General features: G+C 37.8%; 1 protein-coding gene across 1 annotated transcript; it reads right to left on the bottom strand.

The window, feature by feature from the left end:
* Positions 1–7,785: 7,785 nt before the first annotated feature.
* On the bottom strand, positions 7,786–41,192 carry SLC9A3 (solute carrier family 9, subfamily A (NHE3, cation proton antiporter 3), member 3). The gene is made up of 17 exons (XM_010294390.1): positions 41,105–41,192; positions 38,444–38,746; positions 33,192–33,352; positions 31,032–31,110; positions 30,029–30,206; positions 28,922–29,142; positions 26,748–26,950; positions 25,831–25,920; positions 23,866–23,936; positions 21,510–21,639; positions 16,032–16,147; positions 15,297–15,426; positions 14,619–14,795; positions 13,992–14,067; positions 12,573–12,686; positions 11,025–11,222; positions 7,786–8,339 (listed from the first exon to the last, which is right to left on the bottom strand). Exons 1-17 carry the CDS (start codon positions 41,190–41,192, stop codon positions 7,786–7,788), a joined length of 2,889 nt encoding a protein of 962 aa, XP_010292692.1.
* Positions 41,193–60,291: the final 19,099 nt, after the last annotated feature.

Here is a 60,291-nt window from a genome sequence, read left to right on the forward strand (position 1 = left end):
CCAAACTTGCATTTTATATAGAAAAAAAAAATTTTCAGTCTTTCAGGAGGAATGAGTACATTTCACAAATGAAGACGTGAATGGACTATACACTTTTGGCAGTGTGTAGAAAACAGACATTCACTCTGTACGCACTGTTAGTTTGGGTGGCTTCCCTGGCTGTTCACACTTCCTGCTTGTTAAGTGCATCCTAAGATGCCTTCTGCTCCTAAGATGCCTTCTGCAACGTGAACAACCAAGTCCTGCATCCAGCTCTCAGGAGAGATTCAGTGGTTACATGCTCCACGGAATACTCCAACAGGCAATATGGCTGAGACAACTTCAGGCTCTATTCCCCATCTTGTGATCCAGTTTTCTAGCCTTTTCGCTTCACACACACCCATTCCCATGCTTCTCTGCACGCAGCACACAGACAGTGCATCAAGTGAGTACCCTCCGAAGGCAGGCTTTAGCGCAGCTGCCTCTCAAAGCAAGATCACTAGAGAAAAATGGATACATATACAGTTGGGGCCTTTTTATGTTTCAAGAATGAAGAAAGCTCCAGAAGAAGTGCAAAGTTTAAATAATAGATATTTTTATGTGGTAGAGCCTACTGGAAAGCAGAATTCTCTACTGCCTGGACAGTCTTGGCCACAGACAAGACGGTTGCAGAGCAGTTACATGATCAGCACTACCAGCACAGCTTCCTTCAGTGCTTAAAGCTAAAGAAAACAAAGACTACCTATCTTTAATCCTATTATTGGGATCATACTTGCAACTAGCTCCTCTGGGGAATAGAGGAGCGGTGTCTTTCATACAGCGACATAAGTCAGTGCTTATAGGGAAAAGGGCATATGTTCAAAATTAGTGCCACACACATCAGCATAATAACCCCCCCCATCACACATTCTGAGGATTAGTATATGCAGAAGGCTTTATTTGGCTGGTGAAGTGATCCTAGCCCACCCTTTCCTGAGCATACCATACCATCCCCCTCTGCAATCTGGATTCTTGGCTCCCGATTAAGCCTCTAGACACCAGGGATGACAGTTGCTTGGAATGTATTCTTGGGGATACCCTGCTGGCCTTCTGCCAGGAAGGCAGGTTTTCTTTTGGTGAGCTGAGAAAGTAGCCTTGAGAGCTGAAAGTGTGTGTATGAAAAGAGGTGAATCCTCCCATTCACCTACCATTCCAGGTTCTAACTTGATTTGACTTTGGTTGGTTAGCTCTAAGTTAGTTAGCCCTCAGCTAGCTCCTCAGAGACTGGATTAGACTGGATGACCTCCAGACGTCTCTTCCAACTTAACTTCTTTGATTCTCTGGTTCTCTGTCATGCAATATCAGCCAGATGTTCAGTCATCCACAGGCCCACAGTTCACAGCCCAATTACACTGATAGAGTGAAATTTGATTTCTTTGAATTACACATTGGGTGCAATACTGACACTTTCAGGATTCAAGATGAATGCGTTAATATTTAAGAACAGCAAGTAATTAAATGATAAATGCACACAAATGAGAAGGATCAGGTTTTGCAAATAACAGAATGCAGTAGCTCTAACAAGAGCAATGTTGGATAGTGATGTGTTCCAGACTGTTCTTGACAGAGGCATTGCAGGCCAACCAACTCAGCTGTAGTGGATGGAAACACAGGTCCTGTGTGGCACATCACCTGGCCAACCAATCAGAAGGGCCCGTTTTGTGAGACAGAAGTGATCCCACTCAGATCCATAACAGTATCAAATGAAATTGACTGAAAGCCTGTTCTCTTCCAGTCTTCCCTTTCCATAACTGTTGAGCATAGTGGGGTGTAATATCAGTAAGGAAACTTGAACCTTAGGTGTGGTTAGGATTTCAGAGTGGGTTAGAATATTGAAAACTCCCTAGGCATACATGGTTTTGACTCTAAATAGGCAAAAGGCCGTTGTTGACTGAGCTTCACTTTTTGTCTTGGTTTGAACATAAAACCCAACCTGTAGAAGCTCTGAAACAAAAACTTCTCCACCTTCCTGTAAAGCACAATGTCTGGGGTGAAGGTGGGGTTTCCAGTCTTACCTGCTAAAACTATGACACACACAAATACTGGTAGAAGACTATCTTCTGACATTGGCTATGATCGGTATGATGACATATGATGACTGCAACAGCCATTATCTTGTGTCATAGCAGGAGCTGATATGAACTGATACCAGTGGACAAAGATACACCTTTTAAATATAGAGCTCCAATGCTCCAAAAATGTAAGTCGAAACAAATGTAATTACCATGAAAAAATACATTCCAATCTATAAATCAGCCAAAATGGCAAACAAACCAAAATGACAATCAAATAAAATGATGCAAAGCAGCAACTTTGCAATAGATCCTGTGTGCCCCAACACCAAGCTTTTTTGACTTTCTTGTAGTGTGAACGTTGTACCTTCCAAAAGCCACTCTCTTCTGTTCAAGTTGAGAAGTGAGTCAGATCCAATGCCAAAAGCCAGTGTTTATATGTCACTCCATATTACTTATTGTTTTTGCTGAAATTGCTAATAACTAGCATTGAGCCTTTCTCTGCCTCCAGATCCATGAGGTACAAAGCTCAGAGGTACAAAGCTTTGGGATGCCTCTCAGAATGTGAGGAGAGCCTGAAGCAAATCCAAAGGGGAAAGAATATAAAAGCTTTTTGTGGTGTGTTCAGTCCACAAACACTGTTTTAAAAAATTAAAACGTAACTGGGATTTGAAATTTGGTTATAATCTCACTGTTTTTATCAGGGATTAGAGCTCATGTGGAATATTATCTAAAACCTCTTGGACTGTTCACTTTTTACCTTGATTGGGTCTACTGTGCTGACCACAACTTTGTATTTGTTTGTGTTTCTAAGCAATGGACAGCACTGAATTCTCTCATCTTCTGTGTGCCAGCTGTGTTGTGCACATCATTTTGCAAAAGCCTGTGACCTGTTAATGGCTAAGAAACCATTAAATCTGACCTATCAGAATCCTTATGAGCTGATTTACGAGTTTATTTTTTCCAACAGAAGTGTCTGTTCATGGCTTCTGTATGCTTTGCGTATCAACGAAGGTGACAAGAGATGACACTCCTCCCACAATTGATTTAATGAACTATTAGCTAATTAGCTATTGCAAAACAGTTATATCTAACTTTGCCATTGCAGCATCTTATTTGCTAGCATATCATTTGGTCATCTGTGCTATCTTTTTCAATCTCTTCAAACCCATGCTTAGAAAATAATGTTTATTTAACTCCATTACATATTTAATTCCATTACACAATAAATAAATTCAGAAGAAGTTATTTTTTCACCCCATGCCTCCTATCTATTGTAGAAAGCAATGATGTGAGGTATGGAAACATCGTAACAGCAGGATGACAGTAGAAATGGTAATTTTCACTGGGACCACAGAGCTTTCAGGGAAAATTGATTCATCCGATATAAGAAAGTTTAGATTAAGTTTCCTTGGTTTCTCTGTAGGAAACCAAGCTGGCTGGCATTAGTGACTACCAAATCTTTAAGAAGCATTGCACAATAAAACAAAATCCCAAAAGATTGCTTGAATCTTTGCATCAAAAGAATATTATAATGAAATGCTATATATCATAATATCTGTGAAGTTTAAACTATTGTGTTGTTATAATGACATCTCTACATATACCTTGACAAAATATGGTCCCTTCTGTTGTAAGGATAGAAATATTTTCTTATAAAGCCAATGAGAATTCTGTCATTGACTGCAGTGGGAGTGGAACTATACAAAAAGTGTTCTGGTTTTCAGAGAGAGACTCAGAAGTTCTGCTACAACTTCTGTTGCTGCTTTTAATGATTTGCATTTTATAAAGGACATGAATTATCATCAGCCTGCTACTGGTTTTTTTCATTTTGGTTTGGGAACAGAAATACAAACTTCTCAGAAGTTTTGTATGGAAAGTCTTCTCTAAATGTACTAAATAAATGATTCTCTAAATCACTTGCCAAAGCAGTGTGATTCCACCAAAGTGATACAATTTATTGCCAAACTTTTCATTATGATACGCTATTAAAACATTTCTATAAAGACATATTAGCAGAACAACTTGACTTTTTAAAAAATATATGCAGTAAGTTGACACCTTTTGGAAAGTACACACAAAAATCTCCAAAGAACAACGCTCCAAAGAATTATAATTTAAGGCACGTGATTATTTTGCAACCTTTGTTACATAAATCTCCATCTAGACCACATATTTGTAAAACATAATTTCATATATATCAATAACTAGCTTCACAGCTCAGAGAGACAGAATTCATCTGAATGCAGGCAACACTTCATTTTTTTTACATTGTTAGGTCATAGTGCAGCATAACAAACATTGTTAAAAAGAACCGTATACATGGAGCAAAATGTGTAGACGAGACTTCAAATATTCCTGCATTTCATTTTTTTACAACAAGTTAGGCCATAGTTACTTGTTCAATAAATAGTGACTGTGGAATTCTGAGCTTGCCTTTCTTTGACATCGCATATTACAAAAAAAGGGGACAGAGTTTTCAGCCAGGGAAGCAAGACCTGAACTGGCCTCACCAGAGATGAACTGATTACAAAATGATCATTCCAATCTAGTTCACATGGTAAAAAAGAAGCTGACACATACAGCCAGATCCTCAGCAGCTCTAAATCTATGTCGCTGTGATAGAAAGTAGTGGTGCTTGACTGATTACAGTGTGCTGAAGAAGAAACCGAACACTTGCACCCACAGGACATGTACTGAAATGTGAAAGTACATTGAAAAATTATGGAAACAAACAAAAAAAGAGAGACAGATGATGACCTCTTATAACCTACTTTTTGTATATACCCTGGTAGACACCAGCAGTAATTGCCTCAGAAAAAAAAAAGGAATTATAATCCACTATATTCTAGTTTAGAGTATGTTCTCAATATAGAAATTTGGGACATGAAAAATTTTTTAAATCACATTTCAAATTGAGAAACTATGCTAAACAAAACCCTGCTGCAGAGGCAATTATACTAGAAAACATCTCTGAGAGGCATAATACTTCAGAAATTATGCAAGCTATTCCAGGGAAAGGTCTTTTTGCTATCAGAATTGTCCATTTTATCCTTCATCTGTTCAACTATGGTGACACAACATACAGAAAATGCCTAAAGCCTTTGAAAGTAAATGGAGAGTGAAGCCCTTTGTATATAGTGACTTTCCATTTCTTCTGTTGTTAAAAATGGCATAACGCTCGTCTCCATTTTGCAAAAACTCCTACAGTCCGCAGTCCTCTCAGAAACATACAGGATCCTGCTGACTTTTCACAGGGACTGCTGTATTTGTAAACACTGTGGTGTCTATTGATCCTCCCTCGTTTAGCATAAAAGCATACAAGAACATTAAAATCTTCTATCCTATGATTTTCAAATTGCACACTCTTTTGTGTGCAACACTTACCTAGTGAAAACTTCCATCTGCTGATGACGATTTACAAATGTTTTCTTGAGGTAGCCTGTACACAAATAGCTTAGGAAAGCTCTAACAAGCGTGCAGAAAACACAACCTACAGTGTGGTTCTTCTGACTGCAATACAGCAATGACCTTCTGTACAACAGCAATAAGAAATGAAAGTTTTATTTCAAAGCCAACACCTGATGAGCATCTCGCCAACTTTGGTGTTGGTACTTCAGCATTGTGCTATGAGACTCGAGGTTAGATTTTGGCACATTGCACTTTACCTGTGCTAATATTTGGGATCACTCGTGGTTCTATTATATATCTATGCCAATGACTAAAATACTTGTTCCATTTATAATATTTGGAACAGCATTAATACGCTCTACTTCACCAAAATAGTATGTTCATATGTACTCAGTTCACAAAAAATTGTATTTACACTACTGAATTATAAAATTAGCATCACTACTGGTGACAGCCTTATGTCTCATGACCCTCATTAAAAAGACTAGCTCTGGGTGATGAATCTTTCCAGTTAGAGACACTGATTTGAATCAGTGCTCAAGATGACTGCAAACAGGCACCTGCTTGCGGGTTGGTATCAACAGAACCAGTACTCTGAATCTATGTTATGTAGCTATCTAGGGTTGTGTATGACATTTGCCATCACGTCTCTGCAATTTGCAGTAGCCTAACAGGCGGTTTCAGCAAAGAAGACATAGATAGCAAAAAGATGTGGGCACCAATTTTCACACAGTGCTCCAATCTTTTTGGGTGTCTGGGTAAATTGGAAATTAGACATCTGACACAGAATCACCTAGAACCTGTTCAAAATCTGTGTGGGTATAGTGAAACAACCACTAATTCCTATAGATAAAATAAAATTTACCAAATAAAGCCACTGTTGGATCCAGTCTTAAGCAATTCAGATACCTCCCTGAAGGTGACTTAGATCATTTACAAATAGTTTACGCTGATATCAAATAGAAATAAGGTACACATTAGGATCACAGAAGCAGCTAAGGACTTATCTTCTATTGATGTCACAGAACCTTTGCAACTTATACCACTGAAGATTTCAGGCCAGAATTTCAGGACTGGAATCATCCAAGGCAAAATACAGATAGGCCAGAGGACTATGTGGTGGCATGTAGCATTATACATACATGAGATGTCTCAGAGCTTTCACTTTTATTTAGTCTTCATCTGAATTGGCTTTCACTGATGTGTCCAGCTGTCTTCAGGATGATGTAGATCAAATTCATACGCAATATGCATCTAGTGCAATCTTAACTACTATCATTTAACAGAAAACTGGGGACAAAAAATAAAGGAAGTTCCTAACACAAACAGGTATATACATACACAGTAGCCAAACTACCTCTGTACAATACTTTGAACCACCAACATCCTGAGTCATTGTGGCACTTAAACCATGTGGAGAAACACAGGATAGCATCTGAGATACCATTATCCTGATCAGCTATTGAAAGTGATACATAAATTAACAAGATAATCTGACAGAGTATTTGGAAGGTGTCTTCCAAAGCAGCAGTAAAAATGACAAATATTTACACTTCTGTCTGAGTGAGGCTATTTAAATTAGAACAGCTTAGTGAAGAATATGAAATGGGTTGCTTGCGACCACACAAACTAAAACTCTGAGCTAATTCTGGATGTTCTTTCATTCCAGCACTACTAAGTAGAGGAAATGAAGGTGAAGGAAGGAAATGGCCTTCCTGGAGTCCTTGATTAAATTTCAAGATGCCAGGACTTTCTCCAAGGAAAGTTTTCCACCACAGTCAATGTCCCACAATTACTTAGTGACAGAAATATTCAAGAGCAGGAAAACATTTTTCTTTAGCTTGCACTTATAAAAGGCACTGATCCATTTCAATCAGAGTAGACTTAGCAGGCAAAAGGCTAACCATTGGCTTCTCCTATATTAATTTCATACATCATAAATGTTTAATTTCATTACTGAAGCCGCAAATGCAGCCTATTTCTTTAAATGTATTTATGGCATAATGGCATAATAAACCATTTCCATGTAAAAAGCAAGGATTTACCATTTGAAAAGATTCTTGGTTTAGCCCTCCAAAAATAATATTGATTTTTTGTAACAGTCTACATGAAAAAATAACAAGAAGGCATATTTCCCCTTCACTATGCACCTTTTCACTATGAATGAGAACTTAAAAATATAAGTGCAGCAGAAAAGCTCCAGTGTTTCTGACATCATGGGACCCCACGCTCTTTTTATCTGAAACCATTCTAGAGTAGATCCAATGAGGTTGCTCTATACTTTTACAGAAGCCCTTTGTTCAAGTTATTCTCTCTCATCTTCCCCTTTCAAGTAAGTCCTGGCTCACAGCTGTGTTTCCTCTTGTTCCAAAGAATGTGGAGGGATATGGCAAGATGCTGGAAGAGACGCTAGCTTCTGAAGCTTAGGGTGTTGCGGAGGTTTTGGCCTGTGAAAAGAACGTCGGCTTTGTACACGTCTGGCTGCAGCAGATCTGTAATTTTCTTGGACATCAAGCAACAGTTCCTTCTCTTGGGGCTCCTTCATATAAGAGTCTTCCAGCCCTTCAAATATAAGTAGAGAATTCTCTTCTTGTGAATTCTCTGACTTGTAGCTAACTTCAGAACAATAACCTGAGTTTACTGTCTCTTTGTTATTCATATCTGTACCTGCTTCCCAGAAGAGATCAGGTACATTTGGGTCACAAGAAGCTATATACTCAGAGACAGTAGAAAGAGATATATTCCCTCTGTTTTCCAATGAAGAATAGTTTTGTGTCCAAGGCATTTGAAGACAAGATGGGAAGAAGTGGAGAGGAGTCACTGAAATATTTTGGTTTTGGTTTAATTGGTCATCTGAAGAGGAGTATTCTGTCATTTCAACATCATGGTCCACATCACCTAGAGAGCACAATTAAATAGAAACATTTGTAATACACACTTCTGTACTAGTATGCTGGCTATTGGGCTTTGCTTTTGGCTATTTTTATGAAAGTCTTATGAAAGTGAGTGGTTTAAGATGGCTTTTTTTTTTTTTGCTGGGGAACTGTACCCTGTCCCAATTTCTGTCTTGGACAACCTAAAGTGAGTTTATTAAAATTCTTATCCTCACTGAGTATCAGGCAAAACTTAGTTCAGTGTTTCTGGTGAACAACTACCTGTTTCAGATATTTAGGAGATGGAGCCACCATCTGGTCATTAAGGTGTATCTTTTATCTTGAAATATTTAGTCCTGATACTCAGCAAGGAAATCCTTCAGAAACTTTGAAAGAAATTATGCTTTTTCAATCTAGTAGCAGCGGGTATCACCAGGGAGTCAATTTCTTATTGACTGGAGACTATGATCAGTTTTCTGTATACTTTAGACTATGTAGAGAAACTTCACATTTCCACCCTTGGCTTCCAGTTTACATTGTTTTTTAAAACCTTTTAATTGAAGTTTCAATTCTCATTGAATTCTCCTATTAGAAGAATTCTGTTAAGAAGATAATTGAGGACTGTTTCAGAGAGTACTAAAGTTGAAGCTTGGGAAATCTAACTTCCCAAAACAATTCTTAACAAACTAAACAGTTAAAACACAATGATTTTGATTTATCAAATATACCTGCACAAGAATTTATACATACCAGTTCCAAATAATAAAGTCAATTATAAAAAGGCAATAGAATAGAGGAAAAGAACAAAGGTTAGCAAGAAAATGTTCAGTAGGTCGTATGCCAATATTTTATGACAATGTTCTCAGTGGGAAAAAAAGTGAAGATAATTTCAAGGTGGATAAGTGTCAAGGAGAAGTTTTCCTTTTGGAATGCTGCTCATTGTTCAAATTTTTAATCAGGATATTGGAATTTAATTTGCAGTCCCTTAATTAATCCAGTGTTCATTTTAAAACATTATTTAAAAAATAAAGATGCGTTAATAAGGAATTAAGCACTAGAACCAAGCACAGACCTACAGGCCACTCCAGTAAACAAAATGATGTGCTTCCTGTAATTACTTTTGAACTAGCACATCTTCTGCAGGGACAGAAGCCAGAACAGATGAAAAATGGAACTTCCTTTTCTATTTCTTTTCAAAAGGTTATGAAGTTCTCAAATCAAAATTACTGTCATTTACTCTTATCTTGAGGTCTTTATCTGAACAAAGTTTCATCAACCTACTACAAAAGTACTATGAACTTATCACATTCCTTTATTTGTTGATGCACAGAGAACACTAGGTCATACATTTGTGATCATGGATTCCAAAAAAGCAAATTCATGATGAAACTGACTATTGTGTTTCATTGCATAATCCCCACAGTGCCTTGTGTTCTATTCAATTATGATATCTGAACTGTGACCTGACCCACCTCATTTACAGCACTGACTCTGTTGATTATAAAAGTGAAGGTTGCTTTTTATGGTGTGGAAAATTTCCACAAAGCGAAAATTAAAGGGCAACTAGGATATTCTTTTAAACACAGAGTCAGTTTCATTTTAAGCCTCTTGTTGTTTACTCTTGCAGTCTTTTACTGTTTTACTCTTGTTAAGCCTAAGTTGTTCATTGCATCAGAAAATTAGGCATTTTTCTGATCTCAGAATAAGGTATGGATTAAGACAAACTCACAGCTTAAGGATAGAGCTCTAACCAAAACTGGAACTCTGCTTCCCCACAGTCTGGCTGTTGTGTTATTATCTCTACCTGTGCAAAGGAACTCTGATGCGTTCTAGTAAACATGCTTCGTTTTTAAGCCCCTTTTAATGTAACTTAATGATGACATCAGCAGTGTCATTGAGTACTTGTATTGTAACAGTGGGACCATTTTCCCTTCCTGGGCACTGGATAAATAAATATCTGGACAAATGTTCAGAACTGACTCAAGACTTCTTAGCAACAGAGTCAAAAGTCATGTTCTAATTGTTCTAAGAATAAGAGACAGTCCAGTTGGTCTAGCCCTGCTACTCTTATTGTTCATCTGAATGCAATGGGTGAAATGGCTCATCTGACCTCATATGGGCAACCATATCCTTTGGCATCAGTAACTGGATTGTCTTTCTGGGGCTTCAGACTGCTTTGCTTACATCTTCAGACAGTAGTGACAATGTTACTCGAAAAGACCAATCACTGTTTAAGGGGGTTGAATCAGAATTACCTGATTCCTGTTAGGGAATTCAGGTACAAATTTCATCATCTCAAACTGCCTAACCAAGAAACCTGGAGCCTTTTGAAAATGCGTGCACAATATTCTGGTATTTGGAATACTATTTTCTTGGCATTTAAAGTATTCAACCCAAAAAAAAGAGCAGGACCCTTATCTGCTGTAAAAACAGCAAGGCATTGGACCCCACATAGTTGGACAGCTCTTCTGCAGAAGGAAAAGAGAAAGATGTTTTGTTATTCAAGCTGGAGGGAAAAAGGTGTTTAATTGTGCAAAGAAATCAGTAAGGAAAGAGATGCTCTGGGAGAAGAAAAATCAGAAGAGTAAGTTTACATGTCAGTAGTCAGGGTTGATAGGAAGGCTGATTAAAAATGAAGGTGATAATATCTTTTTAAAATATTACATATGTGTTGATTCTGGGAGAAAAGATCTGGGTCGGTCCTCTGGGCCATCTGCTAGCAGGAAGGAATCTATTGATTTATTGCTGAGCCGGAATGGAGTGAGTCGTCTGAAGTTATTTGGAGAATATGGGATTTGCACTCGGGCCCTTTGTGATGGTACCACAGTATCTTCACTAGATAACCATGGCGAGAACTTCATGTAGATGCTTTGATCATCATCAACTGAAAATACTGGGTTATCAATTCCTGAAAAAAGATCATGCGTGACAAATACAATTAATCGAAGTAATTTCTTGGTAGTACAGCAGATGCTTTGTAAAAGGAGAATGGCTATAGTGGGGGAAAAAATAGGCCAATATGCGCCACTGTAGGAGTGACTAGGCCAATACACAGACATGTTATACAAATGTAGATTGCTCTTTCTACCTTGGTTATTGCTAGTCATTTTGGATATCTATTAAAGAGAAAAACGGGATATTATAACCAATATGCAGTTATGTTTGGGATATCTAGAGACAAAAAATAAAATTAGTAAAAGAAGAAAACAGTCAGCAAATTTTAAGAAAAAAACCCCACAATATAAAATAACTGCAGAAAATTCAAATTAAACCCATAAAAAATAAACAAAAGATGGAGAAAATACAAAAGCATAAACTGCACGACTCTATAGAGGAATAAGATGTGTATGAGGGAGCTAAAGCAGGCCACAGAACAGTGAAAAGTAAGTTACAGAAGCCTTTTAATATAGAGATTAAGTTCATAGCATTTGAACAGAAAAAGAAATTTTAAAAATGAGTCTAGGTCTGCATCTTGCCCCCTACTTATTTCTGGATCAATTCTGGATGTCTTTATACATTCCTGAACATAGAATTTGTCATGGAACAGTCAAAAGGCTGTATTAGCATGTCTACCAAAGGAGTACAGACAAGTATTTTTCTTCATCGTATCCATCATATTACATATGAATCATACAGTGGCATGCTGAAAATTCAAACACAAACGTGCTAAAGAGAAATACTAGATTTTAAAACTTTATAAATCATATCATATAATCTCTGTTCTATATAGTGATACACTTTCAATACGGTATTTTGGAGCCTTTCAGGACTGGAAATCAAGTCCAATGAATGCTCCAGGTATGCTACAAATCTAACATTTTTAGTGACTTCTAAGAGCCTGTAAAGATCTGAGGGAGTTGTGAATTTAAGAGGAGAAATCCTGCCTGAAAAAAGAAGCATGAACTTTATCACAACAAAGTGTTTCAAATGCAAGTAGAAAACAGTTCCAAAGGACTAGTATTGACTGGTCTTGTGAGGTAGGACAACTCTAAAATAACATTTTCTGTTGCTAGAAAGAATTAGTGGTTTAGGCAGTCATGCTCACAACTTCTATCAGTACCAATTTGATGCTCTCCGTACCTCTGAATATCCACAACTTGTTGTCTGTTAATATTGATATTAAGCAAATATATTTTATAATAGAATATATCAAATCAAAACAAAACAAATAATACAGGCTACATCAGCAGCATTTCTAAGGTTTTTTTTAACATTTGGAAAAAAAAAAAAAAACTCTGTAGGTAATTAATATTTTTACCAGTAGGAGTATCTGTGAAATTTTGCTTCGTCACATTAGCCAGAAAATCAACTCCTTTGCCTAGATGCAAAGTTTCATAATCATTATTTTCTTCTGATTCAGAAAACTCCATATCTGGAAAAAAAAGGAAAGTCCAATTTGATTAGAGAATTGTATCAGTTCTGATTGAAAATGTTATTTCTATGCTGGCTTGATGATGACATAGTTATCAAAGATACATCTTTAACAAAGTTAAATAAGGGAAAAAGTTAATCAACCGTTCTAGCACTGAAAGGCAAATGTGAATGTATATAGAGTTTGCAGCTCAGCTACCAATTACATCAAGAAACTCAGCCCAGGTTTCCAGCTTGCGTTATCTGGTGCTATGGTAGAGAGAGGTTTCACACTCTGACTAAAGCTTTTGGCTAACAGAATTGTCTGCTTTCCTTGGACAGAAATAAATCAACCTATGACCATTGCTGCTGCTGTGTTTTGTGTCTTAAATGCTCATGTGTTGACAAACGTTGTCCCGTGACAATGACCAGTCACTGTATTTTCATCATTTGACAGAGGTCAGCATTAGTAGCCTGACTGATTTCAAAGCTGGTGAGGTCATTGCTACTTCTACTGCAGTAGAATCAGTTTTAACTGTCTTCTGAAACAACATTTCAGTTTTTAAGAGACACATATTATTTTATAATTACATAGCAAACATATTAACATCCATGACATCTTGCTATCACTGACATCAATGCCAAAAGATGGCTAAAAAGAATTTGGGGCTTTATATGCAAAACCAAATTTTGCTAGGGATGCTACCTAGGCCAGTCAGCTTCAGATTACTCTTTTAAGGCTGACCTGTGTGTTCGATTTGTACATGAAGGGTGAATCAGTGCTGAAACTGGTCTCTGATTATCTGTTCCTTTCAAAGCTACACTTCCCTTGAGTTCTAAACATGCTTGCTTAGCATCAACTCTGATCCAGACCCTTCTGGACATTAACTCAGATCAAAATGTCATCTTAATTACTGATTTTTATATGGCATGGTGTCCTGGGCAGACATATCCTGCTGTGATGAAAAAGAAAAATGTTAGCAAAAGTTGCTCTGTGCAGTTTATTCAAAGGGAAGCTGAAAGTTCTTCTAACGTTGTAGCCACTACATTGTTTTGTTTTCAAAATTTAAATGTGATATTTCAAAAACATGAATAAAAAGGCCAATTAAAATTTGGTTCATCATCCAGCTGCCTAGAAAAAACAACTTCTAAACCATGGAGACACTGCATTTAAGAATGGGGCAGATCCCCACTGCTGAATTATGACTAGAAGTTCCTTTTTAATACCAGTTTCACTGCTGCATGCAACATAATTTTTCAGTGATGCTTTACTGATGATGTAGCTGGTAAAATGCGGTTAATGAAACTGGTCTAGGAGTCTTTTTACCTTTTTCCTTCAAAGTAAAATCTTGTACTGGATTTTCTGAAGGTATTTTTCCATTTGCTATGACACTGCTATTTCGCTGAAAGAAAAAAATAAAGTTACCAAACCGTTACCATCATCAGATAACAATGGCAGTGACATCCTTTGAAATCATGACTTCAGCAATATAACCCTGAAATCTGTTTTAATCTTTGCTTGAGACTCAATATGGATGTCATTAGTTTCCCCCTACACTCATACTCACTGTAGGAACTTTGGCTCTGTATGCTGTACACTCCCTCTTAGTTTCATGCGAATTTTGTGGAATACTCTATGCTATAGTGCTACCCTGCTATATCTACTCTGCAACATCTCCCCACAGTGTTGTAGCATGGCTCAAGGTTTGCTCTTTTTCAAGTGATCAAAAATGTCTCACCCAGAAGAAGGGTCCCAAAGCATAGACAAAAGCAGCATGTGAGATGTCCCTTGAGTTATCTCATAGTTTAATCTGTTCTTGCTTAGACCCTTTAAGTTCATGAAGTTCTATAACAGATAATTGCAGCACATAGGACCCTTCAGAGTCCTCCCTGCCCTCCCCACCCCTTAGGTTGTACAATAGGTGGCTACTGGGTCCTTGTGAAAGTATTTTACCCTTTTTTGGCCGCGGTCTCGCTTGTGGATTTTATTCAGCTTCTTGGAATGGTTTATTCCTAGTTTGGTACTCTTGAAAGATTCTAAGCGTTTCCTCATTGTCCTATGGAAAATCTCCTTGTCTTGTTTCTCATCTTCACTGTGCATGATCTCGTGTCGACTGTACAGGTGTTTGTGCTGTGGCCGGAAAGGGAAGACAATATTAATTTATTTAGAAATACAGTTGGAAGCCCTGAATCAATGCATTAAATCAGTGTCATCCAAATGGAAACAACTCCATAAAAAAGAATGAATCAAAGACTAGTCTGAAGGCATTAATGAAACTCCTATTTTTCTTTCTCTTTCTTCACCAGGTATAAGTCCAGGAACTTTAAGTGCGTAAGAGTGACTGTCATTCAAAGTAAGCCTCTCCCTATAAGTGTCTGAATCACTTCTGTTGATACACTCCATTTAATCCTGCTTCAGAACTTATATTGGACCCAGTTCTGCATTCCACTAGCCCCAGTGAAATGAAAGGCACTCAGAAAGAGCATAGACAAAGAGCTTGTCTTCCTCTGTGCAGGTGCAGATTTTGCAGATGGGTTCTTTCCTTTTCAGTTTCGCTCCCAAGTTTTGGTTCCTATAATGTCTCCTAGTTTAAGCTTGGAAAAGTGTCCAATGCCTGCCTTCTGCTCTCACCTCCTGCCTGGGTTTATACAGGTACTGTTGTAAGGTGTGATGAGCGACTGTGTCTTCTGTGTCCCGGATGCTTTTCCTCCTCTGCTCTAAAGCTTGCATGTCAAGGCAAACTGGTCCAGCTTTTTCTCTCCTGAAGATGAATACAATATACAAACAGCAGTTTTAAAAATCAGTAATTGCTGAAGAGGAAGAAAAAACCTTCAGAGGAAGGAAAATGGGGAACTAGAGGGAGAAATGAAGTTTAAAAAAAAAAAAAAGGTCAAAATTGACTAAATGAAAATAAGTGAGCAAACACCTAATGGGAAATGTGAAAATGCTATTGGTTTTTTTTATCTTTCAGGTGGGTGTAGCATTAATTTGTCAGTTCACAAGAATCATGAAAGAGTAAAGGAAGGAACAATTTTTTTTCTTGCCATTCTCTGGCCTTTTCTGGAGCAGACACAGAAATGACATCTAGCCTTGTCTATAGCAGTTGGTGAACAAAATGCACATGAAACAACTCTAATGTGGATGTCTGCTTCATCTTACCAGCCTTTACTGCAAGAAAATTGTTTGTGTATAAAATGCAACAATATAACTGTATGCATACCCATTTTATATGGGAGTTCAAAAAGCTAGTGAATGAAGCCCCTGTAATTTGCATTTTTCAAAATGTAGAATACTGGTTCCATTTCCTCACATGTGACATAAAAAAACCCACAAAAAAGCACCCCCACATCAGTCCATATTACTTACAGTAAATAAGAGACAGAGCCTTCCACAGTACTTGGGCGTGGGGTGCTGAAATCCACATTTACCATGTTGTCTGTACTTGGAGAACGTATAAATGCCAAGGATCCTCTACGTTCTCCCTGGCCACAGAAAGAAAAAAGACATATTACAGCTGTAAACACCTAGGGCATAATCTAGAGGTTATGGCATGAGGAGATGAGATACCGAAAAAATGAGATTTGCTTTCAGTTCTAAAACTGGTGTCACAGAAGTGAATTTCTGGAAAAACTCAGATTTATAAAGTTATAAACTGTAAGTATTTTAAGTCATTTCTATTCACTTGCTCTGGATTATTTTCATTTTGCCTGGCTTAGGCTCTCCCCTCTCAACTGTAAGGAATTTATTTAGGTTCAGACTGAACTTTCTTATGCTCTTGTTTATTGTACAGATGTAGCACAACAGCAGAACTGAAAAGAGAAAAATTTATAAAAGTTTATAAACTCTTCAGTTTCTTGCAAGTGAGAAGAGAGTGAGTAGCTGGGGGAGGCAGATCTTTACTCCTTCTGGAAGTAATTACTTAAATTTCAACGTCAGCTTGTAACTCACAGATATTTAGCTCAAAGATATATTTCAGAAGTCAAGGAAAATTTGTTAAAGCAGTGTATCACTGAAGAATATATTAATGTGAGAAAGGTAGAATAACTTTAGGATTCACAACTCATGACTAATCAGGCATATTAACATAACTGATTTCCACTGGAAGAAACCATGGTGCAAAACTTTTGTAGAACTCTGAGAACTTTTAATTTCTTTGTCTCTTATTATCACATCAGTAGACATTTGCCAATAGAATTTGCCTGCAAGACACAAATAGTATTTGGACAAGGGTAGCAAAAGTCAGTTTTCTTGTGTTATGAACTGTACTAAGGTATAACGAAAAAGGTAACCCTCCTAAAAAATCAATAATCTAACTTAATCTGACATTATTATATGGGATTCAGGATGTTATTGGGTAAAGATTCTGTGGTTAAATCTGCATGGCTTAGAGATCTATAGAGCCCTTTGTATCTGTTAATGAGAAAAAATACTGCAATGAATCTATTGAACAGATTCAGCAGTGAATCTGAACATGAGTCTCATGAACGTCAAAGTCATTATCTAACTTTCTTCCTCTGAGGTGTGACCCAGAAAGCACCATGGAAATAAAATTAGTCCTTGGGCTCAAATGGTCTGAAAACTGAATGGGTAATGTATAAAATCTCAAAAGTGAACCACTCCCCATTTTTCAAACTAATGTAATTTCTGAATTTCATCTTATTTTCTGAATTCAGTCTTCGAAATTCCATGTTTCACTGGAGGAAGTCTGAAATCTGTCTGGCTGTAGCTCATTTCCAAAAAAAGAAGAAAGTAGTAGTAGTAGTAGTAGTAGTAGTAGTAGCAGTAGTAGTAGTAGTAGTAGTAGTAGTAGTAATATTGGCTATTTTAATTAAAGACATTAACTGGTGTATCACCTAGCTGTGAAAATGAGTTCACTTGGAGATTAAGGGCATAGATAGATTATCACTTCAAAGATCACTGTTTAAAATATTCCATTTAAACCTATCCTCTACACCACATGAATACTGCACATTTGTGGTGAATTGAACTAACATGACCAGTTTCATATGGAAGAATATTAGTAATTCTTACACAATCTGTGAACATTGCTCCAGTCTGGGAACGGTAGTCCTGCAGAAGGCTGGTAACTTTCTTCCATTCTGTAACTTCAAAAATTTATCCTATTGCAAGTTTTAAGTTTCTCTAACTTCACAATTCTGTGATTGCGTTTGATATCTGTAGTATATCACTGTCTTGGTTTCAGCTGGGATAGAGTTAATTTTCATCCTGGTAGCTGTTATAGCGCTTATACTAAATCAAGGACTTTTCAGCTTCCCATGCTCTGCCAGCGGGGAGCTGCACAAGAAGCTGGGAGGGGGCACAGCAAGGACAGCTGACCCAGACTGGCCAAAAGGATATTCCCTGCCATATAGCATCATGCTCAGTAGATAAAACTGGAGTTGGTCGGGGGGCAGGAATCACTGCTCGGGGACAGGCTATCGATCACCAGGTGGTGAGCAATTGTTGCATTGTGCATCAGTTGTTTTTGTATATTCCTTTATCATTATTAATTTTTCCCCCTCTTCCTTTGCTGTCCTATTAAACCATTTTTATCTCAACCCATGAAGTTTTATTCTAGTTCTCTCCCTCATCCCGCATGTGGGGTGGGAGGTGAGCAAGTGGTTGCGTGGTGCTTAGTTGCCAGCTGGGACTACACCATGGCAATTACTTTAACCCTAATTTTTGAAGTGTGGATGTTATGATTCCATTGAATTAAAGTTACGCTTCACAATTTTTTTATATTACTGTGATCTGGCAGAATGAGAATATAGCATTTCACTATTTTGGTCATATATTCACAACATTTGGAAGTGAGCTTCTTCAGATCAGGTTTGTCATCATATAGAATCACTGTTCTGCAGGAGCCAGACTCTGTTGACACATTTAGAAAGACAGTAGTTTGCCTGATCCCTTTGGAATTACAGTATTTCAGGACAACCAGGTGATCAGGCCCAGACAGCATGAGTTCATGAAAGGCAGGTCCTGCTTGACTAACCTGATCTCCTTCTACGACAAGGTGACCTGCTTAGTGGATGAGGGAAAGGCTGTGGATGTCATCTACCTAGACTTTAGTAAAGCCTTTCACATGGTTGCCCACAGCATTCTCCTGGAGAAAGTGGCTGCCCATGGCTTGGGCAGGTGTACTCCTTGCTGGGTAAAAAACTGGCTGGATGGCCAGGCCCAAAGAGGTGTGGTGAATGGAGTTAAACCCAGTTGGTGGTCACTCACAAGTGGTGTTTCCCTGGGCTCAGTATTGGGGGCAGTTCTGTTTAACATCTTTATCAACGATTTGGACAAGGGGATTGGGTGCACCCTCAGTAAGTTTGCAGATGACACCAGGTTGGGTGGGATTGTTCATAGAATCAGAACAGTTTGGGTTGGAAAGGACCTTTAAAGGTCATCTAGTCCAACCTCCCTGCAATGAGCAGGGACATTTTTAACTACATCAGCTTACTCAGAGCCCTGTCCAACCTAACCTGGAATGTTTCCAGGGATGAGGCATCTACCACCTTTCTGGGCAACCTGTGCCAGTCTCTCAGCACACTCATCACAGAAAATCTCTTCCTGATATCTAGTCTAAATCTACCCTCTTTTAGTTTAAAACTATTACTTCTTCTCCTATCGCTACAGGCCCTACTAAGAAGTCTGTCCCCATCTTTCCTTTAAGTACCAGAAGGCTGCAATGAGGTCTCCCCTGGAGCCTTCTCATCTCCAAGTTGAACAACTCCAACTCTCTCAGCCTGTCCTCATAGGAGAGGTGTTCCATCCCTCTGATTGTTTTTGTGGCCTTCCTCTGGACCTGCTACAACAGGTCCATGGCTTTCCAGTGCTGAGGGCTCCAGAGCTGGACACAGGACTCCAGGTGGGTTCTCACCAGAGCAGAGTAGAGGGGCAGAATCAATCACCTCCCTCTCCCTGCTGGCCATGCTTCTTTTGATGTGCTCCAGGATATGGTTGGCCTTTCTGGACTGTAAGTTCACATTGCCGGCCCATGTCCAGCTTTTCATCCACCAGTATCCCCAAGACCTTCTCAGCAGGGCTGCTCTCAATCCCTTCATATGGGATTGGTCTCCATGGAATCAAATAGTTCACCCATCAAATCCATACATCTCCAATTTAGAGGGAAGGATATTGTGGGAGACTGTGTCAAAGGCCTTACAGAAGTCCAGATAGATGACGTTGGTAGCTCTTCCCTTGTCCACTGATATAGTCATTCCATCACAGAAGGCCACTATGTAGGTCACGCCACTATCTTGGTCGGTTCACCAAGACTTGCCCTTGGTGAAGCCATATCGGCTGTCTTGAATCACCTCCCTGCCCTCCATGTGCCTTAGCATAGCTTCTAGGAGGATCTGTTCCATGATCTTCCCAGGCACAGAGGTGAGGCTGACATGTCAGTAGTTCCCAGGGTCCTCCTGCTACCCTTTCTAAAAATGGTGCAATATTTCCCTTTTTAAGTCCCTTTCCCAGGGACTTGACCTGACTGCCATGACTTTTCCAATATCATGGAGTATGGCTTGGTCATTTCAGGACTCTCGGATGCATCTCATCAGGTTCCATAGACTTATGTATGTTCAGGTTCCTCAGGTGGCCTTGAACGTGCTCTTCTCTTACAATGGGAGGACCTTTGCTCCTCCAGTCCCCATCTTGCAGTCCATCCACTTGAGAGGACGGGGAAGAGAGAAAAGGAAGGTGTTGATCTGGTTGAGGGTAGGAAGAGTCTACAGAGGGATCTGGACAGGCTGGATCGATGGGCCAAAGCCAACAGTATGAGGTTCAACAAAGCTAAGAAGTGCCACGTCCTGCAGATGGGTCACAACAACCTTGTGCAATGCCGCAGGCTTGGGGAAGAGTGGCTGCCCGGTGGAAATGGACCTGGGGTGTTGGTCGACAGCTGGCTGAAGATGAGCCAGCAGTGTGCCCAGGTGGCCACAAAGACCAATAGCATCCTGGCCTGTATCAGAAATAGTGTGGCCAGCAGGAGTAGGATCATCCCCCTATACTTGCACTGATGAGGCCGCACCTCGAATCCTGTGTTCAGTTTTGGGCCCCTCACTACAAGAAGGATGCTGAAGTGCTTAGCGTGTCCAAAGAAGAGCAACGAAGCTAGTGAAGGGTTTAGAGCACAAGTCTTATGTTATGAGGAGTGGCTGAGGGAACTGGGGCTGTTTAGCCTGGAGAAAAGGAGGCTGAATGAGACCGTATCGCTCTCTACAACTACCTGGAGGTAGTAGCGAGGTGGATGTTGGTCTCTTTTCACAACTAACAAGCAATAGGAGAAGAGGAAATGGCCTCAAGTTGCGACAGGGGAGGTTTAGACTGGACATTAGGAAAAAATTCTCTACTGAAAGAGTTGTCAAGCATTAGAACAGGCTGCCCAGGGAGGTGGTGGAGTCACCATCCCTGTAGGTATTTAAAAGACGTGTAGATGTGGTGCTTAGGGACATGGTTTAGTGGTGGACTCGTCAGTATTAGGTTAATGGTTGGACTTGATGATCTTAAAGGTCTTTTCCAACCTAAACGATTCTATGATTCTATGATTTTTTCATGCAATGAATATAGAAATGAAGTTATTCAGTAAAATCCAACAGAAGAGTTCACTGGCATAAGTACAATATACTCATACTTGAGGATCAGGCATAATACTGAGAGCTACAGCCGTTCAAACAGGTGATATTGAGACACAAAACACATTTAGAAAAAAAAGCAGTGGAGAAATGAAAATAGTTTTCTTTTAGACATCTCCTGCAATATATCAACTTTAGGTTATATGATAAATTAAAAACAAAAAACAAAAAACACAAAAAACAATGCTATAATATGTCAGCAAGTGTTTATAAGTACCTCAGCCACATAGCTAATTGCATCCTTCAAGTTGAGTTCATGGAAAACATTAAGGATCTGGTCTCTTGATTTTTGAGCAGACCTTCTCATCAGTACTTTACTGAGGAATTTCCTATCAAAATTGGACCACCTGATAATTTAAACAAACTGTGTTAATGGCAACAAGCAATTTTAGTTTCACAGCATTTTTAGTTTAGCATAAATGATATTCTTGTGAGCTAAGCACTTTTTAAAAAATGCTGAACATAAGAATATGAGGGATTTGTGTTTTGAAGGTTTTCAGTTAGCATTTAAAGAAAGTTAAGGAAAAACCTGCTACAGAGTTATGCAGCTGTCACAAAGCATTTAAAAGGTTAACTTACCAAACAGTACTACAATAGGAAGAGTGCTATGATTACAGTATCCCATTTCGGAGTCACTAGGACATTTTACATTCTGGGAGATCATGCTACATTATTTTTCCACTTCTGATTATGCATTGTTATTTTTAATAACTTCATTCAAAAAGTTTAATTTTCTTTCTTCCTTTGGAAGGGAATCTGCTTTGCCCCAGCTGTGTTGTAGGACAGTCAGCCTAGAAAATCCTTTCACAACAATAGTGCCCTTCCAAAAGCACTTACAGAGGGCCTTATTCATGCCACTGATGTACTCTGGGGGATAGAAGTGATGTGTATTTTCTGTGATTTACACTTCCAAGCTTGTCTGATAGTGGGATATCTGCCATATTTAGGCTCCAGAAGATAAAGGCTGATTTACCTTCATCTACCTTCCTCAAGATTTTGTCTAAAGGACATGAAGCAACTTTGGACACTACTATTCAAAGTGATTCTATCCATCTTGATCAATGGCTATTCTGAGTTTAGGACTTTTTATTCAGATTGCCGAGACCTTTTTGTTGTTAAACATTATTGACAGAATTAATAACTATTCCTTTTCTCAAGCCAGAACATCTGACAAGCAGTCTCTAATTCAGGCTGCCACACCTGAGCACATCAGTGAGGATGCTAGGGGCTGCCATTTCTTTGAGGAAGCACCACTTTCATGTACATATAGTCCAAAAGAAGCAGACTTAAGGTGGTCTCATTCAAAATACATCAGTCATCAAACTACACATTCCACCATGAATCTACATTAAGCTACTCCTTCTCTTGTTACTCAGGGAGATTACTTTCTGACATCTAAGAAGTCAAACTCTAATCTGCTACTTGAAATCTGCTCCATCTTCAAGACAGTATTTTAAAACTGGGGATGTATTCCCCTGTATCATAGCCTGCTGAAATTCATTCTCCCAAAATAAACTAAAAATTTAGACCAAAAGAAAGATGATGTTCTATGTGGGATGCCTCGTAAAAATTCTTCACTGCATAATGAAGTGGAAATGAAGGAGACTGTCCCTATAACCGGGGACAAACAGGTAAGCAATTCTGCTTGAGCTCAGATACGATCTAGCTCTAGCCTAGGAGCTATATAGTTATATGAGCATGATGCTAAACCTAAGCTAATATACTCAGCTCCTTAGCAAGGGTTAGGGGAGTGCTCTGCAGAAAGCTCACACAACCACATGGCTTTTGGATTGGAATTGACATGTTGAGTCAGCAGGACATTAGCAGGTCAGAATTGTAACTGTCTGCACCTATGAAATGACATAACTCCAGGAGACTCTTAAAAATTTCCAGATTTAATGTCCTTTTTTCACATTTATTAATCTAGATTATCGAAGTCTGCCCGTCACAATGGTAACTCTTCACGTGTACTTTAAAGATAATGATGTCTGTATCTTTCACGTAATTTTGCTTCTCTCAAGATGAATCAACTATAAACAGAGGGGGATGGAAATGATCCATAATTTTCATTTTTGGTTTTAAACTAATAGGCTTAAACTATCCGAGTCATTTCAAAGCACCCTCTGCCATCACTTTCAGAGGTGCTGAACACATCCTTTGTAGAAATAGGATAAAGAACTAGCACTGTCGTACTTGAGGTTTTTTAGTGTCTCCCCACACAAAAAATATTCATGAAATGGAGTATTACAGAGAAGGACCAACATTAATATTTTAGGTTAAATCTTATGCAAATGGCCAGTTCTCAAATCTTGAGAGAAACTCATCCCTGGATGTGAACAGAGGCATTTGCAAAGGCCTAACCTGAACTGCGGAACAAAAAGAAAACATTCCGGTTGTAGGGGACAAAAATAAACTATTTTCATATTCGATATATTTTCAGTATTTTCAGTCTATAACCTTTTAAACTATATTTGACATCCTTGCTGTCCCTAAACTCACAGGCTTGAGAAGTCATAATTTACAGATAAGATTTCCTAGCAGTATTTCAACATTTCAAGTTAGTTACTACTTACTTGTCTCTCAGATAATTATGTCCTATTTGTCCAGAAATATCTTCTATAGCAGAAAGAATGTGATCAAAGGCCTAGGAAAGTGAAAGAAGAATTAACATCTTTACAGAAATAAAAGACATAATTAGAAAATAGCTTAATTTATGTCAGGTTAGACCAGGTGACTATGCAGAATAATTTTATTGCTGCTAAGCAGATTTTTTTTCCATTTACAGAACTACTAACTACTGTATGCTTTTCTACAAATATCCTGAGCTTTCTAACCAGTTCTTTACAAATTCACTAACTATTCTTGAACTGCAAAGGTCTCAGCAAGAAAGTACTTAAGCCCCCATTTTAATATTCAATTTTAAGACTCTTTTTACCGACTCGTTTTACCACCTCCATTTCTGCCCTGTGAAGTACATCAGCCACTCCTACTGTCAGTGATTAAACCAGTTGAAAGATTTCCTTAGTGTTTCTTTTTAGACATTTCAGGAACCCATACTTCCCTCAGAGTAGAAGTAGACACAATTCTTTTGATATCTAGGGCAAAACCCCATTACTGGGTGTATTAGATGGCTGATGGAAATCCTGAGGTTTATTACTCTTGATTTAAACCAAGACAGCGGCAGGTAGAATCTGGTCTTTTTCTGTATATGGTTAAAATTTCACTCTGAACAGTGGAGTGACTACTGCAGAATATACAGCATGCTAGGTTTAGAACAACATGGGTGATATGGATTATCCTGAATATAAGATTAATTACTGCCTCAGGAGATATCTGACATGGAAGTGGAGAAAATTATATTATAAGTAAGTTATCTTCCTCCCACTCCCTGAGAACAGACAGTGCTCCCTCTCTCTGAAGGCTGCAATTTATACAGTTCTAGGAGCACTGTGCCTCCTGAGACAGTATCTGCTAGAGTATTCTAGGAAGAGGTGAATCAGTACGTGCAGATTTACAAAGTGTTAGGATTAACATTACTGCTCGGCCTGCACCACTAACTGACATGTAATGCTATATCCCACAAATGTAGACAGACCGTATTTCTTCACTCGGGGTAAGAATCCTGATTTTCATGTAGTAAAATATTTGAACGGAAATGGAAATTTGAATTGCTGGATAACAAAATCATAACGTATTTATTCAGTAGTCTGTAAAAGAATTCCTCAGAAACAAACCCTGTCCATCATTAAGTTGTTAATTCACTTCCGGTAACCTCCAGTGTGAAGAGAGAGAAGATTAGAAGTTCATACAAGAATGTGTTAAAATACTTAGTGCAGGATAGCTGTGTAAATCTGAAAAATTTATGAATTAAAGGCGGCCATGAAAGATGTCATATAGTCTTCCGTCCTTTAACATATATTTGTATTTAAAATGTACATTTTCTTTTGCTGAATAAAAGCTTTATAATGTTGTGTGACCGTGAATTGGAAGAGATCATGTTTCAAAGTCTTTTAAAAGGTTAAAGAAATGCAGGCACACACAACATTCACACTGAACTAAAACTATTACCATTAATCTGGAATTTAAGTATATAATTAACACCTGCACTGGGCAGCAGACTACCTTTTTATGTAATATGCAATCCACAAAGCCTGTTTTCACATCTTTTCTATAGATAAACAATATTTAAGAAGGAAAAATAAACTTACTTCCACATGCTTTGCCCTAGCAGTCTTCAATCAAACGTCCTCCTCTTTTAGGTAAAGCAGCACATTCCAGCCATGCTGTTTCCCCAGCACTGTCAGCCCCATTGAACTCTCAAGTAAAAGACCAGACCCTTCAGCTGAGTATCCCCTCACAAGACTCAACCCAAAGACAAATTACAGCCTACAGATAACTTTTGAAATGTTTGAAGATTTTGCACTTGAGATTTGACTCTCGCCTCCCTTCCAAAAATAAACTTTCTCTAATTTTTTTTTCTCTTAAGCCATTCTGTAAAAATAAAAAATATACCACAGTTTTGTTTAAAAATATCTTACCCTGCCATGAAGTTTCTCATTCAGTTTTGGCTCTCTGTGTTCAGTTTTCTTCACTTTCAGCCACTGTACCAAAGGCTTGATAGTCAGTCCCTAAAGATTGAAACAATATAAATGTAAATAAATACTTAGGAATTATCTTAAACTCTCCTCCAGTTGGTCATTGTTAAAGGGAAATAGAGCGTTTTTGTATGTTATATGGTGGTTCTCATACTTCCTCAGTTGATCTTTGTCCCCTTTAGAAGAGAAAATAATGCAGTACCCTCATCTCCTGTTACAAAGGTTTGAAAAGACACCAACCAGTGGAAAAATATGTCTTCTATAAGAAAAATATGGTAGTGGAAGTGTTAACGTGTTTCCTATGCCATTGAATGCAGTATTTTCTGCACATATCAGGAGTTTGTGACCACAATTAAATTTTCTATAATAAATTTGAGAAAAAATTCCAAGCTGGTTTATACTGGCATATCTCCATTTTAAGTGGGGTTTTTTAAAACCAGAAAGTACTATTTTGTTTGGATGCTAATTACTTTCTTGTCCCACTGCTTACTGTTATATTTTAAAACAAGGATTTGGGCTCAGGTAGATCAGCTTAATGACTGTCTTTGCCCATGCAAAGGACTGTTCCCTATTGTTATTCACATGAGGTGAAGGATGTTTAATCAGATATTAACTTGAGCACTATTAATACCAAGCAGCCAAGACTGAACATTTTTTAGCACAGAGGAAATTGTGTTTTGTCCCTTGTGGTGCCATATGAAAACATAAAATAGGATCTTTGTTACTAAAATTACAAATTCAATTATGCTTTCAGTTCAGTGAAACAATACGCAACCTTCAGCTGAGAACTGCTTTAAGCGTTCAGTACTTTTGGGGGACTCCTTCTCCTTGCTGTAAGTGTGCTTAAGAAGTTGAATTACCTGGAAAATAACAGTAAAAAACACAACAATGATAGTTGTGCTGACAAACAGGTTTTTCTCTTTCACTTTGTCCGTGTCCAGAAGTACAACCAGAGCAAAAGCAACCGCTCCACGTAGTCCACCATATGACATCACCACTTGGTCTATTATCTCCAACTGGACCATTCTATAGTGGTTAAGGATCCATGTCTGTAAAACTACACCTATAAAAAAAGAAATGCCAGCATGTCCAGAAATACCCTTATGGAATCTCAGTACCCCAACCACGTGTAACAGAAATGGTACCACCACTCTGCTTTCGTAACAAATTCTCTACACCACCTACTTCTCCCCCTGCATTACCCCCGTGGTACCTTCCCCTTTATGTTTAGCCAAAGGACTTAGGTGAGGCCAAAGAACTTCGGTGAGGCTTCTTCTGTGAGCCAGGAGCTCTTCTGAGAGTGCTGCCCTCTGGCATAGGCACTACAGATGAAATTCTGCGATGTGCTGCCCTTTGAAATTCACAATCGAGAAAGGATGGAAGTTCTAGCACCACAGTCAGTGATATGCACAGGGTCGTTTAACAGAAAGAGAAACGGGTTGAAACAGCGTTGATTTAGGGAGCAAGTGTGGTACTCTTTACAAATTACTAGAAATTACATTTATGCCATTTTCTTATGGAGGGTTGTGTAGTTATGCTAACACTGTCTTCAGGCCTACGGGTGAGATGCTGCCTGCTATAGAAGACCTAAAGCTCTAGAAATCACAATGTCTCCCGGAGCTCCCGCCACAGAGAAGGCAAACAAGCTTCACCACTCCTGAGCGGCACAGCATGTGTGTCCCACTGCAGCAGGCCAAGACTGTTAAGCAGTGCAAAAGAGATATTTCTCATTTTAGGGAACTTTGAACTTATGCTAAGGGAAATGTGTCTTGTGTTTATCACTGTAAGCAAGGCCTCTGGTGGAGGGGACCTTGAAAATTAATTCATGCTGCCAATCTGATTCCTCCAAGGGTACAAGAGCTGCAACTATGTAAGGCCCAATATTGTCAGTAATTTATCAATGTCTAAGCTCAGTTACTTTAATGGATGCATATTGTCATTGCTGAATATTTGCTATTTAATTATTGATCACACTTATTACAGGATTGTTAACCACTCATTCCAGGAATACAAGAAGTGACAAAGTCAAGATACTGAAAACTTGTTTAAACACCTCATGCACACAGCGGTTACTGAGGTTACTGTTAAACGAACAACGATTGCAGACTATTTAGAAAGGAGGACATGGGGCCCCTCATTCAGCCCAGGAACCTCTAGACAGAATAAGAATACAGAGTCTAGGAAAACTGCCAGCTAGATAGATGTGTTACCTTTTATTTGAATTTAATTCAAGACAAACAGGCAAATAAACTAATTTAATTTATTCCCAGATGTAAGTACACTTACACTAAGTGTGTTACTCTCTAGAAGTACTTCATTCTATGCCTTTTTTGTGATTTTCCCCCTTTGCTATTTCACAAAACAGTGATTAAATAACAGAACTACATAGTTGGGCAAATTGTCACTGGTATTTTGAAATGTTTGCAAACTTGTATAAGCCCAAGTAGGTAATCCCTATTTACCACAGTCTTATTTGCTCAGTTTTTCACCAGTGCCTGAGAATTATTTCTTAAGCCAGAGAACCTGCAGTGTAATTATGTATCGTCTTACATCACTGTGTATCTCAAATCTGAAGTCAACCATAAAATTAGCTTAAGACAATGTCTTTATTACCAAATAGAAAGAGCTGAAGGAAGGAGATGGATGACAGGACTCCCATCTTTTGTTAGGCTGCAAGTTAAAGAACAAAATCCATTCCACTGGGAGATTTTGCCAATACCATGTGCTGGGTCAACAAAGGTTAGCCACTGGGTGATTCATGTTAACCGCTGGGCTACTCATATCCTCACACATCATAAAAAGTGAAATCCTACTATATTTTCAGCATATGATGAAGCTTACTGTAGAGATCTACCCTCCTAACCCAAAACCAACCATGAATTCAAGTAAAATAAATGGAACATTTTAACAGGAAGAACTCTGAAACTCCAAATTCTTTTTTTTTGTTTTTCTTTTTTTTTTTGGGGGGCGGGCAAAGAATATGTGATTGCATCAACAATACAATACAAGGACAGGAAGAAGATCATCTCCTTACCAATAACTCTATATACTGAGATGAAAACCAGAGTCAACAGAATAAAAGCTGTATTCCAAGTCCAGATTTCTGGGTTTACAGCTGAAATTCCCAGGAACATGAAGATAATAGTTTCTGCTCCACTGGCCATCATTTTCATGGTATATCTTACAGTTGTAGAAGACTGTTCAGATATGTTAGCCTTGACATATTTCTGACAGCAGATGCCGCAGAAAGTTATCCTAGGAAAAAATAAAAAGAAGCAATTGTTCAGAAAATATCTGTTGTAACATTTAATAGTATTTCCATCTGTCACATAGTGATAAAAACCCACCATTACGTCCTCAGAAAAAATACCCTCACGAGCCATTGTGAAGTCTAACCTAGGTAAAAAGCATATCTTAAACATTCATCCTGAGGTGGCCCCAAGAGGTCTGAAGACAGTATTTTGTTAGATGGTAACAGACCTTAATTCTCTTCAGATTACTATACTGCTTTACAGGCAAAATTTTAAATCTTGTTTACATTAGACATAATCTTAAACTAATGATCTGTTTGCAGTAAGATTTTCAGATCTTGAATATACTCACTGTAAATTCTACAGACATCACAAGCAAAACTGAGAAGGGATGCCACGAACCAATGGGTACTAAAAGAAGAAGGACCACAGAGGTACTCAAGCCAAAACAGGTAAGGTTTAGGCAAACCTTAACAGGCCAGGCAAGACAGTGAAAGCAGCAAATAATGGACATTCAGATAATGCCTTAGAAAAATATTGTTTTAATTACAAATTCTAGGGAAAGGTGTCAATGCAAATGGACGACTGTTAGTTATTGAAGAATATTAATCACAAAGAGGAAAGGGTCAAGTCTGTATTTTGTAAAGCAGGTTCTTCTGTTGCACAGCAGATAGTGGAAAACTTGCATTCCTTTTCAAGGCTGAATGACAGTATTTGCAAACTATAATGTACTGCAGTGTGAAGATGGTAATATTCAACATCAGCTTAATGAGTGTCATATTCTATAGCTTTCCTATATAATTTAGGTCTTTCTTTTCACTGTTTTAATGTTTTTAAAAACCATATTCCCTTCTCAGCCCTTTCACAAGCAGTAATAAAAAGATACTTACGCAAGGATAGCGGAAAGAGAAAGCATCTCCGCTGTGAGGTAGGACAGGTAAGAAATTATAAACACAAATCCAGGTTCAATGATTCTCACGTGCTTGGTGAAACGACTGACCAATGAGAGCAGGAACGCAAAGAAAATGCCAACTAGTGTCCCACCTAGGCTCACCACAAAGAATGACACTGAAAAACAAAACCAAACATATCTTAAACAGTAGAAATATAATGGTTTCAGCTAGTTCTTTTCTATTGTATGGCCAGCAAATCAGAGAAAATTTTGGAGGACATGTCAAAAATTATTTCTAAAATGCATACTTTTAGACATGAAATTGCTAAAACATGCTAGAAAAACATGAATTGCTTTTGAGCACTTGGTATGTGAATGCAGCATTCTGTAGAAAAACAAGGTTATTTTCTGTTAGGCCTCACCATTTTAGGCTTATTCAAAACCCACTACATTTCTTTGAACAATTTTGTCCCACACTCTGTGAACAAATTCTTTTCCAAAAGCATATTATAGAATAGGCCCAAGTCACTGTTAAAACATCGATTCATAAGATAATGTAGTGACTGAATTTTAGTTATATAACATTTTTTGATAGTCACTGGCAAATGTTACTTGATGGCAATCAGTGATAAGCAGTGAGAATGCCGATATGCAATCTCAACTTTTCTTGGAATGCATGGAGGGCATAGGCTGAAATTAAGGGCATGTTATGAAATACAAAGAAATTATGCATAACTGTCAAGTTCGGTGGTCTTAACAACTGAACTCCACATCTGTTGAGTCTCCTCAGAATAAAACAAATCTGATTAAGTTTCCCAAATATTCAGGAAGATTCACTTTTTTAGTTTCTTAAGACATTAGTCTATGCCACAGGACTGTGGGAATATAAGTGACAAGGGAAAGGTCTGAAAAATCAGTTACTGGTAGCATAATAACAATATTTTGTTTAAAATTGTGTATATGTACATCAATGATGTGATACAGAATTCAATTCTACGCACCTATGCCTTTGACACATTCAATCCCAGTCACATTCTCTGGACCTATTGCAACAAAACTTTCGAACACGTTGTATAGCACCTGAAAAGAAAAGTAAGCAAACTTAATATTTGCTCCTGAATTAAGCCTATTAAAATATTCTCATGTATGGGCCCCAATATTATGAAATCTGAAATTACGTATGACTGAAGTAAATTCTGTGTGGAGGGAGATTTTGCAGATTTCTGAATTTTTCAAAATGAAAAAAATGCTTTTTTTTTGGAGAAAGAAGAAACACAAATTAAAAAAGAAAAAAACAACTTTCCATTTCTTACTTCAATATGATTTCTATCTATAAGAATAATTGTTAAATCTAGATGTGTTTTCTAAAGCACTCTTCACTCTAAGATCCAGGTAGTTGGCAGATTTATTGAATTGCCTATATAAGATAAATAAGACACTTAATACGATAATAATAAGATGTTAATAATAAGGTATTGGATTGAAATAGGTTGAATGTGTGTAAAATAAGATAAACAAGAAAGAGAATAAACTATAATAATTCTACTAAAGCTTTTAAAATAATTGACTAACAGTGATAGTGCTGAAAGCAAAGAATTCATGTTATCCATACCCCTGCCGAAAGAGGTTTGTATGAGCACAATTCTTGACACATGCCTGTCTAATCCATTTTTAATTCCTCCAGTGATGGAGGAGAACTTTACTATGGCTTTCTCAGCTTTCCCTGTTGTAGCTAAGCTTGTTAATTCTTATAATATTTATCCCAGTAATGGCATACAAGTTACTTTGTCCAGTAACAGTAGTCTTTTATATATTTACATTTAATGAATGCTACATCATCCAGTTTCTTCTGTCCTCCTGTCTTTTCTTTTTCAACGTAAGAACTGCAGTTGTTTCAAACTTTCTCATGGGCTGTGGTATTTGACTCTTGATCATGCTTACTCTTCTCTTCTGGATTTTCTTCAACAATCAAACTTTCTTTTATTTGTAGAGTGTTTGTATTCATTTCACAGTAAGAAAGTCTTCCTTCCTTCTGAAAGCCAGTGATGTTGATACTTGAGTTCATCAAGTATTTATTTTAATATTTGTTTCTGGTAATATCCCAAAAATACTAATGAGAGTGATATCTAAAGGCAACGAGGTTTCTCTAGAGGCCTTAATTGGCATTTTCAAGCTCATGTGAACAGTTAGGCTGCTGCCAGTGACTTTGCAGTGCCTTACTGCCTTGGATGCAAAAAATTACTGTCACTAAGCCTGGTGGACATGTCTTACTTTACTTTGGAGATATACAGGAGCAGGAATAGTTGATGATCCAAGAAGTAAATTGAAGCTCTATAGCAACTCCTTTCTGCCATAGCAGAAACCTTCCTGCCATAGGACTTCCTGGTCCCTGCCCACTAGCACTATACTACAAAACTATTGACTATTGTATTCTGAGAATACTTTTGTGTGAAAAGGAGTTTCAATAAAAATAAAAACATCAGTAGAAATTCAGGATTGTTGTAAATTTATTAAAGTATATTAAGGTTTTATTTTCTTTCTAAATAAGAAAAACCAGAAATTAACATGTTGACAAAAAAACCCAACCCAGATCAGAAACTTTCAAAAATGTCCCACAATTTTTCCCAAATTGGTTTTTCGTTATATATCTCTTTGATAAACATCTGACTGAAGTAAAAGAGAGGGAACAGGCATAAGCACTTTTGGCGAGTATTCTCTCTCTCACTATCTAGGTATGAGGTATTCATATAAATTATAGACATAACAGAAATATGCAGAATAGAGTATGTGCATTAAAAAACAACAGCAAAGAAAAGCTTTAAATCCCTGGAACTAATCTCAGTAAGTCATGAAAGAGCTACTTGAACAGCAAAGGTAAATAAAACATACACACCTGAAACTTCATTTTAAATGTTCTTATGCTCATCCAACCCAGGACTGCATATTTTTATGTGACTTATGGGCTCAAAATAGCTTTCATGCTCAAACATTTAATCTTTGCAACACATGGTTTTAAGCAAGACTGAGAACACTATGAGCTATGCTACACCAGCCCATGAGTAGATACACACAGATGATACAGTATTTCATTTAAGGGGAAAATACACTTCAGAAGAAATCCTCTAGAGTTTGGGTGACTTTGGGATATATAATTCACTTACCACAGTTACAGCATCATTCAGAAGCGATTCTCCAAAAACAATGATGAATAGAACTTCATTGACATGGACTTCTTCAAACACTGCCAGAACAGCTACAGGATCCACAGCGGCAATTAAGCTGCCAAACAAGAGGAAGTCCAGCAGTCCAGTATTCAGGTGGCCTTCAAAAATAAAGCAAACAAAGTATAAGCAGAATCAGCTCTGTATTATCTATAGTCATGACAGATTATGATATTACAGGTAATGTAAAATCCTTGAAAATAAGGGTCCTAAGGCATCGACTGGAAAGCATGGCACAGAAACTACTTCACAAGTTCTGCATTGTGTCACCTTGTATCCTACAAGGTTTGTTGGCTCCAGCATTGGCCCACGTGGATGAAAGTTGATTCTGGGAGCAGTACAGTCCTGTTCTTATGGCAAGGCACTTGAGAGAAGTATTTCCAGATCTAAACTGTCTTTCTACTTATGTGTGGTATAGTTTATCTAACTTGAATAAATTATCGCTTGGTAATAGAGAACTGACAAGATCGTGAGAGGAATATACCAGTAGTCCTGAAGTAAATGTTCCAAAATGCTTCATGCCACAGGTCAACTTTTACCACTAATAAGAACCACTACAGAGGGGCTTAACTGCACTCAGTGCAGTTAAACACCAATTGTGGCCTCCTTATTCAAGTAGACATTCATTGATAGGTGTAGTTAAGCCACTTGTTCCCAAATTATAATTCATGAAGCCACTGTTCAATTGTCCACAAGTGGACCATAAAAACAGATGAAAGACTAAAACATACCTCTACCCTTAGGAAACTTGGCAATTATTTCAAAAATTTTGGAACTATAAAACCCTGGTGACAAAGTAACCCAGTATTTATAGTACTTATTTAATTTTTTTAAATTTTCTTTTAATTATTAAGGTTATTTTGTTCATTTATGCAAACAGACTGAGACAAGCATCACTATCATTTTAAAAGTAAGAGAAAAGGGAGAGCCACAAAGATTGCTTTGCCCAGCTTCCTAAATATCTTGCAAAATTTACCCTCTTCATGCAACCAAGAGTGGTATCCCAGTCATTTTTTCTGGGGAACACATTTTTGAAAGGGTCGAGAACAGTAAAATTCGCTTTGTGTTCATTAATGGATGAAGGAGGAAGCAAGGTTCATTAAGACGTGATGAAGCCCAAAATTATATGAGGAAGAGCAAAGAAGGAATATGTTGAGAGTTCATTCATTAGAACACAGTGCAGAGGCCCATGCCCAAATTTAATGGACAGTTTTATCAGGCATTATTTCTATAGGCAAAGGAGTAATCCATCTGATTAACTGATTTGGAAGCATGAGTCAGACAATGGCAGTCAATAGCTGTAGCCGAAGGATCAACATTGCCTGTAAGGTACTTCCAGAACAACATGGCCACTCCTCTGACAAGAACTCTTATGAGATAATTTTTCAAACCCAGAATGTTTAGTGTTTGGAAGGTAATTGAAACAGTAACTAGATTCCAAGTGTTTTTGATACAAAATGGCATGGGCATATTTACTCAAGACAAGGACATTTACATGGGCAGCCAGAGACAGGAGTAGACACCACCCTGTTGTAGGCAGCAATGGCCAATAATCTGAGGGAGCTGCAGAAGTACATATTCTCTTAGCCACTGTCTGCTAATCAGAGCACCTACAATGTTTTCCATAAAGTGTATAGGGACCTTGGTAAGGCCCTGAAAACAGAAATTCATAGTTTGCACAGACATAAAACTGTATTTTCCAAAAAAGAAATAGTCTTGTTCACTTTTGGATGTATTGGGCTGTGAATGAGGACTGAATTCATCCATTTTAGTGTGAGAGAGGGGTTGAAGCAGTGAGCTGAAGTCTGTGCCAAAAATTCTGAGAACAGCCTTGAACCTGAATCTAAGTAATGGTTCCACCAAATGTTGTCCTTCTCTGCCATGCTTAAGGAAGGAACAAACCCAATGACAATAACTGTCAGATATCAGGGTACAATAGAACGTAAGCTTTTAAAATAAATTGGCTCACTGAGATTGCTTATCTTTTTTTATATGTTACCAATTATAATCATTGGTACATTCTTTGAAGACTTGCAATGCTAGCGAGCAAATATTTATGGAACAGTTAGGACACATCTATAATTCCTACAATGCAGTGTCAAGAGGCATAGGATGTCTAAATCAGACTTTTATTTAGACTAATTCCAAGTGATACATGACCATTGCTTCCTCCAGCCCTCCAGAGTCTGGAGTGACTAGCTGCCAGCAGTGACATCTGAGCAAGGTAAATTTACTGGGTGCAGTTTAAGACTCCTATACGTACTTGGAATGTTAGCACTATGACCTAGATTGTACAGGAATAAAACTTTTCTAAGCATTAGTCACAACCACAGTTATTCCACAGAGAGGTGCTGCATGTCTCAGTTCTCCAGCATATGGTGAAGAGTTAGGTGCAATCAACCAGAAAGGTTTAGGATTAGATACTTCTTCCCATTCTGTGAAAGAAGACTGGTATGGCTGTTACTTAATAGTTAAGGTGTTGATCTTTAAATTTCACTTCTAATGAAGGATTTATTTGTTATTATCACCATCTCTATGTTTCTTCTGCAATTTATAATATTTATAAGGATATTGAATGCAAAAAAAGAGCTGCTTTTGTGTTTATTTATATAGGAAATTATGTAATCCAGTTAGGATTATGGACTCTCATATTGATGGACAGTACTACAGGCCCATTCAGTGTTAAAGTTGGAAGTCATTTGGTTTTAGTTCATCTTAGTCTGTAGTGGATATACATTCCTACATATTACTTTTAGCATTATTCACTCCAATTTTACAAAAAGTGGAGTAGAAACAAAATATGCCATAGAACTTCAACCAGAGGTTGCTATGAACTCTTCCAGAAATTGAGTAACTCAGCATTCTCCTATCTTCAGCAAGTAAGTGACAACAGCAAAGCTTTTCACAAAGTGTGGCACTCGGATCTTGCTGACATCTTGGAGGTCACCACAATGTATTTAGTGGATTAGTAAGTACGTGTCATGTAGATATTTTAAAGAAGTCCTACTTAGCTTTGCTGGAGAATGACATAGTTTGAATCAGGGACAAGCTTCTCTAGCCTTTTCCATAGCTGAAATTAGAACTCTAGTAGGTTATAGTATGTCTTGGTGGTAAAGAAAGGTCCCCACAGTATGCCAATTAACACTCATTCTAAATATTTACATTTGCCAGGCATTTCAGTTTATTGTTTGTCTTTGTTAACATCCCTACTTTTAGCTTGTAGATATTGAACTGTGACCTGTGGTAAAGTTCTAGAACACACTGTCACTGAAAGATTTGCATAATGATAAAGCAGAACATGTACCTATCAAATCCAGCTTTTACAGTTAGTCGAGAATTTTTTATGGATTGGGAGGATAGAAAGAGATAAATGGATTTCTCATTTAAAATAAATTTTTTGGGAGTGTATTTGACTTTTCCATTTCACATGTCATAAAGAGGTCAATTTTTAAAAAGGCTTTTCTTTTAATGATTATCAACATTTTTTAAAAAGTAATTATTATTAATTTTATTTCCCAAGACAGGATGTTAATAAAACATTTTTGGTCATATTTTTTAAATTGTTCCAAGCAGCTTGGATAGTTAAAGAAAGAAATCTTTGTCCAATCTTTAATAATAGCAACATACCTTTGTCATCTTTTTTGTTCCTGAAAACCTATTTTTAACTATAAATGTGAAATTGTGCATGCAATATATTGTGCCTACAGGCTGAAATCACAGGAAAGATCTCACCTACCTATAAAAGTCAATAGTGTCTGCATCTGAGCTGTTACCTTTGTGTCTTCTAAAGAAAAATTGTTACTTATGAAATGTGAGTTATAGTAAGGTAAATACCTAAAACGTAAGCTAAATCTATCATAGATCTCTGTACTACAAACATCTACAGCTATATAAGATGAGTCTCATATGAATGAGTCTGTGGTCAAGTTCTTACAGACTGGGATTTTCAAACAAGGACAACGCATGTTTCCCTTAAAATGGGTAGAACAGATATCCCAATCTCATGCTCAGTGTCAAAGAATCCAGCCCCAAATTCTGCTGCTTCCCTGTGCTGGACAATGGGAGCAGTTTTTGAGGCTGGAAAAACTCTCCTATATTATCTTCCATAATAATCAGCTAATAATTTAGTCCTTCATCACAAAAATGTTCTCTGCAACATCTGCAACTTCTGACATTTGAGGCATTCTTTTTATCTGGACTGAAAAGGAAGTCTGTGGTAAATTGCTCTGAGCCAATTTTGCACCAGTGTGGTTAGAGAACAGCCCCATGACTAGCTCTTGAGCCTTTCGTACAACACAACATACCCCTTGTGGTCTTGGAGCCAGTCACTCGGTCCAGGATCTCAGCACTGGCTGCAAAGAACAGAGGAGCAGAGTGCCCAGGCACAGCAGCACACAACCTCTGTGCTCCTCTCAGCAGCGCTCAGATGTGCCCTGTACGTACTTCCTAGAACTCACTAACCTAAGAGAATTTTGTCCTGGAAGGACTCTTGAGCTTCTTCAGTACAGACACTAAAAAAGCGTAGATAGGATGCCTGTTTGAGAACACACACTATCCATGTACAATGTGAATTATTGTTCTTCAGGTGGCACTGCATAGCTTATGTGCATGCCACACCTGCTGAGGAGGTTAAGAATTGCTGTTCTGTGCCTCTTCTAGCAGCCCCATGCCCTTATATTATAGTGCAATTAAGACAGAGTGCATCTTACATGTGCTACTTGGCTCTGTAAGTCTTCAGTTACAATTTGCAGCCGCAGAAGACAAAATAGAGATGTGCCATGCATACATACCCACTCAGTAACCATTGCTTACTTAATATTAAAGCTGCCTGAAAGAAGACAGTTCCATTTCACAGTAACTTTGAAGGTTTCTATCACAGCAGAAAGAAACAAGCCCTTCAGAGTGTATTTTTGTTCAGATGTCCCTTAGAAGGATGAATCCTGAGTTTATCCTGAGAGTGTATGTGCACATTTAGAGCAGAGAAATATGAGAGACGCAGGCTCAAGTCCCTTTTGTCCTTGCTTCAGAGAAGATTTCTCAGATCATTCTTCAATTTGGTAAAACTACTACAAATTGCTCCCGTTAAAATGAGTTTTTTCTGCTGAAAAGAGTTGTTAAGTTGTAACGTATCACCCATCTAACAGCTGGCATACAGTAGCGTTCACAATTGTGTCTTCACAGATCAAACTTACCCATTATTCCTGTGCGATATACACCGTAGAGAGATAATCCAGTTGTGGCAGCATTCCAGACTGTCCCAATGACAGCGTACAAAAGGATGGAACCGAGATTTCCAAAGAACAATCTATTTGGCATAAAGTATCCAGCATCCAAAACAATGGGGGGCAGCAGGTAGAAGAAAAACACAGTTGGTGTAAGGGCGAAGGAGGCAATGTGATCTGCTGCCCACACAATGCCACCAAGGAAGAGACCAAGAACAATCAGCAGGGCGCTCTCCGGAACCACCCGAGTGACTTTGTGGGACAAGTGGAAAACTGCAAAGAAAGAGGAGAACAGTTTGTCAGAATTGGAATGGAGAAACAATTTAGCAACAACTGTTGTTATCTGGCAATGTTGACTTCACACAAACTTCCTCCTTTCATTGTTATTAGACCCAAAATCATGCATGGAATACATGGGATACAGACAGTGTCAGAACCCAGCCACTTATAAAATAAAATACTATTTTCAGATTTTATCCAGCATATTTCAACTTATATGAAACCAATATTCCATGACATTTATTTCCTTTCTGGGATTATCTTCTCCATACAAGATCTATTTAGGGGAAGATGGTGTTCTGTGCAAAGCAGTAAAAGAAACGCTAGAAGTGCTGAAAATGTATGACTTTATGTATCTAAAAAATACACATCTGACCTCCCAACATTTGTCTTTAAAAATGATCAGCATACTAGCAGGTTTATTGGAGGATGGGAGAAAAATGCTGAAATAAGAATGAGTTTCAATTTTTTAATTTATGAAAAATGTTCTATGTCAATGTAGCCTGCAACAGGAGCAGAATGGAGCTGATATCATGGGAGATCCCTTTTGGGCCTTGTCTTCAAAATCTCCCTAGATAAGGATTTCAGTTAATTCAGAGGCTTTCTGCAGGAACAAGGGTTTTCGTAGTGTGTTCTTCATATATAGATGTATTTGTGGGAAATGGTTCTGCAACAGGCTACTTTCTTTTGTATAAACAGTGTCATAAGATCTGTATCTTAGAGTAGCATGTCAAATCTATTAATAAAGATGAACAGTATATGGTATCTATTATAGAAAAACATATAATGGTATGGTGTGGTAAGACTATTAAACTAGCCAATAATTAGAGGGAGAGAAAATTAGAGAGCGCCACGAGTGCTAAAGAGACAGAAAGATGGCAAGGCCAAGACAGGAAAAATAGACTGTTCAAGATGACAGAAGAGCAAATAAATGCAAATATGTGTGCAACTTATATTTATAGTGCACTTGTTAGGTATCAGAAAAAAAGAAAAAAAACAGAGAGAGCAGAGAGAAGTCAAGTCTACAAAGAAAGATGGAACATGAAAAAAGAGGTGGCAAAGGTGTTTGATAATAAGGAAGCACAGGTGTGCTAATTTACTTTCTTGGGATTTCTGTGAGCTTTTTCCTTCAGTTTATCTTAAATATTGATGTGTCCCAGGTGGTCTAAACCCTGGCATTTTGTGATACTGATGCAATAAATGTGATTTTACTTACATAGCTTTGTGTTGAAAATGTGAGTTTCGTTTTAGGAAGAAAATTCCACTAAAAGCCACTGAGTTTCTCCAGGTTTGAGCATCAGCCTAGAATTGTGTCGAAGCTTTTACAAGGCTAATGCAAATTAGCTCAAAATGAGTTTGGACCAGAAGCCATCATGAAGAATTCCAGCCTTTTAAGGTATAGTGGAAGAATCTTTCCCATGACTAGGCAGAGTTCTTAGACCAGGTTACTTTACTGAAAGACCATTGTTTTTTGTCCCAGCCAAGTATTTGTCCAGGTCAAACATTTACTAGTTACCTTTTAGAGCGTTTTAAGAGCCCCATTGCTGAACTGCCTTCATCTTGCCTACATCTACACAGGCTATGTTAGAAGCATCACCCATCATTACAGTAGCCCCACAACAAGATGGTTCCTACTGGTCGTATAACCTCCATGGCCTCATCAGAATAGAAAACACAAAAGGAAAAATTACAACAGCCAACCTATACCAACAACGAGCATGAACATAGATGTCTCTAGAGTGTTTGCAGACAAGACTTGAAAACTAAGCCATGCTAAAACATAGCTTCAGAGTGGGATTAATACAACAGCAGTCACACATGAAAGCAAACTGATTCAGTGAAGTTGGCTAAACCATACCAGTTTCCTATATCATCTGTGTCATGTAATCGATAGCTGAATAACAGTTCACAGAAACAAACGCTGTTGTTTTCCCAGTTAGTTCCCCCTCTTTATGATAAAATCCCTTGGGCTTGCATTAAAAAAAAGAGAAGAAATTAAATAAAGAAAAACAAACAAGCTACTATTCCATGTGTATAAATTGTAGCATTTAACTTCTCAAAAGTCTTTCCTACTGGTCATTCTTGATTCCTTGGATTTCCAGTCAGTGAATTATCAACTAATTTATCACCTCACAGAGTAGGGATTATCTCCTTATCCCTGAAAATGAATGTTGCTGAGCTAGTCTTACTAACCCAAGTGTGTTTTTCCTACTCTTATGTTTGCAGATAAGCCATGACTAGAAGAAGTTAAAGTTAAAAATTTAAAAAAAAACCTGTGAAGACTTTTCAGAACTAGACATCTGGTAAAAACCCAATGTCCAGCTGAAAATTCATATTCTGTAGAATTCTCACCTTTACAGCCAAAACCAGTTTCTCCCATAGAGTGCTGGGAAGCCAGCCTGATTTTGGGAATAACACTGTCTCCTCCTAGAAGTTGCATGTTCCCAGGGAATCAGCTACCTCATATCTGTCTGTGTTCCCTTTAACTCCAATCGACTGATTATCTGTACCAGATTTTAATACTATCAGCAATAAATTCTTCTACTCTGTTAGTTTAGGAATGCAGGCTGTAGACAGGAAAGGTATTGCATGAAACGGGGGTCTAGAGAAGTCTCTTCTCTTTTTTGCATTTCGCCCAAGCAAAACCTGAACACTAGACCGTATTAGTTTTAAGGTAACTGCCTAGCTAACTCTGCAGGCAGATAGCACTCAATATGATTAGCAGAATCCTAGTGTCTGTAAACACAGAGATATGTAAAAGGAAAATACCACAACTGATGAAATTCAATGAAATAGCTTTAGACTAAGATGTAATTAGAACTTGGATCGATGTTTGATTTCATATTTGCACTTACAGTGATTGTTTTGGTTTTTTTTTCTGGCTATGTGCATAAAATATATTTAATCAAGTTTGTGCTTTACAAGTATTTACTACATTTATAGAAATTGATAGAGATAGATTAATTCTAAATTGACTCCTTAATTTTTTTTAACAATTTATTATCCTGAGGTTACGTCCCTAATACATTCTGAGTGTGTTACAAACTGACATAACAACAGTACATTAATTTCATAAAGTTTGCCTTTACTTGCTTGGGAGAGATCCAGAAATAGTCCCACAAAATTAATTATGTCCCCACAACAAAGTAGAAGAATTGGAAGCTTTAATTACATCTAAATGTCTAGCATGACCAGGTATTTCACCTGACTGATGAGTAAAACACAATCCAGCAATAATGGACAAGGACTTTAGTTTGATTCTGTTGTGAAAGAAATTACAAATATCAGGAAGGATAGCATGCAGTGCTGCACAGATAAATTACTCTGTGAGGGACTTAGAGGTGAAATTAAGTCTATTTTCACTGCTGTTAATAATGAAAAGTACATTAATATATTTTAATGAGGAGAGGGAAAGAGCAAAGAGAGAAAAATTGTAGCCAGTCCATGGCATAAAAGAAATAACAATGCACAGATCAATCTTGTGATCTATAATTTTTAACATTTATCATTTACAATTCATCTACATAAGTCTAGACACAGTAGTAGTGAAAAAGTTAAACATATGCCTTCCATCCAGTACATGGCAAACCTGGCTTGAAAATGAGTTGGACTGGCTAGTGGATAAACCGTGTTTCAATTCAAGCTGAGCATTGCTGAATTAGAAGCTTTCTACAAAGTTAAGAACAATTACATAATATAAACTTCCTGGAAATTTTTTCTGGCACTTCCTTTGAGATCCAAGAAAAGGGACTGTGACATTTAACATATCTGATGAGAAAGACAAAACAATTAGCAAACTATGATTTGATGGCTGGAACCAGTTTCTTTTGACTCAAAGAAAGAAATATACTTGAAGAAGCAAGTTCTTTTTTATCACCTTTTAAAAACATATTAATTTAGATTAAATCCTTCAGTGGAATTTACAGCATTCAGTGAACTATCTGTTGCTTTCTAAGGCCGTCTGAGACTGCTTTGCAAGAAGTGATTCAACAGAATAATCTTTTTCTCATTCATTAAATGAAATTTAGACAGAAAGGACCGGTTAAATAGCAAGAATAATAAAAGAATAATAAAGAAGAGACAATGTACAATTCACGCTCAAGTCACTTAATATTTGTAGACACACAGAAAGTTTTCTGAAGTAGGTTTCTCCCACATTTCTTTCCAAATTCTCTAACAGCACCTGTTTTTAAAGAGTACTGACTTTTGCTTATGAAGCGAAAGATTTCAATGATTGACTTAGTTCTAAAATTTTGTGCTTTGTTTCCAGCTGAAATGAACAATTCAAGATAGATTTGCCACATTTTGAAAATACAACACTGCGAAAGTAAAAATCTGAAACTATCTATTTAATATACTGTTAAATGTGAGGATTTATATGGACATTTCAGCACTATCTCAAGTGACTAATAACATTTCCATTAACTTTGTTAGCATAAAATCAAGGCCCTGAAAACACTGAAATAATATTTTCAGCTAATATCACTGTCCCAGTCAATCACAAAACCTACTGCATGTGCACAGTATGCAACATGTCATCCAGAAAAATCAAGAACTGACTTATAATAATGCTAGTAATTATTTGCTGAAGTTTCTTTTTTTGGATAAAATCTAAGGAATCACAGAATAATTTAGATTACTAAAAGATTTTCAACCTCTTTTTTTCAGACTTATCATTTCCATAGTTCCCACGAAAACATAGATATGAATTTGCAAACATTCCTTAGCTCCTCCTACCTCACAGGTGTGGGGTCTACCATATGCATTTTTGCTAGTGGGTCAAATATCTACTGATAGTATGCTATTAGTTTACTTTTCAGTTTTGACTTTTTATTTTCACTTGTAAAGATTAAGTTATATTAAATTAAGCCATGAGTGCTTATAATTCGAGTTCCAAGTCTTGATTCTCTGTAACTGGTGAGACCCCTTGCCATTGACCAGAGAGCAAAATGCTGCTAACTTTTCTTCATGATTCTTTATGTTTACTTTACAGAGATGCAAATAATAGTTATCTCCAAGGCAGTATATAATTAGGTTCCTGTAACGGCACAACATAGAAGCTACTTAAGAGAAGGCATTAATAAATTCCACAAAAGAATATTCTGCCCAAAGGGAAATCTTGCTTGTAAACGTCTTCCAGCAGCTGGACTCTGACTGGCAAGAATTAAATTTTTGTTTCTTATCTAGCTGTTCATGTTCTTCTCAGCATTATAGAGGGGGAATTCTACTTAAAAACTCTTTAATTCTACCCTTTCTTAAGTATTTTTTGTATTCATATTGTCTTCTGCAGATATACTTTTTAAAAAATCATAAATCTGAAATATATTCCAATAGCACACATGGAAAAAATCTGCTTTACCTTGCCTATATAATAGCTCAAAGTATAATCAAATACCAGTTTGTGAACTAAATTGATAAAGTGTAGCTGGGCAATCATGCAGTCCAAAAGCCTCAGGAATGTCCCAGTCCACTCCTATTTCTGTTGGTCTACTAGGGAATGGTCTAAAATATAATATGCAGCATACATTTTCAAGAAGGGATCATTTTGGTTCCACCATCCCCAAAAAGCATGCACCCCTGGCCACTGCCTTGCTCCATACCTCCGCACATTAGTTGCGGCCAGTTAGTGGATCACAGCTCAGACTAACTATGAGTTATGGCATCTGCCACACCAAGAAAGAAGCAGCAGTGCTGTAGGAATGTGTGATATGGCCTACACAAGCCCTAGGGCAGAGATTGCAACATTCATGGTGTAGGAACTGTGTGTAGATGCTTGGGCAGGGACAATTGTGTATTTTCTATCATTTTCCCCGTTTTTTATCTGCAAACTCCTTTAAAAGGTTCTTTTAGATTCTTAGTGTTTGACAATTTTTTCTCATTAAGCTGTATATGTAGGACATTCAGATACCCCAACCTCCCCAACACCGTTAGATGAAGCTGAACAATCACAGTTTTGAAATTACTTTTAACTCTTGGTTTACTAGCAGTCTCATAGATTCCTGATCTTTATTGGCTGCCTGTAGTGTTCACTGTGGTCCTCCCATGCTACCAAGGGCATCGTATGTCCATTTCACACTGCACATAACCTCGTCTCGACTAACAGTGGGTGTTTCTTAAACAATGGACAGTACAAACTCCTTAGGAAAGTTCACTGTTGCAATTGTTTAGAAAATTACTTAACAACGACGATTAGTGTTTCTCTTTTTTTTCTTTTTTCTTTTAAGGAAGGTTAGCTCTCTTCCACTCTTCAGTCACCTGGTCTTCTATTTGATGGGCGACTTTATTATTTTACAACTTTAATCTCAAATTTCTCCAGAGGTTTTGCTACTTGTCCTTAAGTATTTGGTGTTAATTGCTATCTATTTCATATATTTGTTCAAGGGCATGCTCTTCTGATAAGTCCACTTTCTACTTACTCCACTCTTCTACTAAGAGAAGGTTTTTGATTCAATTTCCTGTGTAAAGCAGTTTCCTGTATTTATATTTCTCTTATCATTTGCTATGGCTCCCTTTACTTCTCAACAGTCCTGCCCATCTACTAGTTCTCTAACAAACGTTCTGCACTTGTTATACTTGATTTCTTTATACTCATATGTATTTCATTTACTGCTCTGTCATTCCAACTCATTATTTTCACATGACGTGCCAGTTTTGCACCCCTGTGCATTGACCTTAGTTGTACTAGATGTCTTTTTTTAAGATCTCCTTCATGACTTGACTACATAAGTTTTCTACCCTTGCCACATTACCAAACACAGCATTTCTTGCCTGCATAGCCGTAGGCATACCTTTCAACTAATTACACTTGCTTATGTAGCCTGCACAGAGAATCTAGGAATTTTAATTATGACCATAAGACCAGAAGAGCTATTTGGCTGTGTAGCCAGGCCCTCCATTATCACACCACGTTTAATGATCCTCATTTCAGAGGATTTTTGCTCCAGCTAAGCCTATGTGAAGGCACACCAGCAGTCCTTATTGCACAGTTAGAGACTTCAGTCTGATTTCTAGCCTGATCTTGTTCACAGCTATTTTATATCCATTTTCCTTTGTGACAGTGATATCAATTTTCTTAAGTAGTTCTTTTTACCTAATGTTAAATCCTTCATTTCCTATTATATAAGCACAGAGAGAAATGTATTCTCTTTTTGTTGCTTGTCTTTGGTTTGTTAAACTAAGCCGCCTATTTTCAGTCTTCATTTCAGTGCAATCTCTCTAGTCAATCTGAGTTCACCTTTGTGGACTCAGAGTCATCAGAAATATAGACTGCATTCTGCATGAGTCACAGTAGAAGCAGGTCCAACAGCATTAATAATTTCCTATGACAATCTATAGTTCAGCTACAACCTGGATTCATTATCACATTGGTGACTCACGGTCATCCTGTATTCACTTTATACAGATGTGTACCTCTCCTCTCCTCCTTCACAACCTCATGTAGCAAGTATTGTCATTGGTCCCTGAGTGAAACTGCCCTTGGTATTACTCTATTTCATCCCTTCCCCATGTCCCTAAAATTATATGTTTTTTCTAGTACAATAGCCAGATCTACATGAATACTGATAATGCCCAGGGAAATGTGTCATCAGAAACATTCAGTAGGATACCTCACCTCTTTGTGCAGTGGTAATCTAAAAAAAAAAAACAAAAACCACACCCAAAAACAAAACAACAACAAATCCCTGCATAAGACCAGTCCAAAAACTACTCTATACTTTTAACTAAACTCTGGTTTAAACCACCTGGTAATTGTTCTACCCCCTGTCTTATTAACAGGTGAACTTAGGCCTAATCAAGGGAAAAAAAAATCTTCCATTGTGTTCTAAGACTGGTGTGGTTGAAGCAAGGATTCAGAGCATTAGGGAACTGCTTTTCTAATTTTTCCATGAAGTGTTTGAGCAGACTCGACATGGCTGAAACTGATTATTATTACTTGTATTTGCCTTTCTAATCTTTAATAACAAAGTGTGCTCTGGTTTTTTTTTTTCCTGGTCAGGACACTGATATCATATTTTATAGTCCTTTAGATTCTGTGCTGTGGACCTTGCAATAATTGTATTCTGCAAATCTTATGAATTAATTTTGCCATTTTGAATTGTTTATATACAAGTGGTACAAAACCCTTGAAGAAAAAGCTTTTACTAATGTCTTCTAAACAATATTACTTAGACAAATCTTAAATGATTTTATTAATCCGTACCTTATGTTTTTACCAAATCTAGCAAAAATAGAAAGTTTTATTGAAAAAAACTTAGAGATATTTTATATCTGAAGAAAGTCAGAGATACAATATACGTGTATTGTGTAACAAGCGGTAAAAGCCATTTTTAGTATAGGCCCTTGGGTACTGTCTTAAAATGTATTACATGAACATGACTATTAATACTATTCAAACTTAATCTTGGACATATTTTTCCTAGGCAAGGCACAAAGTCCTTCATATTTAACTTGTTTAGGTGAACTGGTTTGAGTTTGGTTTTATCCGGCTCAAGAAAGATTTCTTTATTTGTTACATATGTAATGATCGACATTTAGAAATTGTACAGCATTGTAATGAGCTCATTAAACAGGAGATTTTAGGTCGTTGTTCTTTGTAGGTGAACAATTAACAAAATATGTTAGCAATTAAAAATGCAACCAACATACAGGTCAAGGTTCCCAGCTGATAGGTCTTAACATAACAAGATAGCCCCAAGCCAAATAAATTCGAAGAAGTGTGTGAGTAAGCAACTATTACCTCTATAAGTACTTAGAACATAATGAAGTTTAAACAGTCAGGTACAGTTTATCATAATTATTGCAAATAGTTCTTTTTTGAAGGAGCAGTCCCACTGCAATGCAAGTGTGGTAAGCATCTGGCCCTTATGGAACTGAATAGCACTGAAACAAAAATGGGAACAGTCAAAAATAATATTGCAAAATGAGAGCAAAGTACACATTAGAAACACCTTGAAGTATAGTAGAGGATATAAAACAGGACAGAAAAGGTATCATAAAACTGCTTCATTTCCTGTGCAAAGGTATTAGAAGTAAGTTTGAAAGATAATCTTCATGCTCAAGTTAATATTCCTCACAGACTGAACTCACTTAAGGGTTACTATGAGTTTTCTGCATTTAGGATGCTGTCAGTACATGATATTCTATACTGAATACAAATATAAAGAAACACATCTGAAGGGTATTACATACTAGAGCTACCCAGTATACAAAAGAATAAAACCAGTATGTTTCTGTCATAACTTCGTCCAATTTTATGTTAAAAGATCATCAATAACTCTAAGTAGAATTAGCTGTAATTTTCTGATCACTAAGATAGTTTTGACTAAAATGATTGCCTGAGCCTAAAAATCTGTCTGATAAATTAAAAAATCATTTTGGGGCATGAAAACAAGGTAAAATTTACTTTCTGTTAATGGCATACATTGCAGCTGCTCCAGCTTTAGAATTATCTTCAAAACTTCACTGAAATTTATTGACAAATAGTGAAAGCAATTTTTTATGTTTAAAAATACAAAACTGTTTTCCAGTAACACGGGGAGAACTGAGTTAAATAAAGAAACGCCAGCAAATGCTGAGTTAATTCATTTCACACTATGAATTTTAGAATTTTTTTTTCTTTTGACCTTCATTTTAATATCATAAATGAATTAAAACAAAGGTGTCCCTTTGGGAATGCTTTTTCTTTTGCACATACAGATAAAGAACTGCAAAGAAATGGATTACCGGTAATATATGGAAACAGTTGTCAGTTGTTCTGGTGTCATGATAAATTGCGTAAAAAATTATCAAAGCCTGAACACAAAACAGAACTAGTTCTTCCCTTTGGTTTGGGTCCACTGTACAAAGAAGAAAAAGAAGATGAAGAAGAAATAATTTAATGAATCCCAATAGGAGGCTGAAACTCTGAAAATTTCTTTATACTACAGTGACTTCCTGTTCTTCCCCAGTACTTCTTCTTGCAGCGTGAAGTAAGGACTGCTGTCTGTTAGGAAGGACATGAAGGACACAATTAAAGCCTAGGGGCTCGAAGGCTGCTTCAAGTCATGGGGTAGTAAAGCACTTGTTTTCAAGCCTTGGTAGACTGCCTTGCTTCCTGCCTCCTGCGTTCCACCCTGGCAAGATTTTAATTAGTACAACTGGAATAACATGGGACTACAATGGAAGTATTCCTGATTACAGCAGCAAATTAAACAAACATTAAGGTATTCAAATTTAGCAGCGATGCCCACAGACAAAAAAATATCACAAATGTCAAGTAGCTTTTGCTTAAAACTGAAAACAAACTTAATTTGAGAGAAGCTAAGGAAACATACCTGGCTAGTTTCTACTGAAAGTGAATACTACTGTGCACCCTGCAAAGCTTCAAAATTTTGCCAGAGTCTTATGTTGGAGGAAAGGCTCCAGTAGCTTGATAAGAGAAGAGTTTCATCATGAATTAAAATTCTTGTACGTAATTTCAGAAACTCAAGTATGTTGTTTACATATGCTAGGAACTTTGTAATCTCAGATTTTCTAGGTGAGATTATTTTTAACTAACAAGTTAGAAACACTTCTAAGAGAAACACTTCCTATTGCCAGAAGGTGTCCAGAAAGATAACAGATAAAGGATAGAGTGTTTTCCTAAGATTTTCATAGGGTTGTGGAAGCTCCTCAGTGAAGGATTTGGGATTGCAAAACTTTGTCCGGAAATGGAGATGCAAGTAGAAAATTTTTTCTATAAAAATGCTGGTGAAATCACTTGTCACTCACCTGTTTCTCTACACACAATTCCTTTTGTGGAGTTCCACTTAATGACAGAATGTCTCTTTTAACATCAGTAGTGCTAGTCAGAAAGAAAATGGTAAGGAACTGAGCAAGGTGATATATGGGAAAGAAATAGGCAAGGATTCCCATGTTACAATGCTTGCACACTACTCTGTCTATTTGTTCCACGGATGGTTAAGAAAGCATCATTTTCACCAAAATGGTGCTGGGAGTTTCTGTCTTAGGCAACAGAGAGCAGAAAACACTACATGCTTCCTTGCTGAATGCACTCATTCCTGCCCATAAAGGAATTTTGCTCAGAAATCCAGATACATCGTTTATTTTTCCACAAATTTAAGAAGAGCAAAGTGGCTTAGTTTATATCACTCTATTTTTTTCTTGCAAATGGCTCCGAGAAACTGCTATCATTCGATGCGCTTTAACACAGCTTTTAATCAGAAAATCTATAAGGACAAAAATTAAGTAATACGTTAACTCTCATACCTTCATTATCTCATTTTGAGAGGTGAATTACAGAATGATAACAGGAGAAAGTAGTTTAAGTAGTGTCCTTATACTGCAAAGTACATGGAAAATAGGTTTGATGTTACAAAACGGGGTAGAAAGGTGATGATGAGACAGCTGTTTTTTTCAGTTATGCATTTGCGTTTTGCAGTACGTACACATGGAAAATGAGAAAGGTTAGCATGCAAAAGGAAGTTCACACGGAGATTAGTTTAAACTGATTTTCCACAGTGAAGAAAGAAAAAGGAGGGGAAAAAACAACTGGCTAAAGCTGTATTTGAAGTAGCTCACAATTCAAACCTTCTAGTTACTGAAGATGACTGGTTGTTTCAAGAAAAAAGGTGGGTAGAAACCAAACACAAATCTCTTCCTAACTAAAAAACAACATCCCAGAAAGTCACACACATAGACTGAACAAGATACACAGTACAAAGTCATATCAACATAGGATTCTTTGCTTTATATAGGAAAGTGTCCTTGATATGGTCAGATCCGTTCCTACATGGGATAAAGATTTGGCATGTATTCCTAAAAACATCTGTGCAAAAATTTATTTTTGGGGACCCCTAAGAATTCAGTATGAATTAAATGTGACACCTACTATATGCCCACTAGTACCTCTTTTTGTCTTCTATTACCACATATATATGAGCTAAACTTCAGTAGAACTATAGAATAATTTGGGTTGGAAGGGACCTTTAAAGGTCATCTAGTCCAAGCCCCCTGCCGTGAGCAGGGACATCTTCAACCAGATCAGGTTGCTCAGAGCCCCGTCCAGCCTGACCTGGAATGTTTCCAGGGATGGAGAATCTACCATCTCTCTGGGCAACCTGTGCCAGTCTCTCACCAACCTCATCGCAGAAAATTTCTTCCTGATATCTAGTCTAAATCTACCCTCTTTTAGGTTAAAAGCATTACCCCTTGTCCTAGCACTACAGGCCCTGCTAAACAATCTGTCCCCATCTTTCTTAGAAGTACTGGAAGGCTGCCATAAGGTCTCCCTGGAGCCTTCTCTTCTCCAGGCTGAACAACCCCAACTCTCCCAGCCTGTTAGGAGAGGTGTTCCATCCTTTTGATCATTTTGGTGTCCCTCCTCTGGACCCACTGCAACAGGTCCATGTCTTTCCTGTGCTGAGGGCTCCAGAGCTGGATGCAGGACTGCAGGTGGGGTCTCACCAGGGTGGAGTTGAGGGGCAGAATCCCCTCCCTCGACCTGCTGGCCACGCTGCTTTTGATGCAGCCCAGGAGACAGTTGGCCTTTCTGGGCTGCAAGCACACATTGCCAGCTCATGTCCAGCTTTTCATCCGCCAGTACCCCCAGGTACTTCTTGGTTGGTTAGAAAAAAAGAAAAAAAAATTCCTGGAGTGGAAAAGCATCAACGTGACAGAAAAACCTGGCTGAACTGATACTGCTTTACACCAACTATAAAATAAAAAATGCAGGTAGGTTAGTCCTGCTTTTGTTCTAAAACAGAAGATGTTGTTTTCTGCTAATATTGGGGTTTTCCCATTAATCTCTTGAAATCCTGTACCTAAATATACTGCTAGTCCTAATAGGGAGGAAAAAAATTATGAACAAATGTCAAGACAGAAGCCAAGTTTCAGATGAATTTTCCTTAAATCTATGGATTCCTCACTTTTATATTCAGTAGAATCTAAGTAATCATATGATATACAGGATATATTTTACTATTTTCATTTCAGTTACGAGTGTTTAGTTTGTCAGCAACTGACTCTGCTTGATGATTTATCTGTACTTCCACCATATTCTTAACTGATGAGCAGTGGCCAAAGTATGGGGCTCTTTACCAGGCTTCTTTCAACCTCAGGTACAGATACTGTGTTTTAGGCACTACGGCATGAACACTACTGTTGGCTGTAGGACTGCTTCGCTTGACTATAATCATAAAACGTTTTTCAGATGAGGACATATAGACAAGATTCTACTGACTTTCAACACATTGGGATCCTCCATCATGTGACAGAGAACACATGCTACACCAGGCAGTAAGAGGAAAATACAGCTATAGACCATTCATTCTTACTTTTGGGTAGGTCTTTCCTCACTTAAGAGCTTCAGTACCCATACATAAGCTGAGTTTCCACCTACAGTGGCAGTTTTATCTTGGACTGGTTTTAATCTTTACTTCTGAATCACAATAAGCCAAAGGAAACTTCATACTTCCTCCTGCTGTTTTTACATCCTCATACTTTCAAACACCAAACAGCATTATTCAAGTGAATATGCCTTAAAAACTATGTTTTTTAGTAAGGTCAGCTATGTTGTATTCCTTAGGAAAGGCTGAAAAATTAAGATGCTTTAATAAGTGCTCAAAAAGAATAGTTTTCTCTCAAAGCAAAAAGTTTTAGCTTTTCACTTAATTACCGTTTTGTTCAGTACAAGTATTTAAGACATGAAAACAAGATGTACTTTTGTTTACTGAAATGCTAGGGAACATAAGGCTGCAAATAAGATTAATGTATTATGTACTAATGAATTGCTGGTCCCTTTAACTCAATGATAAATGTGACAGCCCTTCTTTTAGACTCCTGTGAAGTGTAATAACCTCATCCTCAGACCACAGAATGTCTGAAAATCGATTGAATTAACTTGAGCAGGGGGGAGGGGAAGGTGAATTAAAAAGCATCTATGTTTCACTGATTTCAATGACATATGTATCATACTGTGAAGGAAAAAAAGTGTAGTTTCTGAACTTGCCATGTTCCTTATTTCTAATAAAAGATTTGGAAGACTGCAGACCTTTTTTCTAAATATTATCAAGAAGAAAGTAATAAAACCAACCTTCTCTTTCCAGACACTGTTACTGCATAAACAATGTAAGTTTTTACCACTATAGGATACAAGTTTCAAGCTCTGTTATGGATGCTACACATCCACCTAGATAACTGGCCTGATTGAGCTACCACCTTCCTTGTTTTGCAACCTATCTTTAGTTCTTGTCTTGAATCATAAGACTTTGCTGCATGAGAGATTGTGGAACACAGAAGTAAAAAGAAAAAAAAAGGTAAATACTAAAATAGAAAAGGACTTCAAACTCTGCAACTTGACCATACTGTCCTTTTTTAAACCTGTTAGGTATAATCATGTACAGATCAGCAACAATACAGCAACCAGCAGATACACAATCCACCTTTAAAAAGCCCAGATTAATTAAATTAAGATTTATAGGATTATTGGGAGCACTCAGAAAGGTGGCTCCCTGATTTGAAGGAATACTTAGCATAACATTGAAGAGAACAAAGTGGTGCTGACTATTAATCTTGTTTAGGAAATGCCTTGTTAGTGAGGAAAAAACTAAGCCTTGCTATGCATGTTCTTTTTACACCTCTAAAAGGAAACATCCTCTAAGATACGCTGTACTCCACAGAACAACATGTAGAGCCACTGCATAAGTCTCCCTGAGGACAGATTGCCCAAAATAAAAGCTATCCTCTTGAAGCTCTATCGAGCAAAGTCTAAACAAAACTTAGATTGCTTACTCATGGTTAGAGATTATGACTAACAGACATATTGATAGAATCTGTCAGACGGTAGTTTATGACAAAATCCTTTCAATGAATGGAAGGTATGTTAACAGAAAAAGTCTGATGAAAGTTAAACATTTCTTTATGATAACAAAACAACAGATATTAAGAAAATAAGAAATTAATACATACATTTATTTGTTAGACACTGAATCTAAATAGGTACATACTTTCTGCTCTTTTTCTTTCTCCCCCACAATCTAATTATATCATTTTTATGCAACATACATAATAGCACTCTTACCTGTAGTGTCCTGCCCTTTCTCTCACAGTACTTTCTACCTTACTTTTTTCATTCTTGATCAATGCACTGATCAACACAAAATTGTTGATTTTTTTTTAAATATTTATGATTGCTTTTCCATATGACATCTAGGTAGCAAGAATTAAAGAAACATGAGAACAAATATAGCATTTACACAATATTTCTACTTAGAAAAAGAATACACTATCCTCCACTAATGATCATCCATGGCAACTAATCTAAACAGATAACTGAGCTCAAAATATCTTCATCTACACTCCAGTAATGGACCTTGATAAAATACCAGTTCAACAGTTGAAATGTCCTCCTATCCAGCCAGAGCTTGCGCAGTCTTTTGTGAAGGGAAACGAAGATAGGAGACAAATGAATATCACATAAGCAAGCGATAGGAGACCACCACGGCCATAACTATCACGGACTTGAAAATTCCCTGGTCCTTCCTGTAGGAGAGGAAAGAACTGTAATGATGGAATATCCACCCATATCCTTTTGCTTGTGGGTTTGGGGTTTTTTTTGTTGGTTGGTTGGTTTGGTTTTTTTAATTTTGGGGTTTTTTGGGGGGTTCTTTTTTTAGGGGAACAAAGGCAGTATTCTTGAGAAAAATCCCATGAGAAATGTGGAAGCTCAGATAGGATTCCAAAGTACCAGTGCTGCAATTCAGGTAAGTGGAAGACCCAGAAGTAATACCTACTTAGTACAGAGGAAGACTACAGAAGCATGCTTTCTGGCACACAGTTGTGGACAGAAGAGAGATTTGTAGGAAGCAGATCTATCATCCTGTTCTGCAGGAAGCAGGGTACACTACAACCGCCACCTCCAGCTTTACACAAGTTTCTGCTGAATCAGCTAGCTACTGCTTGAGTTTGGTACTACCAGTTAATAGGTCCCACAGCACATTTCCATCAAGTAATACTATTCATTAGAATATCAGTTCATCCTAGTGAATGTTTTGTTTAAAATAAGAGATGGAACTCATACTATATCTTCTAAGAGAATGCAGAACAGTGGGTGACATACGAGTGAAACCCACTTGGACCAGAAAATTGAAGCCATTCTGATCAGAAAGCACCCAAGTTAGAGAAGGGCTGAACTTTATGCTGGTACCTTGTCTTTCCTTTCTTTAATTCATGATGGCATGACCATTGTGGCCACCATGTATTCTCCTCTGTATATTAACATGCAATTTTGCTCCAGTTAATCAGAGTATACTGATTCCATCAAAACAGCATGCAAAAGTGTTGCTTCCTTTGACCAGGTAGGATGTGGTTACATAAGTGGTCCATACATGTATGAACACTGATAATCCAAAGACCAGGATCTGCAGGTCTAACCGATAGGGCAATCATTTCCAGGCACATGAAGGACAAGAAATTCCTCAGGAGTAGTCAGCATGGCTTCATGAAGAGGAAGTCAGGCTTGACCCACATGGTTAACTTACATGATTAAATGACAGGCCTGGTAGATGAGGAGAAAGCAGTGACTAGTGTCTACTGGGCCTTCAGTAAGGCCTTTGACACTGTCTCCCATAAGAGCCTCATAGCCCCTCAAGCTGTTGCTGTAGGGACTGGATGAGCAGACAGTGAGGTGGGTTGAAAACTGGCTGAGTGGCCAGGCCCTGAGCGTGATGATCACTGGTGCAAAGTCTAATTGGAGGCTGGTAACCTAGTGGTGTACCCCAGAGAATGCTACTGGTTCTGGTCCTGTTCACCATCTTCGTTAGTGACCTGCACGATGGGGCAGAGTATGCTCTCAGCAAGTTTGATGGCACAAATTTGGGAGGAGTGGCTGATAGGCCAGTGGGTCATGCTGACATCCAGAGGAACCTTGACAGACTGGAGAAATGGGCTGACAGAAACCTGGGGAAGTTCAGCAAACAGAAATGCAGGGTCTGGCACCTGGTGAGGAACAACCCCAGGCACCAGTATATGCAGGGGGCCAGCCAGTCGGATAGCAGCTTGGCAGAAAAGGACCTGGGAGTCTTGGTAGACACCAAGTTGAACATGAACCAGCAATGTGCCCTTGTCTCATGGAAGGCTACTGGTATCCTGGGCTGCATGAGGCAAAGTATCGCCAAGGTGCACCTTCCCCTCTGCTCAGCACTGGTGGGGTCACATCTGGAGTACTGTGTCCAGTTCTGGGCTCCTCCATACCAGAGACATGGACATGCTGGAGACAGTCCAGTGAAGGGCCAGGAAGATGATTAAGGGACTGGAGCATCTCACATATGAGGAAAGGCTGAGAGAGCTGGGACTGTTTAGCCTGGAGAAGAGAAGGCTCAAGGGAGAATGTTATCCATGTACACAAATAGCTGAAGGGAGGGTGCAAAGAGGACAGAGCCGGGCTCTTTTCAGTGGTGCCCAGTGACAGGACAAGAGGCAGTGGGCACAAACTGAAACATAGGAGGATCTCTCTGAACATCAGGACACATTTCTTCACCTTGAGAGTGGCCCATCATTGGCACAGGTTGCCCAGAAGGGTTGTGGAGTCTCCATCCTTGGAGATATTCAGAAGCCATCTGGGCATGATCCTGGGCAACCAGCTGTAGGTCGCCCTTGTTGAGCAGGGAAGTTGGACCAGGTGACCTCTAGAGCTTCCTTCCAACCTCAACCATTCTGTGATTCTATGGTTCTATGAAATCTATAGGAGTCACAATGTCAGGCAAAATACCAAACTGACGCCTGTGTTACAGGACACTATGCATGTATTCCTGTGTTCTTTCTCCCTAACCATCAGCTTCAAAGACAGTTACATCACAGGAGCAGTGTATCACTGACTTAAGCCTTAAACACAGTCACTTAACACTGACTGACTCAATTTGAAAGATTACTTTTCCCCAGTTCACTACCGTCCCAAAGTCATCCCCAGAACGAAGTAGGATGGAATAGCTGAGGACCAGAACTACCTCAATGGAAAACCTGGCCACTTAATTCAAACCAGGTCCTATAGCAGTTTAAACTCTAGACTATGCATTGGAACAGAAAAGCAAGCATTCAAACACTGTTTCATTCACTCTGGCACGAATATTGTGACCACTTAAACCACTAAATAAATGAATTTGTTAAGCATATGTCTAAGCTGTCAAGGCCTGAAAATCTAAATCTAGATATTCATCAGTACTACTATTCCACTGGAGTACAACTGTAACAACTTGATACTACAACTATATTTCAGTTTATGTATGATCACATAACAGCTATACCTCCAGTACAACTGTTAGTACTGATGTACTTACATTAACATAAAGCCATCTTATATCAACCTATGTCATCTAGTCCCTGGAATGCTACTATACCACCAAACCAATGTAAATATTAATTTTAATAAAGGAGTTAGAATGTTTTAACTATGACAAAATAGTTAACGTAAAATCTGTGTTTAGACAAGCCCCTCAATCAATGTACAATCTGTTTGCACCTGGGAGATTTTCATTGTGAAATCTTACTGGCTCAAGACCTTTACAGGTTTCTGAATATTTAGTATTTTCCTTAAAGCCCAACTTTTGGAAGTGAATGAATCCATAAAGCTTCCACTTCCCACTTTGTCCCGCTTTCAAAAAAGTGTAATTGAAGCAGAGAAAATTGTAACCAAATGTTCTTGAAAATCAGTATATAATCTACCTGGAGATTTTCTGTCTCGGTGTCTGGCTAGTGCTGTTTTAATATTCAGGGTTGACAAAAGGCCGAGGCATTTTTTCTTTCAATAGATGAAAGCAGAAGAACTCACCTAGGCACATATTAGTGAATCCAGAATGACTTCTTCTACTTTCAGTTATTGGAAGGAAAAAACTCTCCAGATCCATCTACTTAAAAACCCTGCTTTTGCATAGGCCTTTCAGAATATCTTCCAGTTTTCTTCTTCCATGAATAAACATTAAATATTTGTGCCTTAATTAAAAATGTTTCCACCTGAGGTCTTACATTGCATCTCAGTCTTCCTTGTCAGCCTGTAGTTTCAGTATTTATGACTTTACAGTGCTTCACATAGCAGCCAATTGGGTATCAAGTCACTCCTTTCATAGGGGTGAATACTCTGTAAACTGTTTTACAAAAGGAATCAAAATATTACAATATTACAAAATACTACAGCCATGCTCTGTAGTTTACCAAAACTGTTTTAATGGTCTGTAATTTTAAATGGGTGCCACTTGTTAGCAAGCTGAAGAATAATTAGAGCCTCTGTTTCTTTGGGGCATTAGTTTAGCTGCACTACAGCAGAGATGAGAAAAATCAGAGACTATTTCCTGAAGGATCAAAAAGAATATTCAAATAAGAAATATCATTCAATGACTTTGGGTTCAACACTTCATCTTGGAATAGAATGAGCCATAAAGAAGGTACAGAAGAACTCAGTAATCCAGTACCCAGCTACTTCAGAGCAATTAAAACATGGTAATAATAGGGAAGTTTCATATTTGAATTCAAAACATTTCTTTAAGCAAACTAGTGGTGAAACTCACTGACTTTTGATAGACTTCTGGTGGTATGAGTCAAAACAACTGGCAAAACAACTTTCTTACTGCCAGGTCAAAGTAATAATTCAGGATTTCCAATACCAGCTTCCCTGCTAAGCATCTCTAACACACAAAGCTCCACAAAACCACAAAAACAAAGGGGACCTCACAAAGCCTTTCACTTGAAGAACCTGTGTACACCTGAAAGTTTGCTGCTTGCACTTATTTGCAGGCCTGTGGTCTGCTGCATTGCCACATGAGAGATTTACAGTCACTTCGGGGGCTTATAGATCACTCTCAGTAATAAGTGGCTTTAGCTCTGAAGACAGTAAATCAATGGTTTCAACAATCTTAAGACTACAGTATTAAAAGGATTTCATTGTTCTACAGAGAACGCCGAGCACTTTGCACACAGGTGCCTGAAAGTAATTGATGGCAGAGATCCTTTCTTAGGTATGCATGCCTGAACTGTATTCAGTTCAGGGCCATTCTCAAAATGCCATTGTTTTCTTATGTAATTCACACAAGTTGCCATTGTACATTTGCTATTCGTCAGGGGATGTAATCTGAATCTTGTCGAATTATACTGTCCTGATATCTTCTTCCCTACTCTAAATAATTAAGACTTGAGACTTGCAAGACTTGGGGGGGGAGGGGGGAGAAGACAGATGTGCGATTCAGGGAGGCGGGAAGGACAGGAAAAGGATGAGTAAGGTACAAGAGTAAAATGGATATAACATGTGGAAATAGGCTTACATTTAGAAATCATAAATTTAATAAAGACATGGCTTACACAGTTGTTCCTAGGACTGGAAATACTAAGCTATTATTCTATGTTGGAAAATGTTCTTTTCAGCTGCATAAAATTTTGCATACAAAAGGTAATTCCTTAGAAGGCAGAGATTTTAAAGTACTTAACATTCCTACCTCACAGGTATTTTAAAACAGCACTTTGTAAGAGGAAATACTGCCTCTTACTAAAATGAAGACACCCCAGTTATATCACATAGTTGCCAGCACAAATTTATAGCATTTCTATGTAATTTGTTTTAAGATAGATAATAAAAGGCTATATGCAGAAAAGAAATGCGTATGCCTCCGTTATAAGTATACCAGCCTGTTCCAACTTCTACTGAGTTCACAATAAAAGTAAGAGATATATCTTTTCCTTTTTATCTTGTTCAGGATATGGGGGAAGGTCCAGACTTGCTAGTCACAATGCAAAGTCCTTTTTTATATTATCCCTTACCAATGAAAGCAGCTTTTAACAAGTACTACAATCATGACCAGGTTGGTAGTTTAAGGTTTGCAGGGTCTGGTAGTATCCTCACCATTTGAGTCTCTGACTCCATTTTCAGTTAAATGTTTCCAATAAATTTCTGCTAAGCATCCTTCAACATTTCTTCCTAAAGGTGTTATTTACCGAAGAATTGACAATAGAAGAACTATTCTCACATTTTTTGCTTTTATTAAAACAATACCCTAAATCAACTTTCTCTACGTAATTGTCACTTTTCACCAGTGCTAAAATGCCAGGAGGAGAAACTTGGGAGTCTAATGGGCTTTTGTTTTGACAGTTTGCTTTGGAGGGAGGGGTATTGATTTCTTCAAAGAAAATATTGCCCCGGGAGTCTCAATTGGATGGGTTGTTAGACCTGCATTTCACAGTTCCTTCCCTAGCCCATCCCTAACATGCTTAAAATTCTCCACGGCAATTGTTTGTGTTAACAAAATACTATGAAGATCTCCTTTCTCAGAGTAGTTTGAGACAATATGAAGGGGCCTGGGCACGCAGAAACTAGAGCATTTGTAGGAACCCATATCTCTGTAAGCTTAGAGATACAGTGTGCTTTACAGCTCATGTCCTCCTGGGGTCTCAAGAGATGATGGACTCAACAAGTCCATCTGACACAGTATCTTTTTGATAATCGCTAGGCCAGCCTTCTCCTAAGTGTTTGTTTGTTGTTATTGAATCGCTTTTTCCCCCTCCTCCAAAGCATTGTGGCATTC

This window comes from Phaethon lepturus, unplaced genomic scaffold, assembly GCF_000687285.1.
Source record: "Phaethon lepturus isolate BGI_N335 unplaced genomic scaffold, ASM68728v1 scaffold9909, whole genome shotgun sequence".
Taxonomy (NCBI): Eukaryota; Metazoa; Chordata; class Aves; order Phaethontiformes; family Phaethontidae; genus Phaethon; species Phaethon lepturus.

Coding starts and splice junctions, on each gene's coding strand:
- SLC9A3 (XM_010294390.1), bottom strand. CDS start 41,192: ATGCAACTTCTAGGAGGAGACAGTGTTATTCCCAAAATCAGGCTGGCT. Junction 21,640..23,865: donor CATAATTATCTGAGAGACAA/GTAAGTAGTAAC, acceptor TTAAATTATCAG/GTGGTCCAATTTTGATAGGA. Junction 14,068..14,618: donor GAGACCGCGGCCAAAAAAGG/GTAAAATACTTT, acceptor TTTTTCTTTCAG/CGAAATAGCAGTGTCATAGC.